This window comes from Miscanthus floridulus, chromosome 1, assembly GCF_019320115.1.
Source record: "Miscanthus floridulus cultivar M001 chromosome 1, ASM1932011v1, whole genome shotgun sequence".
NCBI lineage: Eukaryota > Viridiplantae > Streptophyta > Magnoliopsida > Poales > Poaceae > Miscanthus > Miscanthus floridulus.
In genome coordinates, this window is record NC_089580.1 from 12,985,526 (window position 1) to 13,056,511 (window position 70,986).

Below are 70,986 nucleotides of genomic sequence, written 5' to 3' on the forward strand. Positions count from 1 at the left end.
TGGACGGATCGGATCGACTCATGATATACTGATATGGGTATGTACCGGCCATCATTATTCATCTGTGTCAAAGGCCTTTCATTTCATCACTAGCTAGCAGCCTAGCACACAAAGTTGGGTCGGCGTTAGCTTAACCGAGGAGGTCATCCATAGCAGTGTACAACAAGTTGCAGCGCCATGGCAAATATTGCCCATATATTGGTCGGGGAGATAAATAACAATATCACGTGGTTTGGACTTTTCCATGAAATTTAGTTGGTTTATTTTGGTTGGACGACGCTCTAGATTTCATTTGAGGCAGTGGGATCGGACGAACTCTTCTGGAGTAATAATTATATATAAGCCGCTTTCTTGTCGCGTCAGAGATATGATCTTGCAATATATTAGTGCCGTCTGCTTCAATTTTCTCCCAGCATAAAGATGGGGTCGACATGCATGCTTAGTTTGAGTTGATGTGAGCAATAATAGAGGTAGTAGCAGTCATGGAGTTTTCACACACACATAACGACAACAACATATATATATAAAAAAAAGATGAATGAGAATGGTATATCTAGCTATCACATTCACCTGCATTCCCATCTATCCACCTATCAATGAATCTGTCTCCGCGTGCGTGCTTTCCTTCTCGGACGGGCATAATTTTACCCGGCCTCGTTTTATAGGCTTTTTAATTTAAATTTCAACCGCTTTTCCCCTCCTTTCCATTCGCCCTCTCCTTTTCATTATCACAGCCCAATTCAATTCCTTGACGTATGCCAGAGGCTGAAAGCAGAAGCGATTCCTATCCATTGCCACGAGTGGACGCAATATTATCTCATTTGCATCTCTTTCTCGTGTGTGGTCCCACATATACATGGATGCATGTCCATGTTGTCGATCGCCATGGCCCGGCCGCCGGACGGTCGATCGTTGCCTCTGGCTCCTGCCAATGTGAAAGTAGCTAGCTAGCCAGTGCCTTAAAGCACAAGGCTTTAAACTTCTTTTTCTAGGTTACTTCAGAGTCATTGAGCATTTGATAAAGCCATAATATATGCAATATGCATGTGGCTACCTAGTGTGGGCAGCAATGCTGTTCATAGCCACCATGCGTCAAGGTGGATCTATCGATGACTTGGCTGATGGTTTTTTTTACGGCTGATAAGCCGACTGATGTTGTACTATATCATGGCTGATAACCGGGCTGATAAGTTTAAGTGAATAGGGCAGTAGGATAAGTCGTGTGGTGTTCTCCATCATCTTCATCGATCTCACCATAGCCACACTCTCCTTTAATTCATCTGGGAACATTATTGTAAACATAAAATTGTGGAATAATCCGTTGCTTCGTTTTTAGTAGATAGGCCAGACCCCATGCGTGTGCTTGTGGTAGGCTCAAAAGGCTAATAGCACCATATGTACGTAGCAATGTCGACATGGGATCAAATTTGTGCCATCTTTTGTTGGGTGGGTGTTTCGTTTTGCCTTCCAAGGAGGAATAATTAAGTTCCATGTGTAGTGGTGTGTGTATATTATAGACCCTATTTTTGTCTAGACTAAAAGGGTCAAGTGGTAGTGGTATGAGCTCTACTATGTGACAATTTGTAGGTACTATTGGCTACGAACAAAAGATACTTGTTTTCTTCTTCCTTTTGTCGATGGAAATTCCACCCGTCGACCTTTAGTTTTGGTCAAACAATGTTCCATCTCTTTCATTCCCCCCTTATTGAACTCTAGCTGAATAAAATGGTTCCTTCCAAGTCAGTGGCGGAGCCAGGATTTCACAGCTGGGTATTCCACGTACAAAAAAAAAATCGATGCAAATGTGCAATAGTAATAATCAAAGTACAAGATCTGAACATAGTAGCATAGTGCCATTGTCTATAATAATTAAGAAAAATTACAAAACATCAAAAGCTCAAAACTACTAAAATTGAACTCTACGATCCTCTTTTTGGAATTCATTAATGATATCATCATCTTTCACTTGACTGAAGAATTCTCTCTCAATAAATGTGACCAAGCAATTGTTCAAAATATTCATCACCCATTTTATTCATTTGCTTGTTCTTTACATAATTCATGGTGGAAAAACACTCTCCCAACACTAGCAGTGCCTATAGGAAGAATTAGCAACCAACTTAAGAAGCTTGTAGACAACATAATACTGCTCATGTCTTTTTGTGCTAACAAGCATGACTGAAAGCTCGCGTAGGTTCTTCAAATTTTTAAACCTTTCGTCTCTACGCACCTAAGAATGTACACATGAGCTGATATGCAGTTGGGAAACTGGGAGCGGCGGCCAGGAAAACGATGCGACCCTTTTTTTGTTTGGTGGGTTGCTCGCTGCTTTCTGTCTGTTGGGCTCTGGGGCTTTGGTCCAGTCGGCCAGATTTGCAAATGTAGCAAATATACAAGCGTATACATGTATATATATTTGTGTTTGTTTGCAGAATCTTGGGTATTCCATGGTATAAGGGGAATACCCCCGGCGCCGCCCATGTTCCAAGTGCATTAGGTTTCCGATGTGACGCATCATTATTTAAAGAATCACGATTACTGATATTAGGTGATATAGTACTTGTAACTTCAACGACAACGTGTGAGCAAACATTGAATATATAAAAAAAAACAACTTAGAATGCCTTTTTTTTTGCGAAAATCATACCAATAGACTTATAGTTAAAAGTTACTCCCTCACTCTGTTTAGAAAAAAATGCAATTCTAATACGGTAACAAGTCAAAACATCTCAGGTTTGATCAACTTTATGCGAAAAAATATTACCAATACAATCTGTACATTTTTATTACAGTACACATCATGGAAAAACTAATACTTGAAGGTCCTCATTGGATACATGTGTCAATGCCAAAGCACACTATACTAGGGTGCGCTATCGCTACCACTATATAAATAAAATTAAACAGCGGTAAGAATAAACTTTGGTAGCTTTATGTCTGCACTTTGGGGGCTACTGCCCTTTCTGAGGTGAACAGGGCATCAAATATTCTAGATATGGACGAGCCATCGGCAAGCAAAAGTTGCCCGGCCTTAGCTTGCACTGATATGAGAATCTGCAACTTTGCGCGGGCGGGCGGCCACTCTATCATGCATGCGTCATTCATCCATTTCTCTCCCAAACCACACGTGAACCAGCAGTGAAACTTTAATTTGATGAAGGTACAAAGCCTTTAGTTAGGGCGGCATTTCGCTCTTTTTTTGTGTGCCTCTCTCTCTCTCTCCTCTCTCTCTCTCTCCTTTTGTTAGATAAATGGAGGAATCACGCTTTACTCCTTTAGTTGACTGATACCAAGTGAAGAAGGTGACACGGCCGGCGACTGACAGTTAACCATATCTCACTAATCTTTTATGCTTGTGAGATTAGAAAAAAGGTGGGTGAGTTCACAAGAATCCATGCTAAACATGACAAATGTAATTGGAGACAGTACGTCTATATCTCTCCTGTGAAAGCGATTGAGCCTAGAAGAGCCTTAAAAGTAACCAAGAAAAGGACATGATAGACGTTGATGTGGTGTGGCATGTCCATTCTTCTTCGGCCTATTACCTTTTTTTTTTTGAAGGAACAGGAGGGGCAAGGAGCCCCTACGGAAAATATATTAAACGAAAAAAAAAAACCGAATATGGTTCAGCAGGATTACAGCGAGCAGAGAGCAGAGTACAAAGTACATAGCAAAGCAAAAAAAAACACCTAAAAGATTAGGGGACTAAGAAAGGGAAAAAGAAAAGTAGAATGGAGAAAACTATAACCCTCTTCTTTAGTCTAAATGGCTGCCTATTACCTTTTGATTCGTATGCTATACTGTACATTGACTGAAACCTGGTCGGGTAAAATAAACATTTCCATTTCTTCTGATCGAGGAAACTACATATTTAGAACAAAATTCCACACCTATTAATGATGATTAGTAAAAAAATAAACGCCAACCAACATCACACAAAGACGTATTTACCTCTGTTACTTGCTAAATTTAAAGGAAAACTAACATGGAAGGATTTTTAAGTTAATCCAGAATATTTTCTAAGAATCCATTCGAGCTAAACGAGATTGTACGTATTTGTGTGTGTTAATATCCATTACGTGTGATCCGAAGCAATCGTGCCTAAATTAGTACTAGTCGCCAAATCTTTCTCGCCAGCAGGTGTGTGGTGTAATCAGACTTAAACTCAATAGGCAGCTAAACAAAGCTGGCAAATTGGCCATGATATATACACGATCTGTTTCGATCATTTTTCTAATAGTAACTAACTTATGGAGGAAGGTTTATACGGCAAAATCAACTCGTTCTGCTGGCACATATATCAACCGTAATCAACTCGGGATAATATTAGGAAGCTTGTCGAACGATATCCATCACATCATACTATATCAATCTACTGCATTTAATCCACAAAATAGCCGGATAACATTTTATTCTCTTAAATTGAGTGGCTAAAAAAAGTAGTACTACTATATATTTATATAATATAATAATAATAATAAAACAAAAGAGGCATGCAGGCACGTACAACACCTGCGGCCAAAACCTAAAACCCGGGTGCAGGGGTGCTCCACGAATTGGAAAAGCTCAACATCGTTAAACCTTAGAAAAAAATCAGAAATATACAAGTACTCGTATCAAATCAAGAACTTGAAATGGAATGAAACCGAATCCGAAATTAGTTAATTAGAAATTGGCAAGGCAACCGAGTTTTTGTTTTTTTTTTAAAAAAGAGAAGAAGAAGACAGGCGAGGCGCGTACAGGTGCGGCCATGATGGTCACTGTGAGACTAGGATGTTTCACCAATTCACTAGACCGCATCACAGGATCGGAACGCATTGACGACGCACGGTTCCGCGTGTGTCTGGCCGAGTACTGGACAAGCATGCATGTGTACTAGCGTAGCTAGCTCGAAGATTTCACGTTCATATCGCTTCCGATGAACAATAATACGAGTACCACCACTCGGTCATCACGTGCAACTTGTGATACCAACTCCTAGACCCTAGACGGCTACTAGCTAGATCGATCATCGATGGTCGGGGTGTTTGATTCTGTAGTTCTTTTAAAATTTAGGTCACATCGAATACACGCGAGGCCTCCTGCAGCAAGTCTCTGTATCTAGCCTTCCGAATTTCGTTGCGATCCCCTTTTTTTTCCCTCTCTATCTCTCGTCTTGTCTTGTTCGATTCGATGTGTAAATACACCGTATATAACCGCGACAAAAAAAAAGTTAGTTTGCCCTTGTATTGTACTATAGGATCTGCTTCTTTTTTCTTCGTCTATCTATCCAATGGCTACTCCTCATCAAATACAGTACGTTCTCATTTCCCATGTGGTACGTATATCTAGATAGGATTCCGGGTACAACACAGCTAGGACTAGGCGCTTTCGGAGCAGGAAGGAATCGTCATCCTCCAACCTTTTCTCGTTTCCGATGGCCGGAAGATCCACGAGCGGTACGTGACACGACGACAGCAAGCCAAGATGCGCACGGCCGCATGCACGCCCCTTTTTATCTCTCCGCCCGCGAAAAACAGATGAAAAAGAAAACACAAGCTAATCCGGCGGCCCCACCCCACCCCCCTGCTCGCTTGCACGTGGGGCTGCGCGAGCGCCGCGCGACACGTACTCCACACGCCCACACGGCCACGGGACACGGCTCCATCGGCCTGATGGCTGATGTGGGCCGTGGCTGCCCCGCTCTCTTTGCTCCGCTCCGTTCCCGTTTCCCGAAGCAAGCATGGTGGGTTGGCACGACGAATTGGCCGCTAGCTTACTGTGCTCCGTCGAGGGGGACGGTGGCGCGCATCGTCGTCAGCTCCAAATTTCTGGTCGCATGTATACCGTACAAAAATTAATACTGTAGAAAAACGGGAAATAATTATGTCCGCATTATACTCCTATTTTTATTTCCAACAAAGAAGGCAGCAGGGTGGTTTTGCTATTCGTTTCATTCCGAGTTCCAAATTAAACACGGTGAGAGATGCATGGCAGGCCGTCTAATTTGGCGCCGGCTTCTCTCAGGCTACGTCCTGTTGTAAAACATATGGACTCATCCTAGAAGCCAGGGAGAAGAAGAAATGTTAATCCTAGTCAATTTGTATGTGAACTCTTACCAAACTTTTAGATTTTGACAGGACTATATATATGTGGGAGCTCTATATTGTAATCACCAATATTCAGAGAAATAAAGAATAGTTTCCCTATCTCTTGTGACGATGTGTTCTACTTTCATCTACTATGTTTATCTTGAGAGACGGAGATACAAAGGTCTTAACCGCTGGCAACATGTTTTATAATACGTTATCAGCACGACAAGCTCTACGTCGACATCGCCGTTGAAGCCGCCGCTGATCATTGACGCCGACATGTTCCTGGCGCGACTACTTCGACGACGTCGACATCCCCGACGTTGTTAGCGAAACGGATCTGCTACCTCTACATACAATTAATCTGCACTACATCGACTGCACCTTCGCCGTAAAATAGACAGATCTACGATAATGCCAAACGCCCTGCGCGGTATGTATCTACTAACCACTGTCCTATGCGGCACGTGAAATAGATCAACTAGCATCCGATCAAAAGAAGGTATGAGAAAACACGTCTCGCAGACTGTGTGTTTGTCCTGGCCATTGAGCTAGATTTTGTTGGTCTTTTACGTAACATCCGTACATGCAGTATAGACGAGTACATGAGGTACGAACATACATGCATACATGAACAGTACATATGCTCGTACGATGGGTCTAGTAGCTATCACGGTGCCATGCAAATTAGAATTAGAGGCTGATCCAGGAAGATCCAACCTCATCGTCATTAAAGTCGCTTGCAGGAATATTATTTGGACTCCAAGATCCAAAATAACAGCCATGAATTGGTATGGAAGCCATCAAACATATGTCGGTAAGAAGCCGTCAACAATTGTCATTGACGTCCTACTCAAATTCAGATTGCATCCGAGTCACGCGTGGCTTCAAATCCAAACCGTCTTGCTGTACAGCCTACACGTCATTGTGTAAAAAGCAGCCCGCATGCTGCCGCTAACTCACCGGACATCCCGCAGTGGTCCGCACGGCTCATGATCCCCGGCTCGAAGCCATTGGCATTGCTACCACTCCTACTGCACGCGGCCTGCACGCCGCAAGACCGCCGTGACTAACGTCCTGTTCATCCATTGCGGCTTGCACGCCGCTGCTATCTCCTCGAGCAACACGGACTACAAGTCGGCAAGTCGCTAAACAATCTCAGAAAGCATCGCGGCCTGCATGCCGCCTCCGTCGCATGCCACAAGCCCCCAGTCGCGGGCTTGCGATACGAACGATGTTGATGTATTCTCCGCGGGCTGTACGTCGCCGAGTCATCCACGGCTCACATGCCATCAAACAATGCGGCCTGCACGCCATCTACTCATCGTCCACCTACACGTGGCTTGCTAATCCCCTCGCATTGGTCAGCAATAATATGCATAACGAAGCCCTAAAGAGCGTTGCATTACATACGACATGAAGTTGTGTATTAGTACTATCTAGTACAATCATATAGTAGATTGATCCTGTTGATTATACATCTATTAGATAAGCAATTAGTAGATTGATTTAGAAACCCGTAGTTCCTACATGCTAATCTAATATATGATCTTGTTTTTGTCTGGCCTTGAAAATTTTGAACGGCATGATGGATTATTAATTTGATGCTAGCATGCAGCTCATCACCTTGGTTAAGCATGAAGCTTGCAGCTACATGAACCACAAGTTACTTAAATTTCTGGAAGAAATTGTGTGTAGGCTTTGAACAGTAAAATCCTTCTGTTTGTATGCATTTATAATATTTAATTTATGTTTATATATACGTACCATGTGTTTATATTTTATTATGCTCTTTTAAATGCATTTATCTATCACACATTATAAATTATATATCATGTAATTATAAGAATAAAATCTTGAATGATTACACTAGAAACATGGTATAAGGTATATGAACCAGTGTTTTCCTAAACGCTAAACGGTAAACAGTCGGTCACCTACCGTTTAGCTATTATTCGGGCTAAACGGTCCACTAAACGGGGTAAACGGTCAATTAAACGGGGTAAACGGACGATTAAACGGAAACGGACGGAAACGGTGCACCACCGTGTAGCGTGTACACGGCGTGTACACGGGCTACACGACCGTGTAGGCGAACAGTGATATGAACTCTCTATAAATCCTACAGACGTTAGACTTATCACATTTGAGATGCTCAGATTTGTTTTTCCTAGCATAATGAATTTTTGGGATGAATGAATGGTTGATATTAATTCTAAAAATTTGCATATACCATAATCCTGAAAAATGCTAGGATACTTCTAGAAGGATCATTGTGAATCAGGATATATGACTTGCATATGTTGTACTTCTAGAAGGATCATGATTACATATCACAACTATGAAGTAGAGCATGCATGCAACTGCTAAATGTAAGCATAGAAGCTAAGACATGCAAGAATGGATAAGAATTAGAATATTTAAAGGTTCTGTTGAAGAAGAGCTTAGCTATGTGCTTATAGACTTGTATGTCTTTAAACTTACTATCCTGAAGTATTAGTAGTAGTGGTGATGGTGCTTTAAGTTTTAGTTCCCGTTGAATTAAGTGGATTATGTAAACTCATAGAAGAGTTAATGGTTACGTTATTAGCTCAAAGACTAATATGAAGCGTTTATATATTCTTAGTTGTAATTCTTACTTACAGTAACATGTGTCAATCTTGCATGGAATAAATAAGTTTTATATGTTTCACATATAAATTATTATCTATTTTTGCCTATCTAAATAAGTTTGCAATGATTTATCCACAAAGAAGCCTCAATTAACCATGAATGTTGTAGTTCTTTGTGCACTACTACCATGTAGATAGAAGGGAAATTGAATTTCCTAGAAGCATATGAATAATTGTACTATACTGACATATAAACTAATCTTAGAAGGATCTATTTAGCCAAGAAATAGTATAATCCATAAACTAAGTATTTAATACTTCAACCCAGAAACTAGAAGTTTATGTCCTACCCTGAATCTATTGTTGTACACTAAATAGTATACTGGATATGTGAATTTTATGCCAGAACTATTAAATACTAGAAGTATGATTGAATTATATGGAACATTTGAAATGATTATTCATAGATGCATAAAGCTTATTACTATTTGAAGTAATTATGGCATAAAAGGGGAAGGAATTTTGGGTAAAGGCATAAGAAAATATGGGTAATATATATTTAATAGGCATAGCCTTTATAAATCTATCTTCAAGTGCATGTATTAGGACTTAAAGTCCTAGCCACATCCCTTTCAGCTGAGTTAACTTTATCTACATTGCACTAATTGCAAGTAAGCTCGTAGCTTTGCATTTTGTTGTTATCTATTACGTTGGATTGAATATCAACATTCCACATTACACATGAATGTGTATCACTATGTTGTGCTCTCGTGGAGCTTCAACTATCTTCACTCCTGCATGAATATTAGCATAGAACCTACATTCGTAGCTTGTAGCTACTACCTTTTTCCCTCATAATTTTAAATTGGCTAGCAGCACGCTAGTTCTCGTTGAACTAAGAAATATTTTGCTTTCAATGCGTTGCATGCATAAGCAATACATTGGTCTATGGCCAAGTAGCCTAAGATCAAGGGGAGTCGGTTAATCTGAAATTAACTAAATAGAGAAGTGACCCAATTGATGGGATGAATAATTGTGGAATTAAGATGGTGGATAACACACTTAGATGATTTGGGATTTTAGAAGAAAAAGCATTTCGGGAATTATGTATTAATGGCAGTAGAAATTTCTAGAAGAAATTTTATGTGATTTTGAATGTTGCGTATTTTATACATTTGAAGTATATGGTCCATTTTTTATGTATAAGTAATTGGATCGATTTTTTGGCTAAACAATAAAGAAGCTAGACAATGAAATCGTTTTCTAAACCATGATATGTATTTTAGCTCACTGCATTTAGTGAATAATAACCCCTATGTTAAAATATGTGTGTGAATATTTCCCATAAAACTACATCATAGCATACATGAATGGGCCTCCACTTGTTGGAGATACATGAATTTGAATTATTTTAAGCCCATGATAGGGTATATCATTTGAAGTATGCTATTAAAGATCTAATATTGGCATTAGGGGGAGATAAAGCCTTTGTTAAATGCCAAATATTATTTTCATAGAAGGAAAATGGTCTTAAGAGGAAAATATTCCTTGAAGCTTGAAGTAGGAATAGTATCACGCACTAAATCAAACAATAGTTTGACTAATGCTCTTGTGAAGCATGAAGCGGAGCATATGCCAGATATTTTTAAAAATGAGAGGAGTAACTTGAAGTTATAAACCTGAAGTTGTGTTTACTAGTAGTAAACTAAATGTTGTATACTATCAAGCTAAAATCTACGGGGACGCCTATGGATTCTAGTTTAGTGTATACTTGTTGAATAGAAATAAAATAAAAATCCTCCATTCTCATGAAGAGAACACTTCATGAATAAGGTTAAGCACCTCATGAAGAGGATCATCATGAAGATGAAATCCAACACACTAAGCGCGCACATCATAGTGTTAGGTATGCAGAATAATAAATTATTTCTTGTTTGGGAAATGACAAAGATATGGAATAATCTCACATTGTGAGAGTGTTTGGAGAAAATAATAGTTGTCGACAACGCTACCTCTATAGTTGCAAATGTTTCTCTTATGGGAACTCAGATCTGAAAAACAAAGTCTATGGCAAAGTCGCCTGTAGCGATTATATCGGGTCAATGAATAAAGCAATTGAGGTTGAATCTCCTTCTAAGAAGAAATAAATGTTCTTCTGTATCTCTAACAAATGAAATGAATGAATATGAAATATGCAGTTAATAAGTGGATTACGATGATCCATATAGTTCCTGAAGAATATAAATCACAACATATGGAAATTAAATCTCATACCAAGTATTATGAAGTCTAAGGTATAATATATTCCTTAATGAATATTAAAGTCTCAAGAAGAGAATGTCCTAGAAGGAATAGTCATAGAGTGACTTTGTAAGCATAGAAGAGAAATGTTATTCACTAAGAATGAGAACATCTTTGAAGGATTTAATCCATGAAGGATTTACTAGTCAATTCTTGAAAAAAACATTAATCCCTGAAGTGGATGTAGACCCGAGAGAAAGAAAATAAGAAATGGTAAATACCATGAAGGTGTCATACAAACACTCAGAAAGTGTATATTGTAAAGCTAGCAATAAATTATTGATATCCTCTAAAATACCATAGAAGGTATAAGAATAATGGTGACTTTGGCAATTGAATTATCCCCTAAATGCTAAATGCAAGACTGGATTTATTATTTAGTGGTACAATCAAAATCCTGAAGATTTGTAGAAATATAATTGAAAAAAACCACTAAGAAAGAATTATAAGTATTCAAACTCTAGTATAAGTTGGATACACTATCTAGAAGATATTGAATGTAACGTATTTACCCTCATAATCCTCTGAAAGGATTTATTACCCTAAAGGATAAATTTTATTTGTTTTGCACAACTAATAAGTGGTTATCTATGCATGAAGCATATTGCTCTTGTTTACTCATATTATAATTCATTGAAGAATGATAAGCCAACATTTTAAAAGATATAGTATTATGGTACCGCATACCATTATTAAGCACATATTTATGAAAGGTGTGGTCTGTACAACGAAGTTTAAAGGATGACTTTATGAGAGGGAGCAATTTGAGTGAATCTACCTTGATGGTAATTAAAACCACTAGAATTACAAAGATCAAGTAGATCATATTTGCTAAAATATTGAAGTTTATGTATAGATCATGAAGATAAATATCTATTCATGAAGAATAGAATATCCTGAAGAATACACGACAAGAAGGTTAAATGTTGTACTCGTTTTTCCTATGTGAGTTTTTACTTAAAGATTTCTCACACAAGGTTTTTAATAAGACAACATGTGCAATGCAATTAACGAATGATATGTACTCTTTTCTCCAAGAACCGTTTTTTCCACTGGATTTTTGGATAAAGTTTTTAATGAGGCATGAGCATATCGTGGTAATCACCCAAGGGAGAGTGTTGTATAACATATGGACTATATCCTACAAGAAAAGAAGAAGGAGGAATCCTAATCCTAGTCTGTTTGTATGTGGGCTCTTACCAAACTCTTAGGTCTTTGCAGGACTATATATATGTGAGAGTTGTATGTTGTAATCACCAATAATCAGAGAAATAAAGAATAGTCTCCATATCTCTTGTGTCTATGTGTTCTACTTTCATCTACTATATTGATCATGGGAGACGGAGAGGGAAAAGCCTTAACCGCTGACAACATGTTTTATAACACATACCATTTCATTTCATCGTCAGAACAGTATCCACCCACGGTACGTTTCCGCACCCAGGTTGTTTGCACTGTACCAAACACGCGTATACGGAATATATATACACCTTTGGAAAAAAAATAAAGATGACATGGTAAGCCAAGTATATATCATGTATAGCCATGTGACCCTATGAATTCCATATATATGATTAGAGACGTCGAGGAGTAGCTACTACTACACATCTCGACCGTTCATCGGTCAATTTAGCCATGTGCGAAAGAAGTTGAGGTGACGAGTTACCCCTTACACGACGAGTCGTATGGCTCCGTCCTAAAAATTGTGCATATTTGTAGAGTTAGTGATCACTTCGGGATACCGCACTCTCGATTATTAGCAAGTTCTTGACCTATAACCTCTGAGCAGGCTTACGAAGAAAAGACTCGTGGAAGATCGAGTTTCACCATGACACTCTTGTTCATGCTACTGCTTACACACCGTGCTATGACTAGCTTGTAACTTGATAGACGAACATTTTTTACATTACGCACAAATGTTTTGATGCGTGTTGACCTAACTATAGTCTCAAAATTAAATGCATATTGCATATTACTTTGAGTAGCGGATAGCACCGATGCGATTACAGGAACAACAGGATTAGTTGTTTTAAATCGAGTGTGGTCAATAGATGATAGATTGATTTAGTATGATTAATAGGATGATAGATTGATTTAGTATATGATTAATACGAGAGTCCTTGCAATTGTTGTAATGGAGCGATTTCACACACTAATTTGTTGCAGATCCACAAAATTGGCATTCCAAAATAGTCATCGGTTACCTACAAAGTATAAGTTACTTTGGTTTTTCTATGTACGCAATTCTTATTATATACATCTAGATATACTGGATACTATACGCTATGTATAGATACCACTGGATGAGAGGAAAGAGAAGTTCCTGAGATTGTGGCCACTTGAATCGAAGGACGAGCAAGTCACCTATGGTAGTTTCTTGTAGATAGACAACCAAAGCAATGTGACAATCCGAGGAGGATAGCACCTCCCGTACAGTTGATCTCCTAGTTGTCAATCCATCGGAAAGGTGGCCTGAACGCTTTCCTATCTGAACGGCCCCAAGAGATTCGTACGTGACGTGTCCACCACCATCACACCTTACCTGCCTGCCGTAACAAAAGCCGGCTGGCCACACATACGTTACCATATCTCCGCTCTATCACTTCCTGTCGCATGCAACGTATATACAAAATACTCTATCTCTACAACTAAAATATTCATAACTATTCCATTCACAGGTGCAACACCAAAGCCGCTTGCTCCCATGCATCCCCGGGTGCTATCCCGCGGCTTCCTCGCTCCTCCCCTCCCCCACACCCGGCGCGCGCCGTCAATTACGCACCCATGCGATCCTTGTCCATCCTTGCGCGACTCCGTCTCTCCCCCGCACGCGCGACTCCTCTCTTGCGACGTGCGCAAGGATGTGAGGCTGCCAGGACTCCGGAAGCCAGCCATCCGCAGCAGCAGGAGGCGCATCCGGCACCGCAGTCATCCAAGGCCTCGGTCTCTGAGGAGATCGCATCCAGCCGGGCCTCGATCTCGCAGCGGCCGCGTGCACAAGACGATGTCGAGGGCGCGCTGATGCGTGCGCGGGAGGGGAGCCTCCTGGCAGCGGCGGCGCAGCATCACTGATGCCAGAGTAGGTACTAATCGCGAATTTATGCCTCAGATCGGGATTTAGGGTTCCAAATTTGGGAAAAAAAGTTTTGATGAGCAAGTTAGGGTTTCGAGAGTCCTGCTCGCCGCCCCAGCCTAGGCCTTGCGGCGGGGACCCTCGTCAAGTCACGCGGAACCGTGCTCGCTGGCCCGTCCCATGCCGCACATTGGCGCCCTCGCCGGATCTCTGTACTCCTCGTCACCAACTGCAGGTTCTTCCTTCTCCTTTCCCTAAGCCAGTCGATGATAATCTATACCCTGCGACCTTCTGGGAAGTGTTGAATCTTGTATTCCTGCAGGTGCTTAAAGCTATGGTTAAAATGGGCGTCCTTTTTCCTACCGGAGAAGTTTGAAAAGAAGAAGCAGAAACTTGCTGCAATCGGTAATGTTGTGTGACATACCAATTTGAAAAGAAGAAATTCATGGTTTATTCTATCAATTTTATTATGTTGACTCAAATTAAATTTTGCAGGAGAGGATCTTTTGGCAATTGCGGCTGACCAACCATTTGTGGTCAGAGCATTCTCAAGTTTCATTGTCTAATAGTTTACATGTTTATTATAAGGAAATTGTTATTATGCTGTCAGTTTACTCACGCTTTCTCCCTTTTATGCAGTTCGAGATTGTATTGTTCAAGGCCTTGATCCTAGGTTTGAAATTTCTATAGAGATTGCTAAGCCGTGAGTACTTCCTGCATTACGAGCATCTCAATCTCTATAACTAAAACATTCATAACTATTCTGTTCACAGGTACGACACCAAAGCCGCTCGCTCCCATGCATCCCGAGTGCTATCCTACGGCTTCCTCGCTCCTCCCCTCCCCCGCACCCGACACGCTCCATCAATTACGCACCCGTGTGATCCGTGTCCACCCTCACGTGACTTTGTCTCTCCCGTGCACGCGCGATTCCTCTCCCGCGACGTGCGCCGGGATGTGAGGCCGCTAGGGCTCCGGCCGCCGGCCATCCGTAGAAGCAGGAGGCGCATCCGGTGCCGCAGTCGTCCAAGGCCTCGGTCTCCAAGGAGATCGCATCCGGCCAGGCCTCGGTCTCGCAGCGGGCGCGTGCACATGACGATGTCGAGGGCGTGCTGACACGTGCATGGGAGGGGAGCCTCCTAGCAGCGGCGGCGCAACATCATTGATGCAAGAGCAGGTACTAATCATGAATTTATGCCTCAGTTCGGGAATTAGGGTTCCAAATTTGGGGAAAAAAGTTTTGATGAGCAAATTAGGGTTTCGGGAGCCCTGCTCGCCGCCCTGGCCTAGGCCTTGCGGTGGGGACGCTCGTTAGGTCATGCGGAGCCGTGCTCGCTGGCCCATCCCATGCTGCACATTGGCGCCCTCGTCGGATCTCTGTACTCCTCATCGCCACCTGTAGGTTCTTCCTTCTCCTTTCCCTGAGCCAGCCGATGATAATCTGTTCCCTGTGACCTTTTGGGAAGTGTTGAATCTTGTATTCCTGCAGGTGCTTAAAGCTATGGTTAAAATGGGCATCGTTTTTCCTATTAGAGAAGTTTGAAAAGAAGCAGAAACTTGCTGCAATCGGTAATGTTGTGTGACCTACCAATTTGAAAAGAAGTTCATGGTTTATTCTATCAATTTTATTATGTTGACTCAAATTAAATTTTGCAGGAGAGGATCTTTTGGCGATTGCAGCTGACCAACCATTTGTGGTCAGAGCATTCTCAAGTTCCATTGTCTAATAGTTTACATGTTTATTATAAGGAAATTGTTATTATGCCGTCAGTTTACTCATGCTTTCTCCCTTTTAAGCAGTTCGAGATTGTATTGTTCAAGGTCTTGATCCTAGATTTGAAATTTCTACAAAGATTGCTAAGCCATGAGTACTTTATGCCTTACTAGCATCTCAATACTTATTAGCCCTCTAATTATTTTGACACTGATTTGGAAAAAGGGTTGGTTTTTTACCCGTCATTTAATTGTTGGAGGTGTTTCTGCTGCCTCTCTGCTTGCAAATATATGCTTTTATGCTCAAATGTTATTTTTGAATGTTCTATTGCTAAGTTGATTTTTTACTATTAGGACGGGAACATTAACTGGACCTGATTAATACAATTATGTTGTTAGCAAGCACAGTTGGCATCACTTCCAACAAGCATTCTATAGGACAAAGGAAGTTGTTAGTTTCATGTGATACAACTGATGCTAAAAATTTGGCACCTCAGGTGGCCCCCTAGCATCCCCTGATCTGCAGGTAGAGTTCTTAGCTAAATTTGGACTGAATAAGTAATGTGAGCACTCCTTTCCCCCTCTATCCTATGACATTGTGCTGCAATTTGTGCTGGTGCTAACAGAAATCGAAGAATTTGCGTCTTTAGGTTACTGCAGTTGAGGCGGCTAGAGTGGCGGCGCGATGGGCATCTCGACGAAGTGGCTCAGGTCATTAGTTGGATTGAGGAAGGAGGAGCGGCAGCAGTGGCATCGTAAGGAGGATGCAGATGTTGGAGTTGGACCTGAATGAATGGTACGCGTAGGGTTTCTTCCCATCATTATGAAGTTCTTGCATATCTTATTCTTAAATTCGTGGTTGGTGCATTCATTTTGCTTATTGCCAAGACCTATGTGGATTATGCAAGAATCATTTTTCTTATGTGTGGCAGAATCTCCTAAATTATAGGACCCACATGCACTTGTCATTGTCCAACGACCTTTGACAACTATGCATATGTTCCTAGGAACTTAAGAAGTCTGTCGGGTGTCCTCGGGGAACCCCAAATCATCCACGATTTCCGAGCAAGATCACATTACAGAGTCATTGCAGTATTACAACATTTATTCGAATATATACATCAGAGTAAAATAGCGGAAGACTTACAATAACTTAATTTACAAACCAGTTGTTTCAAACCTTACAAACTAAGTTCGATAATTATTACAAACCATAGTAGTAGTGGAGTGGCATAATTAACATAAACATAACACACAAAATAAGCATCCTGCCCAAGGATCACACAGTCACTTATCGTCATCAACAGGAACAATAGTCATGCAGCAAGGTCCAAAACAGACCTGCTCATGAGGCTCACCTGCAACTAGGGTCAACGAACCCTAAGTATAAAAGTACTCAACAAGACTTAACCAAAATAAAAACTGAGAAGACTCAGGAATGTAGGCTTAGGGATTCAAGGTATGGCTTTAGCAATAATCAAAGTTCTTTTGCGTAAAAGCTCTTTACAAAATTTTAGTATTTCAACATTTAAACTTCATAAGAACAATATATGAATCTGCCATGATCCGTAATGAGATCATGAACTTCATATCAAACTCTTTCTCAAATCTAGCTCAAGTTCCAGTTATTAACTACGATGATGAACAGTGAGTTGAGTCTCCATAACCGAGGAGCAACGACGATTCAAACCGATTGTAAACCCAGCTAGGGATTCCAGACCACACGACATATGTAGGTCCCCGACCTACATATACCAACCTACTCTTAGGTCCCCTAAAACAAGAAAGGGTCTGCGTCACCCGAGAACACAATACTCCACCAATCCAGCCCATTGCCACATGGGTACACGCTATTCTCGCCATCTCTCCACTCCCAGTGCATGAGTAGCCAGTCTCGTAATAGGATCGCCAAGTTAAGGCTTACCGAAGTATGTGGTTAGTACTACAAAGTCTCACCTCATGCAATTCAACAACGGATAGACCATAATCGACACAGGCGGAAAGAAGCCGCTCACAAGACCTCCATGTCTTGTGGCTCTCACACACCGAGTCTGCCCGGTCTAGATTTATTACTTCCCATGCTCATATCTCATGATAACATAAGTAACCAGAGATCCATTTAAAACTCTCAGGTGCTAGGTAATCACCCGACTAAGCATGACTAAGCATAACTAGACATTTACGAATAAAACAGGTAATCAAGGTAGATATGGAAAAACAAGGTTGGTGATGCACCAATTAGGTTTCCACTTGACTCCTAATCACTTAATGCAGTATAGAAAAGCAAAAACGATAAAATTTGTAAAACACAAGGTAGGGTTAAATGCATCCGGGGCTTGCCTTCATTGACGGAAAAGTTAGGTTCCTGCGATGTTCCACAATTATCCGATCCGACCTCAATAGACGGATTAACCTCCTCCGCAACTTTATTAACTACCATGTGTTCACCTTCGTTCACTACACGTAGTAACAATGCTATGTTTAACATGATGCGGCATACGAAACATGATGCTTGATGATGGATACAAAATTAACAATTCGAATACAACTTTCCTTCGCGATACAGTTGCAAGTCAAACGAACTAAATCTTTTTTGTAACACATACATCAATTGCCAAGGATCATTACCAACTAATTACCCAAGGTCACCACTCAATCCAAAATTTCAAACAAAACCTAAATCATTAAAGGTTACCATTTGCTTTTATGAATTAATTATTAAATTTCAAAATTATGAAATAAATCAACTTGTTCCAATTGAGCTCAAAATTTTTGTAAAGGTACAACACATGATAAGTAAGTGGCAAAACAAATTTCATAATTTTTGGATAATTAATTAAGCCTAGAAAAATCATGAATACCCATTTATTAATTAATTGAGTAATTTTCATCACATTCAAAAAGTACTAAAAATAACCTTTCATATTTTTCTTAAATAATATACATCACAGAGAGGTCACACAAAAATTTTCATAATTTTTGGAACTCTAAATAATTCTACACAAAAATAACAAAAACTATCACTATTCATTCAAATCTGAAAAACAGAAAATTCATTTTGAACGCTGAGTCACTGACAAGGTGACCCCACATGTCATCTTCAACCTCTCGCGCTGACCACGGCGACGACGACGCTGACCGGCGATTTCTCGCCGACGACGAGGTCACCAGAGATGACCAAGGCACTAGCATGATCACTACATCACGGCGCATCGATTTGTGGCACTAGCGAGATCAATTACGAACTGGACCAAGCAATACGCCGGCCATGGCGGCCATGACTGCACGATAGCGCTATGTCGGTGACAGGAGCTCGGTAACGATTAAATAAACGGCACAGGAAGGTCCAGTAGCTCACCCTGAATGCGTTGGAGCAAAGAGCAAGGTCGGAGGAGCAACAGCAAGGTGGTTCGACAATCTGAGCAAACACGGCAGAGCAAAACGTCATCGGTGGCGGTGTTTCGATGACTGTGATGCACAAAACGGTCACACAACAAGGGATTAAGCACCATGGCATCGAGACAAAGCTGAAACAAGGCTCCACAAGGTCAGAGACTCACCACAGAGCTCTGGCCACGGTGAAGCAGGATCACCGGTGACGCTGTCGGCCGCGAGGAAGAAATGTGCGCACAGCAGGTTCTCGGCGGAATCAGGCAACCAAAGCTGGCTAGATGGATGTGCAAGAAGGAGACGGAGCTGGAACTGGCTTGGCTGCAATGGTGGAGGCACTACAGCGATGGTGGAAGCTCGCCGGAGTTGAACAATGGCGACGGGAAAAGCAGAGCAAGGGAAAACGGAAACGAACGGCGACGACGGTGGCTGGCTTTATAGAGCAGCCAAGGGAGCAAGGAGACGACACGCAGTGGCCCTACTTGTGCCAGCGCAAATCCAAGGGCGGCCACAGGTGTGACTGGAAGCCAGGAGAAGGACGCCGGCGATGGGGCGATGGTCGTGGCACTGTTCCACATAATTATAGAATTGCCATCTGTTTTAAAATCCAAATTACTCCTAAATTTGTATAACAACTCAAAAATCTCCAAATATAAAAGTTGTTCAAAATTCAAAGTTCTACAACTTTGCTTTTATAACCAACCCTTAATTCGGTCTACATTTTGAATGAAATTTTGAATTCAAATAGGAGACATTTAACGAATTTCGCCTTTTCAAATTACTTCAAATTTTTCATAACAACTTTGAAAACTCCAAAAACAAACTTTGTATAACTTGACAAGCTCTACACTTTTGCTTTTAGGCTCAACCCCAAAATATGCTTAGATTTTAAAATGAGTTTTTAGGGTAGGATTTAAATACTGAGAATCAGGGTTTTCTTGAAAATTCAAATCCAAACCAAATTTTAAACTTGATTCAAACAATACAATTCAACACATACCACATAAAGGTAAACTTGTTTTAGTGTATGCATATCAAAATTTTCACTAAATGCCAAATGCTTTGCAATGCATATGATGACATGACAGGTTTTAGTATTTAAACACCCGAGGTGTTACAATCCTTCCCCCTAAAAGAAATCTCATCCTGAGATTCAAAGCCATAGGGTAAGTAATGGAAAAGGAAATGTGTCGCGAGAACACATACAAAATCTATCCATAAAACAGCTAAGGTCTCATTACAAAACACAACTTGCAGCCACTGAGCTCAACTAACATGACTCTATATTGACGCAAGAAACTCTAGAAATTTTTCTAATAAGTAATCTTCGGATTCCCAAGTAGCTTCTTCTTTGGAATGTTGATTCCATTGTATCTTGTAGAACTTGATTGTCCTCCTTTGAGTAACACGATCTTTTTGATCCAGAACTTGGATAGGATATTCGAAATAGGTCAAATCAGGTTTAAGTTCCACTCCTTCAACCTCAACATTCTGCTCAGGCACTCGGAGACACTTCTTTAATTGAGAAACATGGAATACATCATGCACAGCTGAAAGATGTTCGGGTAGCTTCAAGCGATATGCCACTTTTCCATACCTCTCTAAAATTTGAAATGGTCCAATATATCGAGGTGCCAACTTGCCTTTAACACCAAAACAGGTAACTCCCTTCATTGGTGATACCTTCAGATATACAAAATCTCCCTTGTTAAATACCAATGGCCTACGTCGATTATCTGCATAACTCTTTTATCAGGACTGAGCTATCTTCAAATTACTTTATATTTGCCTAACCTTGTCTTCTGTTTCTTTCACAAGGTCAACTCCAAAGAATCTTCTTTCCCCGGGCTCAGACCAACTCAGTAATGTTCAGCATCTACAACCATAGAGTGCTTCAAATGGAGCCATTCTAATGCTCTCCTGATAACTATTATTGTATGAAAACTCAGCCAAAGGCAAACATTCATCCCACTTCTTAGAATAGTTAAGAACACAACATCTTAACATATCTTCAAGTACTTGATTGACCGTTTCAGTCTGACCATCAGTCTGGGGATGATAAGTTGTACTATACAGGAGGTTGGTACCTAACGAAGTATGCAAGTGTTTCCAAAAGCTGAAGACAAACTGTGTACCCTGATCTGACACTATGGTCTTTGGTACTCCATGTAGACTCATGATTCTTGCTAGATACATCTTGGCATACTGGATAGTAGGATATATACTCTTGACTGGAAGAAAATGTGCTAACTTAGTTAGTCGATCTACAATGACCCATATTGAGTCAAAACCTTTTGATGTCTTGGGTAGACCAATAATAAAGTCCACACTAATATCCTCCCACTTCTAAGCTGGAATAGGTAATGGCTGTAACTCTCCAGCAGACCTCAAATGTATAGCTTTTACCTTTTGACAAGTATCACACTTGGCTATATACCGGGCAATTTCTATCTTCATTTTGGTCCACCAAAATCTTTGTTTCAAGTCATGGTACATCTTATTACTTCCTGGATGAATAGATAGCCTAGTAGCATGTGCCTCTTCAAGAATTGACTGTCGCAACTCAGGAACCTTGGGTACCACTAAGCGATTCTTGAACCATAACACACCTTCATCATCTACTTTGAAGCATTCTGCTTTCCCATTCTTAATTCTTTCTTTGATATGGGCTATACCCTTGTTTTCTTTCTAAGCAGCGATAATCTGATCTCGAATAGTGGCTTCAACAGTTATATTGGTTAAACTTCCTTGTTGAATTACCTCTATACTCAACTTTTCCATCTCTTGGCATAAAGTCAAACCCATTGTTCTTACTGTTAGACAATTGCAATGACTCTTTCGACTGAGGGCATCTACAACTACATTTGCTTTACCACGATGGTAATGTACTTCCAAGTCATAATCTTTAATCAATTCTAATCATCTTCTTTGTCGCATGTTCAAATCCAATTGAGTAAAGATATAATTTAAACTCTTGTGGTCTATATAAATATGGCACGTATTACCAAGCAAGTAATGTCGCTAAATCTTCAGAGCATGAACAACTGCTGCTAACTCTAAATCATGAGTGGGATAGTGCTCTTCATGTTGCTTAAGTTGTCTGGAAGCATAGGCAATGACTCGGCCTCCTTGCATCAATACACATCCAATACCAATACCAGAAGCATCACAATAAACATCAAATAACTTCTCGATATCAGGTTGGGCTAATACTGGTGCAGTGGTTAACAGTCTCTTTAAAGTCTAGAAAGCTTCTTCACATTTAGAGGACCAGACAAACTTGGCTTGGTTCTTCAATAACCCAGTGATGGACTTGGATACTCTAGAGAAATCTGGAATAAAACAATGGTAATACCCCACCATTCCTAGAAAACTCCAAACCTGATGAACACTGGTTGGCGGTTTCCAATCAAGCACATCCTTAACTTTGCTTGGATCAATAGCAACTCCTTCAGCTGATAAGACATGTCCAAGAAACTATACTTCCTTAAGCCAGAAGTCACACTTACTGAATTTGGCATATAATTGATGTTCTCTTAAGTGGGTCAGGACAATTCTGAGATGTTCCGCGTGTTCCTTCTTGTTCTTAGAATAAACTAGGATATCGTTAATAAACACCACCACAAACTTGTCTAGCTCAGGCATGAATACTGAATTCATCAGATACATGAAATGAGTTGGGGCATTTGTTAAACCAAAAGACATTACCAAGTATTTATATAATCCATATCTCATGGTAAATGCCATTTTGGGAATATCTTCAGGCTTAATCTTGATTTGGTGATAGCCTTACCTTAAATCAATCTTGGAGAAAACTTTGGCTCCGGCCAGTTGGTCAAAAAGTAAGTCTATCCGAGGTAAGGGATACTTATTCTTAATGGTCACTTCATTCAATGGACGATAGTCAACACATAACCTCAGGGTCTCATCTTTCTTTTTTACAAAAATTGCAGGGCATCCCCAAGGTGATAAACTAGGTTGAATAAATCCTTTCTCAGTCAACTCTTGCAACTAAGTCTTCAACTTGGCTAATTCCTTGGGAGGCATCCTATAAGCTCTCCGAGAGATCAGAGCAGCTCCAGGCTTTAACTCTATGTTAAATTGAACATCCCTATCTAGTGGTAGACCGGGTAAATCCTCAGGAAAAACATCACAGAATTCACAAACTACCGGGATATCCCTAATCTGCTTGACAAAAGTTGCACAAACTCTTTCCACTGATCTCCTTAAGGTTGGAAGTTGAATAAGAAGCTACGAATTACTATCAGGCAAACTCACCCTTAATGTCCTATGCAAAGCATCTATAATAGCCTTATGCTAATACATCTAATTCATTCCCAAGATCACATCTATATCTTGATCCTTGAGAATAATCATGGTAGTGGGAAAAATATGCCCACCCTGGTTTATGGGTACCTGGTATACCATTTCCTTAGTACACAGACGTCCCCTAGGCGACTGTATAAAGAAATTTTCCTTTGTTTCCCCAATTGGAATTGCATGCTTTATGACAAAGGTTCTATTGATGAATGAATGAGATGCACCAGAATCAAAAAGCATAACAGCAGGGTGATCGACAATAGGAAACATACCCATCATCACTGGCTCCCCTTCCGGAATTTCTCCAGCTTGAATATAGAACACCCATCCTGTCTTCCTCTCAACTTTGTCCTTCTGAGCATTCTAATTGTGGTTCTTGTTCTGTGCTTGACCCTGTTGTTGATTGATAGGGGCCTTCTAATAATTTTGATTAGCCTGCTTGGGATACAGACATTCCCTGGAGAAATGACCGGTCCTTCCACAATTGTAACATGGATAATTGTGACCCTGGGACGTTGGAGCATTGCCACCAGGAGCATTTGTCTGTTGAGAATTCAGGTAAGTTATAGCAGGATGAACATTTGACTGTTGTCCGGCTTGGAACTACAGTGGACGATAAGGATGATGATAATGGTTGATTGGATGATAGATTATCTTTTGCCTCTTTTAATTTCCACCAAAAGATCTAGACGGCACACTCTTCTTTTTCTTAATCTCCTTATGCTGCCGATACTTTTCCTCAGAAGCAATTGCGATATTCACTGCCTCATGATAAGTAACATTGGCACATGCAGTCATCATTGTCTGTAATTTGGTATTCAATCCTCTCATGAACCATTTCTTTTTCTTGGCATCTGTATTGACATGTTCAGATGCATACTGTGATAGGTGATTGAATCTACCCACATACTGCATAACCGTTAGATCCCCTTGCTTCAAAGCAAGGAACTCATCCAACTTCATGGCCATCACTCCTTCTAGAATATAATGAGCTCTGAAGGCAATACGGAACTCAGCCCAAGTTATTGGAATGCCAGCTGGTTGCATAGCCACTAGATTTGCCCACCAGGCACCTGCTGCACCTCTAAGTTGCTGAGCAGCAAACACAGGTTTCTGCATCTCTGTGCATGGAATAAGATCAAATTTCTACTCCATGGTCTGAAGCTAATCATCAGCCTCTAGTGGTTCATCTGCCTTAGTGAACACTGGTGGTCTTGTATCTATAAAATCAACATACGTAGCCTCCTGCCTATTATGATTGAGGCCACGGTTTCCTTGCACCATATTCTGATTACTCTGAGCTATCTCTCAAAGCAATCGAGCATTTTCTACAGTCACATGGACTAGTGCTGCTATAGCATCAGCTAAAGTTGGTGGAACTAGTGGTGGATCAGGAACACCACCCTCTTCATGCGAAGAACCAGGAATATCCGAAGCACGAGTACGAGGCATCTATTCATAACAAACCAAACTTTACTCACAAGCTTTTATTGAGATATTAAAAGAGCTTACTACAAACACATTACATTGGGTTTACTTATTTAAGCACAAGCCCGCACCTAAACAAGATTACTTAACTTAACTAGATCTCCTATTTTACAACTCTACTCTTCTCCTCGACCACATCAAACCTCATGATCGGAATCCATTCCGGAAACATTTCCGCCTTCATTATCACTTTCATCAACCATCACTAATTCATCTGGATCTTCTTCTTCCTCCTCTTCAAGTTCATCATCATCAGCAATGATGACACCAGGGTCCATTGCATCGGCTTGAGGTTCATGATTTGGATCCAGGAGGTTGCTCAGCCTATGGACTTCTTCATGCAAAGTAGTATTATGTTCTTCTAAATCTTCTACATAAAATTTTAGCTCATGTGCTCTAGCTCTAGCTACATCTTCCCTATGCCAAGCCTCATTTCTCCCATCCACCATACGAACTAACATACGCTCGCAGTTCTTATGAGCGGTGGTGCGACACTTCAATTGATCCTTTAACTTGCCCACCCGGATGGCATCCAAGGCCCTATCTCTAGTAGCCTGAGCTAACTCTATTGAAAGCCTCTATATCTCTGCCTGGGGATCAGGCCTAGAGTTGCTACTGCAAGCACCGTCATTTCTAGGGGCAAGCTAGTGACGAGGAACTCATTTAGGTCCAACGGACTTACAGGGCGTTACCTTGGTGTGAGCCATATTATAGGAAGCAAGATTAATCCAATTAAGACAATCTAATCGAAATCTAAAGAGTAACCAGGATGGATTACATAATTCAACCCAGACTCACTACCCAACCCAGACTCAGGGTGAAGGAAGTAACAAGTGAATTAATCATGATGCATAAATCGTTCTTACGAACAAAAACATCAAAGCTTATAAGGTACATAACCACAATTATTTTTATATAGGGCATAATAAGATTACTACTCCACCACACAAAGCCTTTTTAATCAATTAAGGAATGGTGAGAATGAAATAAGATAAGCCAGAAGCAATTTGGACCAAATTAACAAGTTATATTTATTTGTCCTAAATCATTTTGAAGGACCCACATGTACTTGTTACTGTCCAATGACCTTTGACAACTATGCATATGTTCCTAGTAACTTAAGAAGTCTGTCGGGTGTCCTCGGGGAACCCCGAATCATCCACGATTTCCGAGCATGATCACATTACAGAGTCATTGCAGTATTACAACATTTATTCGAATATATACATCAGAGTAAAATAGCGGAAGACTTACGATAACTTAATTTACAAACTAGTTGTTTCAAACCTTACAAAATAAGTTCGATAATTATTACAAACTATAGTAGTAGTGGAGTGGCATAATTAACATAAACATAACACACAAAATAAGCATCCTGCCCAAGGATCACACATTCACTTATTGTCATCGACAGGAACAACAGTCATCCAGCAAGGTCCAAAATAGACCTGCTCATGAGGCTCACCTGCAACTAGGGTCAACGAACCCTAAGTATAAAAGTAATCAACAAGACTTAACCGAATAAAAACTGAGAAGACTCAGGAATGCAGGCTCAGGGATTCAAGGTATGGCTTTAGCAATAATCAAAGTTCTTTTGGGTAAAAGCTATTTATAAAATTTTAGTATTTCAACATTTAAACTTCATAAGAACAATATATGAATCTGCCATGATCCGTAATGAGATCATGAACTTCATATCAAACTCTTTCTCAAATCCAGCTCAAGTTCCAGTTATTAACTACGATGATGAATAGTGAGTTGAGTCTCCATAACCGAGGAGCAACGACGATTCGAATCGATTATAAACCCAGCTGGGGATTCCAGACCACACGACATATGCAGGTCCCCGACCTACATATACCAACCTACCCTTAGGTCCCCTAAAACAAGAAAGGGTCCGCGCCACTCGAGAACACAGTACTCCACCAATCCAGCCCATTGCCACGTGGGTACACGCTATTCTCGCCATCTCTCCACTCCTAGTGTGTGAGTAGCCATTCTCATAATAGGATCGCCAAGTTAAGGCTTACCGGAGTATGTGGTTAGTACTACAAAGTCTCACCTCATGCAATTCAACAACGGACGGACCTTAATCGACATAGGCGGAAAGAAGCCGCTTATAAGACCTCCATGTCTTGTGGCTCTCACACACTGAGTCTGCCCGGTCTAGATTTATTACTTCCCATGCTCATATCTCATGATAACATAAGTAACTAAAAATCCATTTAAAACTCTCAGGTGACAGGTAATCACCCGACTAAGCATGACTAAGCATAACTAGACATTTACAAATAAAACAGGTAATCAAGGTAGATATGGAAAAACAAGGTTGGTGATGCACCAATTAGGTTTCCACTTGACTCCTAATCACTTAATGCAATATAGAAAAGCAAAAGCGGTAAAATTTGTAAAACACAAGGTAGGGTTAAATGCATCCGGGGCTTGCCTTCGTTGATGGAAAAGTTAGGTTCCTGCGACGTTCCACAATTATCCGATCCGACCTCAACAGATGGATTAACCTCCTCTGCAACTTGATTAACTATCACGTGTTCACCTTCGTTCACTACACGTAGTAATAATGCTATGTTTAACATGATGCGGGATACGAAACATGATGCTTGATGATGGATATAAAATTAACAATTCGAATGCAACTTTCCTTCGCGATATAGTTGCAAGTCAAATGAACTAAATCTTTTTCGTAACACATACATCAATTGCCAAGGATCATTACCAACTAATGACCCAAGGTCACCACTCAATCCAAAATTTCAAACAAAACCTAAATCATTAAAGGTTACTGTTTGCTTTTATGAATTAATTATTTAATTTCAAAATTATGAAATAAATCAACTTGTTCCAATTGAGCTCAAAATTTTTGTAAAGGTACATCACATGATAAGTAAGTGGCAAAACAAATTTCATAATTTTTGGATAATTAATTAAGCCTAGAAAAATCATGAAAACCCATTTATTAATTAATTGAGCAATTTTCATCACATTCAAAAAGTACTGAAAAAACAACATTTCATATTTTTCTTAAATAATATACATCACAGAGAGGTCACACAAAAATTTTTATAATTTTTGGAACTCTAAATAATTCTACACAAAAATAACAAAAACTATCACTATTCATTTAGATCTGAAAAACAGAAAATTCATTTTGAACGCTGAGTCGCTGACAAGGTGACCCCATAAGTCATCTTCAACCTCCCGCACAGACCACGGCGACGATGACGCTGATCGGCGATTTCTCACTGCCAACGAGGTCACCAGAGATGACCAAGGCACTAGCATGATCACTACATCACGGCGCATCGATTTGTGGCACTAGCGAGATCAATTACGAACTGGACCAAGCAATACGCCGGGCATGGCGGCCATGACTGCGCGTCAGCGCTACGCCGGTGATAGGAGCTCGGTAACGATTAAATAAACGGCACAAGAAGGTCCAGTAGCTCACCCCGAACGCGTTGGAGCAAAGAGCGAGGTCGGAGGAGCAACAACAAGGTGGTTCGACGATCTGAGCAAACACGGCGGAGCAAAACGTCGTCGGTGGCGGTGTTCCGGCGACTGTGATGCACAAAACGGTCATGCAACAAGGGATTAAGCACCACGGCATCGAGACGAAGCTGAAACAAGGCTCCACAAGGTCAGAGACTCACCACAGAGCTCTGGCCACGGTGAAGCGGTATCACCGGTGATGCTATCGGACGCGAGGAAGAAACGTGCGCACAGCGGGTTCCCGGTGGAATCAAGCGACCAAAGCTGGCTGGATGGATGCGCAAGGAGACAGAGCTGGAACTAGCTTGGCTACAACGGTGGAGGCACTACAGCGACGGTGGAAGCTCGTCGGAGTTGAACAATGGCGACGGGAAAAGCAGAGTAAGGGAAAACGGAAACGAACGGCGACGATGGTGGCTGGCTTTATAGAGCAGCCAAGGGAGCAAGGAGACGACACACAGTGGCCCTGTTTGTGCCAGCGCAAAGCCAAGGGCAGCCACAGGCACGACTGGAAGCCAGGAGAAGGACGCCGGCGGTGGGGCGGTGGTCGTGGCACTGTTCCACATAATTACAGAATTGCCATCTATTTTAAAATCCAAATTACTCCCAAATTTGTATAACAACTCAAAAATCTCCAAATATAAAAGTTGTTCAAAATTCAAAGTTCTACAACTTTGCTTTTATAACCAACCCTTAATTCGGTCTACATTTTGAAATGAAATTTTGAATTCAAATAGGGGACATTTAACGAATTTCGCATTTTCAAATTACTTCAAATTTTTCATAACAACTTTGAAAACTCCAAAAACAAACTTTGTATAACTTGACAAGCTCTACACTTTTGCTTTTAGGCTCAACCCCAAAATATGCTTAGATTTTGAAATGAGTTTTCAAGGTAGGATTTAAATACTAAAAATTAGGGTTTTCTTGAAAATTCAAATCCAAACCAAATTTTAAACTTGATTCAAACAATACAATTCAACACATACCACATAAAGATAAACTTGTTTTAGTGTATGCATATCAAAATTTTCACTAAATGCCAAATGCTTTGCAATGCATATGATGGCATGGCAGGTTTTAGTATTTAAACACCCGAGGTGTTACATTATGATCGTTCTGTCGGGAATTAGTAGGGTTTCTCTTTAGGGACTTAAGCTTTCCCTTATCAGGTTGATGAGCATAGTATTGTTCTTTTGTTGCTGGTTCAACATTTGGTAAGATGCCTGCAACATAATGGTCAGGGCTTTTTCTTTTTCTCCGTGCTGCGAGTGTTTGTTTTGGATATCACTATTGATCTATGCAAAAGGAACAAAAAAGGTTAGCATGTACTTTCTGGCCGAGTTCTAGACCATCTATGTAAATACTGAGTTGCTGAAAAAAGATTGAAAACTTAAATACTGAGTTTCTGAACAATATACAATAGTTCTAGACCATCTATGTAAATGGTTGGTGATAACTAACAACCATGCTTTACCTTTCTATGCAACAAATTTCTTGAAAAAATGATAGATAGAACTATATAAATCACGATGTAATAAGTTGTCTCATCTGCACTGTGCATTATATCATAATTTTTTTCACTTCTTTTGGTATTCAGGAAGCACATCCAGAATCTAACAAAAGAGTTCTTGCGATAGTTGATGCTCTTGAGAAATTGGAGCTTAGTCCCAAGGTATACCGGCAATACTACTTCGAATATTCACAACTATTTTTTGGAACTTGATCTAAAAAACACCTTTATTTTTTTATTTTACCTTTATTTGAAACCATGCTAAAATTGAATCATATAAAAAGAAATAGGATGTGCAATCAACTTGAGGACATTGTCTTATCTCACTATGTTTCAATAGTTCCTTCTGCCTTTAGTCAAACCTTCTGGGGCTTTGGCATGTTTCTTTCTTATACCGTGTACAATTGCATTTCACTAGAAAAGGACGAGTACTCATAAGTTAAATGTCATCTCATCTGTTTAGTTTTCAGCATCGTGGTTCATAGGTTTTTGAAATTTAAAATTTCAACCCTACTTCTCTAGATGATGTTGCACGTGTTCATTCAAGATCTTACATCACTGGACTCAAAAAGGTACCTATCACCACGTTGTCCTTATTTATTCTTACTTTTTTTATAAGAAGATGCTTTTATCTACTAGTGAAAACCTATTAGATAGGTTTGAAATAATGCTGCAATTTCCTTAATATGTGGCAGCATGTGGCTACAAGCTATGGGTAGAGCTTCATATGAATGTCTGATATTTATTGAAGGGACTGGACCTACGTACGCTACAGAGACTGTAATGCTTTATGTATGTGCCCTTTTCGTTTTTACATGCTTCTGATGTTAATTGTTCATGCCCTCTCTTATGTCGTGCCATTATTAATTTGGTTGGAACTTGGAAATAGATAGAGTATTACTCGACATGCTTACAACTAATAGCATTATATATGAGCTATTTCTTATTTGGCGGTTATCATGAGAAGTATGAACTGGTGATTCATTCAGGCGCCTTATGATTTTGATGTTACTGATAACTGCAAAAATTATGATCTATAAATTTAACATTGAAGAACACTTTAATGAAGTCTGAACTGGCACTAAGGCACCACCCAAATTCTTTTAAGAAAGCTATTAAAGTATATAAGACATTGTTGATTTCATCACTCAAATTTTCTGCGATATAATTTTAAGTTGCTATATACTCATTGATTGTTCCATAGTCTACTTCACCTATTGATGTGCATACTACTAGAATATGCAAAATTTTAGACATCATCATTTTAAGTCGTTCTATTATTTTCTGTATAGACTTTCCAAGAATCACTTCTATCAGCCGGTGCCGGAATCAAATTGGTTGATTCAGTGGTAACTAATCTTCTCTCTGTTGACTATAATGGTGGTTTCAGCATGTTTTCTTAATTGTCCTTAGGTCTGTTCATTTTGAATCATTTCCCCATATTCTAATTAAACTATAAAATTTTAAATTAGGATACGAGGTAAGACATGTACAACTAAAAAGAACAAAGTGTAGATATTTTTTGGTGCTATATTTGTTTTGGTTCGTCCGTCTGCCCACGTCTGCGATCCCACGACATCACGTTTGTTTTGGTTCGTCCGTCTATCCACGCTTGCGATCCCACGACATCTCCCGCATGCTGCGTCCTTTGGTGTAATTCTCCTTGATTGAATATTGCCTGTCATGTGATAGAGGAATCATGATAAAATAGGAAGTAAAAAATTATTGTGCTATCCATATACACATTATATGTTTGCATGCACCAGCATACATGACAACGAGCAAAAGGAAAGAGAATTAACACAGAAGAAAACAGAATTAAGACAAAAGGAACCTCTTTGCATTTCTGAGAACCTTGCCAATTCTGTCTACATTTAATTACTTTCTCTCTTTGTATTTGTAAAAGGGACAGCTTTTTTCTCATTTCATTTGGTTTCACGCTCACATGGTCCATCGCCCTCGCTTGCTGTTTCTTGTTGAAATTGCCCTGGGGTCTGTTTATTTTGAATCTTTTCCCCATATTCTAATTAAACTACAAAATTTTGAATTAGGATATGAGGTAAGACATGCAAATAGATATTTTAAAACTACTTGTAGAGTCCAAAGAACTTAATAAATAAATCATTCTGAAGGCGATGCAAATTCTCTCTAATCTTTCATTTGGTATAGTTAGTGTTATCATAGTACCCGTATGTATTCATGGAAAATAAATCGTAGATAAAATATGGACACTTTTTGGTGTGACATTCCAACATGGGTCCATCGTCCTGCAATATCCTTGAGGCAGATCACATAAATGATGAGAGTCCCTCTATGAGATTGCTCACAAGAGACTCAAATTTATATCTGATCATGGTAATGTTGAATTGCTTTGCATCAAAAGCATCGGCAATGATAAACGGGGACATAGGTTTTAGTATGCATAGTGGAGGAAAACTCAACCTTGGCCTTCTCAGCAGCTTTTCTGAGGCTTTGCAGTGCTAACTTGTCCTTACTCAGATAGTCAAGAGGTGCACCATAAAATTTTGCACCACTAAGAAAAGTGTCACCGTTGGTTGCCTTGACCTAAAAAATGTGTCGAAATTAAGAATTACAACACCTAATTCAACATCTTGGAACAGACACTCAAGTGGATACCTTATTCTACAATATATGTCTGTGTGGAATAGTCCCAAAGCCACACATATTTATACGGTAAGTATAACATACTTTGTTTTAAAATTTTATGAGAGATTTTTTAAGACATGCATTATTATCCATGTGACAGGCACTAATATTTACATATATACTCGAACCTGTGTGTACATGATTATATGGAGATGCAGCGGAACTTATTCATGGATTTATTGGCGCATGAAAGAAATGGATATCGGAGAATTCTTTAACCGATATAAAATATTATCTTAGCCATATCACGAAAAAATCTATACAGTAGAGTTTGCGAGCCTGCGACGCCGCGCTCTCCGTGACTGTGTTAATTTCACGAACTTTGCCTTTTGAATTAAATGTCACTTTAACGTCGGTATTTAATTTAACAGTATTATTATCTTATCGTGCGATCTATGTGTTTTTAGTACATAAGATTTAGTTGTCCCATAGCAACGCACGGACACGCTACCTATTATTAATAGATAAATAATAAATCCTAACGGAAATAAGCAGCAGCCCACAGAAATCGTGCAACGATTCTTGGTTTCTACTCCAAACAAGCCGCCAGGTTTATTTTCACGAGTAATAAGTAAAGTAATTAATTGCCTGCTAAGTAAAAAAAAATCTTTTGAAAGGCCTCGGATTATTTGCCTTTTTCGTTTTTATTTTCGTCTCGACTTGTATTCTCACTGACCACGGCCAACCCAGCAGCGCTAGCAGCTAGCGCCATAAATACGCGCTCTCGGCTCCTTTGTTGCCGCCTAGCCTCTCCCTCCTCGCAAGGCAGGCTGCTCTGTGACGTCCGCACCGCCAGCGCCACCCGCGTCGCCATCTCCACCAGGCACATCCACCAGACCACCACCGCCTTGGGCGCCGGGCCCCCCTCCATGCTCTGCTTGTGCTCGTCTTCTCTTATATAAGACGCGGACGCATGTTCTCGGAGGAGGCTGAGGACAAGATATAGAGGCGTCGCCGGCCCGTGCCACGATCGGCAGATATACATGGCCGTGGAAGCGCACCGCTTCCTCTTAGCGCAACAAGGGCAGAAGCAATTCACCAACGCGGCGGCGGCGGGATGGCCTTGGACGACGGGCGACGAAGCTAGATGCGCGACGGCGAGGCCGAGCCATCATCAACAGGCGTCGTTCCAGTTCCCGCAGGCCCAGGCCTCGTGCGTGGGCGTGGGCCTGCCGGCGGCTCCGGTCTCGTCGGCCGCGCCGGTAGCGCAGTACGCTGCTGGTGGGCAGATGTTCGTGGGCGACGCGGCGGAGAGCGGCGTCACGTTCGGAGGAGGCGCGGCGCAGCAGCCGCAGGAGGTGGTGGCGATGGCGATGGCGCCCAGGAAGCGGAAGCGCGTCGTCCAGCAGGGGCAGACGCCGCCGGTTCTTGAGATCGGCGCGGCCGACGTGGCGGCGCACTTTCATCAGCAACTCGTCGACGTCGACCGCCTCGTCCTCCAACACGTAAGTTTACTTTTATAAGCCGCATGCCGGCGTTTAAGCCGTCATCAACCAGTACGGTGGGTGATTGGTGGAGCTGATAGAGCTGACGTGTTTTGCGGCTTTTGAATAACTGCAGACCGCGAAGATGTGGGCGGAGCTCGCGGAGCAGAGGCGGCGGCACGCGCGGCAGGTCGTGGCCACCGTGGAGGCCGCGGCGGCGAAGCGGATGCGCGCCAAGGAGGAGGAGATCCAGCGGATGGGGCGCCTCAACTGGGCGCTCGAGGAGCGCGTGAAGAGCCTCTACGTGGAGTCGCAGGTGTGGCGCGACCTGGCGCAGTCCAACGAGGCCGCCGCCAACGCGCTCCGCGGCGAGCTGCAGCAGGTGCTCGACGCCCAGCAGGCGCGCTTGTGCGGCGGCGCCACTGGCGCTGGCACAGGCACCGGCGGCGCCGACGACGCCGAGTCGTGCTGCTGCGGGGAGAACGACGTCGTCGCCGGAGCCGGAGCAAGTGGGGCGGGCCCGGAGGACGACGAGGAGGCCGGGACGTCGTCGCCACCGGGCCACAGGAGGACGTGCGCGGTGTGCGGCGAGGGCGCGGCCGAGGTGCTGCTCCTGCCGTGCCGCCACCTGTGCGCGTGCGCGCCGTGCGCGGGCGCGGCCAGGGCGTGCCCGGCGTGCGGGTGCGCCAAGAATGGCAGCGTCTGCGTCAACTTTTCGTGATGGTCCTGAAACCGATAGGATTACTGGATTAGAGTAGTTTTTTTTGGGGCCATCTTGTTGATGGAGGCGCGACGGTTCAGTGAAGATGCGGATAGGAGACGGATGCATCTTTGTACTTGCCTTTTTTTTTCTCTCAAAAAACTGTCAACAAGAAAAAATAGTCGAAAAAATCGGAAACTCTCATTATCGTTGTTGTGCTGCTTCAGTTTGTTTTCTAGTTTGGCGTATTTGTTCCCGGCTTTAGATTCTCTGTCCCTTTTTTGTATTTTTTATTACAATAGATAAATACCCGTGCGTTACACAGAAACATAACAATAATATGGTAATTTAAGTATGAGCATGTGTTGTATTTATTTTTAATAAATAGTATGAACGTGTTAAAAAAGCAATTTTCTGTAGTAATTAGGAGATTAAGAGGAGGGGCGCCGGATGTTGTGATGATCCCGTACACCCGTACGTGCCTTTTGAATAATTAAACTGTTGATCTCAGCCCGTACGTGTCTTTGCAATTATAAATAATGTGAGGTTGCTGACCATCCTAACAAGGCTGCTAAGTGCTGACCGTTTCCGATGCGAGGTCGTGAACTGTGCAGAATTGGCTCACACGTGGACTCTTAGAACTGGGCGCGATTTTGAATTTCAGACTCGACGCGAACGGATAATGTACGTATTTGGCCAGGCAGTATACATATTTGGTACGACTTTGGATTTGTGGTGCGAAGGAACGGTGGTCAGATAGTATACGTATTTAGTTGGATAGTATAGTATTTGGTATAATTTTTTTAGTAGTCTTTATGACCGGATAGTATACGTTTTTTTTTATCACTAGGTAGATGATTACTTTAGAGCTTTTTAAGGCGTAGAGAAGTATATATCTGAGTAGAACTTACGAATTTGAACTAGTATATACTGGTATATCTATATGTTTGCCGTCGTCCGTTGGTTTCAAAAATCACTTTTTTTTTGGCGACCAGAGTCACAACTGGAAGCTGATACGATATCTATATAGCCTTTTTAATTCAAAAAAAAACAATGTTTTAGCTTTGACCACAACCATGCACAGTATCACAGTGCGTATAGCGGAACTCCTTTTACGACTGTAAAAAGTTTACAACCCGAACCACTGTTGTACTCCGTACCTTGTACGCCGTGTACAAGTACAACACAGAAAGGCGCTTTCTCAATCAACTCTCAAGCTGTTGGATCCATTAAGAAAACCACAGTAGGCAATCTATCAAAACAAGGAAACACGGTTGGAGGTGGCAAGGCCGGTTCGTTCACCTGCAACTGCACACTGCAGGTTGGTGGTGAACGACCAGCATCGCGGTCCGCACCGCACGCAACGGACGCTGCTCGCATTGCACGCAACGAACCTTTTGACAACTCCCCGAATCCCAAGCTCTTTCTCTCTTCTTCTCCATCTCCTTCGGCATGCGGGCTTAGAAGGTGCTCGGGAGAGGTAGACTGGTCCGGCGGTGAGGACGGGAGAGACGATGGCGAGGCGGAGGCGGTTGAACGGGGACGGGGTTAGGGCGGGGGCAACTGTGGCCATGACGGCGGCGAGGGGAGGGGGAAGAAGGAAGGCCGCAGGCGTGGTAGGGCGGTGGGTGGCGGTGGCGCCGGGATCGCACTCTCGCCCTTTGTGTGACCTGTCGCGCGTTAACTGTGTCCTATATCAGATCTGCGGGCGTCTCGAGCTTTCGATGCCGCGGGGTGGAGGCCATGGTCACGATACCACACCACGCGGTGGTCACGCTGCGGTCCCAAACACATCGTAAGGTGCGTGGCACCGTACGGACTAGTGTACCACAATAGTAGTCACTCATGTCACTCATGTCATATTGTCATGCTCTAGCCGCCCAAGTCAATTTGTATCACGGTTGGTCACACCACTCATGGCATAGCTCTCTTTTCGCTTGAGCCTGTTTATGAAGAGCAATATAACGTCCTATCTTGAATGTAAACGGCGGAGCGAGACAATCTGGCTAGATAGATACTACTAGAACCTAATAATAATTTTTTTTTAAAAACGTAAGACGAATGAACCGCACGAAACGCCTAGACCGCACAAATGCACAGTGAAATTAAAAAGAGATCGAGATGAGCTAGCAATGCCCAAATGCATGCACTTGAATTATTTCACGCACGCTTGCACCGTCGCATTGCACGTACATGGACGACAGCCAGGCCCGGGGCATATCCATCTACACCAACGCCGCACCGTTAGTTTCGCTGAAATTTAACTTTTGCTGATGCTTATACTGATTTGTTATGAGAGGAAAACAATGTTCGTTCGTTGAAAAATACTGATAAAGTAGTGCTGTAGGGCAAACCAACAATTAAAGCTGTATCCATCGGTCTATCCCTGCAGGCCGACTGCTCTGCACGGTGCGCGCGGGTGCTACGACCACAGTTCTCACCGAGTTTTCACTCTTTTTCGCTAGCACGGTAGCACCTGCAAACAAATCCGAAGCTCATCGATCCGGCCGCGCGCCAACGACTGATCCATCCCCAGGTTCGTCTTGCCCGTGCATTTGATTCATCAGTTTGCTGCGCTGCAGCTGCAGAGCATGCAGCTCGTTCGGCGCCTGGCTGTTGGCGCATGCAGCACGCATGTATGTGGTCGGCGTCGCGCGCGGCTCTCTCCTCCTATCTGAACCTGATGGATGGAGCGCGAGGCATGGCTCCATGCATCCAACGCTCTCGATCGCGAGCCGAGAGACGGCTGCGATGGCAAAGCAGAGTTGATGACTTGATGAGGGAGCAGCGGCCGCGCACGCGATAATGCCCGCCGGCGCCTGCCGACGCGCGCGCCGCCCCGGCCGCAATCACGCAGACGCGGAGTGATGCATGATCTGGTATTCCGGTTGGCAATTTGGCAAGTAGCAGGGCGCGGTGGTTTATTTGCATCGCACGTCTTGTACGAGTCCACCGCCCGCCCGGCATGGGAGCTAAGCTAGCGACCTAGACCAGCTATTGTATGATTTGTATCCGACGTCAGATGGGAGCTTGAAGTAGTATCTAGCAAGTGCATGCCATATCGTCGATGGATCGCGACAACAGATCGATGCATCCTGATTTGTACTGTCCTTCCTGAGCTACTAGTAGAAAGCGCGCGTATGCAAGTGTGTCGTTGTTAAGTTCCCAATAGTTTAATTTAAGAGACAGCCTAGCTGCATAGCAAAAAAAAAAAAAACTACATATTTCACAAGCACAACATGAACTATGAGTAGATTACATGTCGTATAGATGTGGCAGCTAACGCAATATACATTATAGGTGAAGACTATATAAGTATGGAGTGTATAATGTGTAGATCTTGCTCTTGAGTGGCTGTCACCTGTATATGCTTGTGCAACCTCTGTCTCAAAAGAAAATAACCTGGTTGTTAGTAATGGAAAGAAGAGGTCGCTAAAGCAAAAGTTTGAAAAAAACAGCAAGAGACATCATCCTAACCCAGTAGTGCATTAATCCATTTGAGATTGAGAAGCATCACATACCGAATACTCAGTTCATAGTAGATGCACTTCTGTTGTAGGAGGGGATATTGTCACCCTCCTCTGTTTTTTTTTGCTTTGATGGATGTGTGTCAAATAATGTAGTACTGATCTTCATTGATAAAATTTGTGCCCGGACATGACCTTGATGATGTAGGAATAGGACCTGTGACGACGATAATGGTAGGCTTTCTATGAATCAGCATCTGAGTAAGAATACGAAGTATTAACATAAGAGCCAAATGTCTGTGCCTGATAAATAGGTTGTTAGCCCATTGTGTTCTGAATCATAGCGACAATGGCTTGTAATAAACAGAAGTGACAGTAATATAAGTGCATAGCTAGTGAACAAAACAGTAGAAAGTGGCATAGTCCATGTTCCTGTCTATGTGATTATCAATTTATATTATAAGGAGACAAATAGACAAAGATTAGCTGTGATTTTGCAAAAAAATGATTAGTGCTTTGGTAAGCGAGTGTGATGGCAACGATATCACAAAAAGCTACAGGCCGATTGCTGGAGGCTGAGTATTCCTTAGAGATCGAAGAACTAAACCCAGCCTCGGCATGATACTGTACACTACAATTTGTCTCTAGTTTTAGAACAAATGTGAGAACTTATCGCACAATTTTGTTCTGGCATGGCACACTGAATTACAAAACTATTAGAACCTGCCACACCACGTTTGAGCATTAGGGGCACAATTGAATCACACAATGGAAGTGCCACAGTTCAGTACGGTCTCACCATTTATCCTTTTGGGCATAGCTGGTTGTCGTCCCACAACAATTCCTTGATGACCGCAATAAATCTACGTGCCTATAAAGCAAAAGGAAAAAGATATTTAAATGTGAGGAATGATCATGGTTGTAAAACTTTTGTGCTAGAAGATATCACTTGATGGACCGTAAGACAATGTTCTAGAATTTAGTATTACAAAAACCAACAAAGTCGCAACACATGTCTTAACACACCTAGCGCACTGTGAAAGATAGATAGGAACTGTTACTAATGTGATAGATTAGATTTTGTAGCTAGATTATTTCGTCGACAAACAATACCTATGCCCAAACGGGAAAACCCCATACCTTGCTGTCGACCTGTATCGGAGCGTTGCTCCCAAACCTTGTTGTCGGCCTGCATTTGGGTCGCTGGTCCTTGATTGCTTGTATCCCCTACGTGCACGCGTGTCTGTCTCCATTGTTTCACGGAGGGGGAGGGGATAGCCGCCAGCGGCAGCAGCGGCAACCGTTGTGACCTGCCCAGGCAACCGCGCCGGGGTGCGCCCGTGCAGTTGCCGCCGTGTCAGAGCTACCGCAGCCGGGCGGCGCAGGTGCCGGGGCTGCCGGCAATCAAGTCACAGACCAAGCCTAGATGCCCTCGGGAAGCTCAAACACCAAAATTGTCATCAGTGTGCTTTCGCTAGGAAGTAGCCATAGATCCGAAGCATTATACTATGCAACAACTGTGCTAAAGCAACATGGCTGGGGAATTAATTTCATAGGTCAAGAAACATTGAATTACAGCATATGTACATTTAAGATATTTTTCACCATTAGGTCTTACTACTTATATCAAAGTGCAACATATTCTTAGTAATGATGAGGACTGTGAAACGGATTATATGAGAGAACTATGAAACAACAAATCTTGCAAAAAAAAGAGGAACTATCAAAATAATCAGAACTCATATTTTCGGGTCTATGCTGATTAGACTAATCAGGAAGCCAATAACTAACAATGGCCATCTTATTCAAAATAGTGGCATAACTATTCAAAATTAGTGTTAAGACCAAATATGATCAGATAGAAATAGAAGGAACAGCATGGCCAACTCCATTCAGAAATAGAAAGAGAGCCCGGTTCATTGAAAAATCAGAGTAGTCATACCTAGAAACATCGTAGAGTCATAATGACTGGACAAAATGTTGGTCAACACCGATCATTTCAGAGTAGTCAGACCCAAAAACATCATAGTCATAATGACTGGACGAAATGTTGGTCAACACCGATCATTTCAGAGTAGTCAGACCCAGAAACATCATAGTCGTAATGACCGGATGGAATGTTGGTGAACACTGATCATAAACTTAGATCGGATAGTGTAAGTATTTTTTCACGCAAGTGTCGACCTTTTGGCCGAACCCCAAGGCTTGTAGCTCTTTCACCAACGTACTGCTTAATGTGATATATCAGATTTCTTAGCAAAAAAAACAAATAAGCCAAATAGCCAATGTAAAAAACTATTTTAGGTTTGGACAGTACATGAGCAATGCTGTAAAGTTTCTTTTTTCTTCTTCATTCCAACCGGACCGTCAACCCTGAGTATTAATGTTTTTTCTCTAAAGTCGTATACGAATTAGAAACTGAAAGAAGTAAGGAAATGACATTTACCTTATTTGCGTATTCGTGTCTTTCTAGCCTGCACCCATATGAAAGGACTATATTTTTTACTGTCACTGAAAGAGTTGTGAAGGTAGTAGCTCACCATGGCAGGGTACTCCTAGTTTTCTTCAGAAGCATATAACTGCAAGCACTAACACACTAAGAAGCAGTTGTGGTATTGATATATATATTTAAAAATTAGGCAAAGACAAAGCAACAAGAGATGCAAGAAAGGAATGGTGCCAATACCTTCAGTTCAACTGTAATTTGTAAATTTATCTTTATAGCTTGTCGATCCATACCTTCAGTTCAATAGAGGAAGAAAATCCATCTAGTTATTAGCTCTCACCTTGCAAAATTAAAACAAAGAACGATAGGCAAATATATATAGATTAAACATAATATAGGTTTCGTCCTCAGAGAACGTATGTTTAATTTATAGGTTGAAAAATAATTAAGAACAGCACACGATCTGAAATGGTTCAAAAAGTAACAGTACAAGATGTAAGATTCATACAACCATTATCTATGTTTGATTTTTTTTAAATACTATCAGGAATTGCGGGTTCCTCTTACGCCACAGATTATCTCAACAATTCTGCAGCTTATCTTTCATGTATACTTATTTGTTAGGTGAAGTGACCGGACAAAGAAAGTATTAGGGAAATAGATTAAAAGACCTATAGCTGTAGGATTGGGATTAAGAATTCTGCTAATCAGGTTTTTGGCTCCAGCTAAAAACCAAGAGGGGTAGCTAAACCGAGCTGCTGAAATATGTGATTGCAAAGGGAGCGTTAAGAGATGATAAACAACCGCAAAATAATGTTTATTTTCTCTCTAGGCTTCTGGAGAAATCATTTGAACTACTATGGATGTAAAAAATATCGGTGTTTGCAGCTATGGCAACAGCTGGCAATCAAAAAAACAATGTTTCAGAGACATACAAGTTGAAAGTTGGTTGGAAATTTTAGACTCAGTACCATAAGCGCTCAATTGAAGGCACAATAAGTAGAGAGTGAAGTAGTAACACCAGGTTTGTGGAGTAAGAAATTAAGAATGCTACGAACACTTACTGTTTTACTTTTCATAGTAAGGAAGCAAGCAACAGCACGTGACGTGTAATTTATAACTCGTTTGAGCATGCCGATTAACATATTGCAATTCCATGTAAATGTGATTTCGTGTAGAGCCTGATCTCTGGATCCATTAACACCTCAACTATCGTCCTACATCAACCATCTCAATATCACAAATCAATGAAGCAAACGCACAGTCAGTGCCAATTGGTACATGGTTAGTATTTACTAACAGAAATTCAGTGTTGCCTATAACTTAGAATAGGGTCTAAATTGCAGATGATCAGAATAGCATGCAATTGATGGATTCGGACAATAACTCAGTGAAACTATCAGCCAAAATCATTGCAGGGAGAGGGAGAGGGAGGGAGGGAGGGAGGGAGAGGGAGAGAGAGAGGGAGAGAGAGAAGAAGAGACAGACACCTAGGGTTTCATGGAGCACAGAAGAAGACACGGCGCCTGGCGAGACGATGCCGCATCAGGGGGGAGCCGTGCTGGGGAGCCCAGGGCCCGCCCGGCGGCGGCGTGCCTGGGGACCGCCGCCGTGGGGCTCGTCGCGGCCGGGGACGGCGAGCCGCTACACCGGCATAGCACCCGAGGAGGCCGCCGTTGCCCCGCCCTTGCGGCGCGAGGAGGAAGGGGCGTGGAGGAGAATGAGGGTGGCCGCCATGCCGCGGGGGGGGGGGGGGGGGGGGGGGGGGGGGCCGCGGCCGCCTGCGTCGCGGGAGAGAGGGAGAGGGAGAGAGAAGAGGATAAGGATCCAGAAGCAGAAGCGTGGGGATGAGAAGCAGAAGTCAGCATATATATTTCTCTCTCTAGATTCGGATGAGAAGCTGGAGATGCAGCGGAGTAGCTGGAGAATCACACGAGAAGTTTGAGAAGCCGCTCCCGACAGAACCGGCTTCACGAGATCTTGGCCGTCGATTGGAAGATCAGACGGAGGATGGAAATGGGAGTAACGTGGACGGTGGTTCTCTACAGGAGCCCTACAGGCTATCTACAAAGCTCTGAAGATCCATATCCGATCCATCCGCTGCACTGTACACACACTAGTGCTCTCCTCCGATCAGCACATGCAGATACTCCTATGTGGATGGATGCAGCCCAGCAGCCGTGCACCAATAATCGATGCACGGCCGGTGCACCTGTGCTGTACTACCTGCTTTTGCTCACGCGATAGATGTGACTTGTGAGTTCGTCGTCGGATCAGATCAGAGCGGCCCGCACATCTTTGCCTGATCTAGATCCATGCACTGTGGTCTACCGTCAGTCGGTGACCACTACCATCATGAATCAACAAGACAGCAGAAAGCGAAAGCTGCCTTTTTACGCTTTATACTCTCCGCACGCCCAGATTTGAGGAGCTTGTCCGCCACACGGGTCACGGCCTCACGGGCAATAGTATTTCATATACTGGCCGGTGCTCTACAAACTCATTTTTATCTTGGCTCGACTAGTCAGGCGGTGAGGCCTGCCGACCGGAGTTCGAGCCGCGGTGGGGGCAGAATTTCCGGTATGCACAAAAAAAAATCCTCTTGCTGTGCACGTGAGCCTGGTGACTGCGTCGGCAACGATGTGTCTCTGACAACGCCGGCCTGATGATCTGTCCCGATTCACTCGGCCCTTCGGAGTATGTGCCAGGGTTCAGGGGTTTTCTCAATCGGGGTCATACAGTCCCTTTCTATGACATTGTCGTGAGGGCAGTTCTTTCCTCACCGGTCGAGTTTTTTTTTCTTCTTTAGTAACAAAATAGATGGACAGCATCCTCTCTCTCTATATATATGAACTTAGGGCCTGTTTGATTTCATGTACGTGGACAGCCTAGCCGGTTGGCCTGGCTACGGCCAGCCAGAGCCCGGTCCCAATGATACAAATGTCCGTGTTTGATTGTATGTTCCTGTAGGGCCCAGCTCATCTCAGAACGTGTTTGTTTGCCTGGATAAGAGTACGGTGACCTTCGGACTTAGAACATGGTAATGTTACCCCCTGACATTGTCATTGCCATTTCATCGAACATATGGAGGGCGTCTGCATCCAGCAGCTGCACATCGCCGGTGCAACTGCGAGTGAGCAGCAGCTAGCTAACGCTGGCAGTCCAGATTCCTTCGGTCCAGCACGAGAGCTCCGCTCCCCACACGCACCACACAACCATGGGCACCTCCCTGCTGCTCGCGCTCCTCCTCGCGGCCGTGCTCCTCTGCGCGTCGGCGGCGGCGGCTGCGGGCGACGCGCACCCGGGCTACTCCGACGAGGGCACCTGCACGGTGGACGCCGGCGCGTGCGCGGGCGCGGAGCTGCGGCGGCTGGAGGAGCGCGGCGGGCGCGGACGCATCATCGACATAACGCACGCGTACGTGCCGGACCTGCCGGCGTTCGCGACGGGGGCGGTGACGGGGCCCGTGGTGCCATGCCGGTGCGGCGGCATTCGAGGTGAAGCAGGACGCTTGTCGCAGGTGCCCCCCCGTGCATCGTCGCCGGCGGTGTCCCTGGCTGCGGGTGCCGTGCCTCGTCGCCGCCGGTGTCCCTGGCCGCGGGTGCCCCGTACGACTCCGTGAAGGCGGTAGAGGGAGGTGAGAGCGCAGGAGGTAACCGAAACACGCCCCAGCTCGCTCCATCAGCCAGGCTCTGAGAAAACGAACCCTCAGGTCGTTTCCTGGGAGCCACCCATTTGGGTGCTTTGAGGAGCGTGCGGGCCGGGCTGATGAATAGTAAAAGCAAATCAAACACCTGAACTTGCAGCCCACGGGCTCAGCCAGGCCTCCGGAGCCCAAATCAAACGCGCCCTTAAAAACTGGCGTTCATATTCTCCAGATGATTGGCATCGTGACATCTTGGACACCATTTGCGATCTCTCACCTCAAGACAAGAGCATGTCACTTGTCAGTTGTCGTGACAACTTGGCCCTTGGACACCATTCGCCACCTCTCATCTCCAGTTTTCTTTTTTTTTTAAGAAGCCGAAGGTGCCCAGACTGCTGCTGTTCTACTCGATTAGCTAATGAGTTCCATGGGCCTCAAATCATCAAGTGTGTCATCACATCAGTCTTTCTCTTCTTAGGACCATGGGCCTTCCTCTAGAAAAGAAGATCATGGGCCTAAGCCCAAATCCAAGTCTAGGGGAGCATTCACGGCCCATCCACCGAATCCGCAATTCCCCATCCATCTCCGTACGCACAGACACACTCGGACTGACAGGGGTTTTGCTAGGGTTCTCCTCCTGCCACCACCGATCCACCCCGCCCCTGCCGCCGCCGCAGCGATGGCCGCCGTCGGCGAGGACGACGCGGCGTGGGAGCGCGCCATCTCCGCCGCCACCAAGGCCACCTCGGCCCCCAAGACCCTCGCCCTCGACGGCATCGTCAAGTCCTCCACGGGCCGCCTCCCCTCCGCGGCCCTCCTCGAGCGCGTCGCCGCCTCCCTCGAGGAGCTCTCCGTCGCGGGGGCCCGCCTCTCCTCGCTGGAGGGCCTGCTCCGCCTCCCGGCGCTCCGGCGCCTCTCCCTCCCCGACAACCGCCTCTCGGGGGCCGCCGCGCTCGCCGCCGTCGCGGAGGCCTGCGGTGCCACGCTGCGCCACCTCGATCTGGGTAACAACCGGTTCGCGGACGTCCAGGAGCTCGCCCCGCTCGCCGGCGTCGGGGTGGAGTCGCTCGACCTGTACCAGTGCCCCGTCACCAAGGTCAAGGGGTACAGGGAGGAGGTCTTCACGCTGATTCCCAGCTTGAAGCACCTTGATGGCGCCGACGCTGAGGGAAACGAGCGCTTGGAGACGGATGACGACGAGGACGATGAGGAGGACGACGAGGAAGGGGAAGAGGGAGAAGAAGGGGAAGGGGTGGAGGGAGAAGAGGAGGACGAAGAGGATGATGGAGAGGAAGGTGAAGAAGAAGATGGTGAGGACGGTGAAGGGGACGACGAAGAAGAAGGTGATGAGGAGGTGAGGGTTTTGCTCTAAATCTCTCTTATTATCAGTCAATATTTGTATTGATTAGTGTCTTTTGAACTTTTGATATGATGCGCTTCAACTCTTATACCTGAAGTACCTGAAAAGTGGCAATGCAATTCAACTCTTTAGCTGACAACTCCCAACTTGAAAAATGGGCTGTAAAATCATGTGCTAATGAAATTGCGAGATCTGATTGATGAAGATGAAAAATGGGCTGTAAAATCATGTGCTAATGAATTTGTGAGTTCAGATTGATGAAGATGGTTACACAGATATGATTTCACTTAATTGATCTTTTGTTACTTATAGTCTTAACATTGACATTGCTAGATGGAGGATGTATGATGCTAGCTTTGAGGTATTACATTTAAATGTTTGTGGTACTGCATATGATCAATTTACTTGTGGACAACTTTCCTTTGGTAGGTTCCTATATGTATCAATATTAATTCATTTGTTTTATTTTATGTCTACCTGTTTGCTTCTGTGCCATTTTACACATTGAAGTGCCATGCCATCAATCTTTGTACACTCTCATTTTTGGCGTTCATTGCTGTTGAATTCTGCATGGGATGAGTAATTGTTGGTGTCTTATTCCAATATGAAAACCCTGGTATCATATTGAAGTTTATAAAAGTTATGACATCTCGGCATCTGGTGAAGGTGCATTGTTCTATATGAAATATTATTCTATCTGTTAGTAATTACGTTATTTCTAGAATGTGTAACTTGAGGTGTTCTGGGTAGGATGTGTTTATGTTGACCTCTTTCCTGCTTGATCTTCTACATAGACGATTTACCATGGGCTCTGGGCGTGCTATTTTCATGCCAATATTTTCACTTAATATTTATCATAATTTCTGTGTATCATCAAGGTTTGACACTTGTCTTTTTATGTATTATCACCTAGTTATTTGTTCCTGTAAATGCTGTGATGCTCCATAATTTGAGTTTAGTCACTGAGCCCTCACGGTTCTTGGGCTGACTGTGAGTATGTCTATCACCTTGATTTTGTTTTAACAACTCGGTAGCTGCCAGTAACATCATGCTTTGTTTGTTGTTCCTCTAGAGATGGTAGTGTTAAACTCTTGATGATGCCATGTTTGCACTTTGCAGTGTGAGCTTGGGCCTGTTTTACCTTTAAAATTGTAACTGCCATGGCCTCACAAACCATTCTATCTAGCTCATTCTTGGACTTCCCTGCAATCGTCTTGAGTGACCTAAACAAGTTTGATTGAGCAGTCTAGTTTACCGATTGAAACTTGATTTTGTGGCAAAGAATTTGGTGAACCTTATTCTGCAATAATAATACATTTGACCATTTTCAGGCTGAAGACGAAGACGGTGAAGCTGAGGATGACGAACTTGATGCAGACGCAGAAGACAAGGAGAACATCGAAAGCAAAGCAGGATCTTCCCTGCCAAATAAGAGGAAAAGGGATAGCGAGGATGATGCCAATGGAGACAAGTAAAACGGCGAGGAAATAGTATTTCCTGAACTTCGGAAGCGTTTGTGTGCACTGATTATTATTTGCATGCTTTCTGGGTCTTTTTTTCCCGCACTTGTAATAGACTAGAGCATAGTGTTTTTAGGCGGTTCCATTTCTGAAGTTATCTTCTTGATTCTGGAGGTTGTCTGACTCTGAAACAATGAGTAATCTTGGATGTCCCCAGCATGTATACACCCTTTGTTTGGTGTGACTTCCTGATGCTACTAATCGATATCCCAGTTCATATTATTCTACTTGTGCTTCTGGAGGATGATGACCTTCCTTTGTTTGGTGTGACTTCCTGATGCTACTAATCGAGATCCCAGTTCATATTATACTACTAGTGCTTCTGGAGGATGATGACCTTTTCATGCTTGTATGTAATTATGTGTCCATTTCATTGACTTGCTGGTGCGATTACTGTTAACATCTTTAGGCTAGGGCCACGTTTAGTTGGCCGAATTTGGAGCCGACGAATTCACTGTAGCACACTGTAGCGTACTATAGTATTTCGTTTGTGTTTGGTAATAATTGTCCAATCATTGACTAATTAGGCTTAAAACGTTCGTCTCGCAAAGTAGAATCAAACTGTGAAATTAGTTTTTGATTTCGTCTACATTTAGTACTTCATGCATGTACCGCAAGTTTGATGTGACGAGGAATCTTCTTTTTGCATAGTGACAAATTCAGAAGTTTAGGGAACTAGGCCAAGGAAAATTTTAATGAAGGTAGACACACTATGTACAGGTGAAAACAACATGGATGTGGACCTTCCTTAAAGCAAGGTTAATAATACAGCTGGCTTGCTGGCTGTAAAGTTTCTTGTAGCCTTCTCTCAGCCCACTCGTACAGTAGTTGACTCTTTACAGTTAATACATGGCCCACTTGTCTCTCTCACAGACTTTCTTGGTTTTTGTGTCCAAGCCGGCTGTAAGCTTACAACCCGCTTCTTCCCTCTCTCCTCCTCTCTCTCTTCCACCTCAGCATTTAGTCGATTTACAGCCTGCTATTATACTATACTTGCTCTTAGATTTCTTCTGCTGACATGACATGCTCTGACATGCCCTGGATGGCTGGATTCTTAAATTGTGAGCAGTACGTGTCCATGCGTTCATTTCTTCCAGTCCTAGTAGACCCGCATTACTACTTGCCACCGGCACTCTGTGGTTTCACAGTGTCGTCGTACTCAATAGCTACATGCAGGCTGCAGCACTCTTTCTTAACACAGCGAAGACCAACAAGTCATCTCGCTGAGGAGTGGCCAGTGGCCGAGTGGGCTCGCTTCGCTGCCTTTGGCTACGACGTCAACTCTTCTCTGGTCGGCACTCGGCAGGTCGCCCTCTCGAGTCAGCGTCGGGAGCTCCGCGCCACAACCAGCCAACGATCCGGCGCAACCTGCCCATGCCGTATTCGGCGCGGCGCAGCCTCGGCACGTCTGCCGTGCTGGGCGTGACAAGTGCTCAAACTCTTGCTCTACGAATGCCACACGGACAGAGTCAAAACAGAAGCTGAAAGCTGCGTTCGCTTCGGCTATGCTTAGGCACGAAGCACGCCGGTTACACGACGGAACTGAAAACGCTAGCGGTATTTCATCGATTGTGCAACTAAGCACTATATATGGATCGACTGCGTTGCTGGGTAATAGAATGCATTTCACAAATTTTAAGTTGACATAAAAGAATACTCAAATGATACATTTATCCATGGATTAAACATAATTAAAAAAAATCTTCTCAAATTACGGTTTCTTGTTGACAAACTTTGCTAAATCTGAGTATGGGTACCTACAGAATATGTTATATTTCAGTATAAATTTTAAAAGTCATAATGCATTGTATTTCAGAAGGGAGAGAGCAATATCTATTTTAATAACTATCAATATACATAAAAATATATTACCTCAAATGGAGACAGTTATATATTATGAAAGGATTTCTAATTGTATTGGTAATCTTGTGTTGTTAACTTCTGTCGTTCTCATGTAAGGAAATTGTGAAATTGAAAAGCTTCTTTCCCCGTTTGAGGATTACAATTTCAAGTTTGATAATGTAAATTTTTCCTAATTTAAAATAGGCCATAACAAAAAATAGTATTTTAAGTTTTGGTTTATTTAAATGAAAGCCAATTAAGTTGTTTTGAAGGTTTTAATTCGTTGGAGTTGACTTTCAAGTCGTTTGTTCAGTTTTTGTTCCAAACTTATTACTACTGCAGACACCTTACTCGGTCCAGTGAGCTATGCCAATCAAGATCTCCAAATTTTGCCATGGCGTAACCCCTCGTCGGTCCTCGAGTCAAGTTTTTGCATGGGAGTCATGTTTTAAATCATTGCTCACATTTAACGTTGTTTACTGGTCAAAAACATTTCCTAGAACGTGTGAGTAGTGAGAAACCCATCGCTATCTCGACTTTAACTGCAACTAAGCGACCGCCGTGATTCCACCACTAGCTCTCCTAACCCTTTAGGCATCAATCGACATCAATGGTTATCAACTTGTACCTTGTTATTTGGTTCTCTTACAAAGGGGGTACTTCGAAGAGCATGAATACAGCTGGCTGTGCTCTTGTAGTCGTACCCTCGGTAAGAAGATCCTACCCAAGGATAGCGAGACTCCAACATAAGAGAAGTAAGATAGTGGAATTCAGTCTATGAACGCAAGCCTAAAAGTAGAAGCACAGAATCCTGTCTAATAACCACGGATGTAGAAAGATCTGGTGGAAGGCCACTAGATGGAAGGTTATGCGTAATATCAACTAAAGTCAAAGTTTACCAAGAGGTAAGCCTGAATTGAATGCTTTAGGTTCGCTACGATAGTTGTTACTCACTGGGTGGGTCAACTAGTCATGGTATAGTTGTTTACATGGTAACTGGTTGGTTCGACAGACCAGAGAAAGAGATTCTGGGTCATCCCCATGAGCTGATACAACTCTTGTTTGGATCGCCTTCTGGGCAGCTAACTAAGGATTATCGGGATGAATTCCAATTGTGGGTTGAGAATGATGGCAAGCTGGTTACTTAAATTGGAGATACCCTGTTCTAGGAATGAAAGGGTTCATCACACCGGAACGAGGTAAAGGGCAACCCCTTGACCGAGTAAAGGCGAGCCTGGATCCAGAGATTGATGGATGATGGAATGGATCCCTGTAGAACCGCGTGGTACCCATTCTAACCATGAAGGGTAAAGGAGCCAAGCAAGCTATCAGGCTGTGAGCAGGAATCAATCCTGAAAGAGAGAAGGGCTAGTGCTCTCTGCAAATACAGGATATGATTAGCCAAAAATAGGCTTTATCAGACCAATCCATGCTCTGAAGCCATCTTGATAAACTCAGTTGTCTAGGCAAGCTTTCCTTGAGAGGGATCTCATTCTTCTTCCTGCTAAAAAGGTCTCTCTCGCCTGTCCTATGATTTCTCGATTTCCTTTCTATGCCTTAATAGATTGGGTTTCTATACCTTAAAAGCAGGGCAAGCTTGTTACATGTTTTCATCTATGCCTAAAAAGCAGGCCAAGCTTCTTACATCAGTACAACTTTGATAGCTGTTAAAGACTAGAATGCCTGATTGAAGTAAACCCGAATTCAATGCACCTGAAAGATATGTACGCACCTTTGAAGAAGTCCCACTTTACCCCCACTTCTTCTCCCCTCAAACCCATCAAGTAGTAGGTTGTGGGGCCTCGGTATATCTATTAGTATAGAGATACCTACAAAACCACTAAATATAGTACAATTTAACCATCCATAACAGGATACCGCTCGTTTACCCATAGGTTTAAAAGTGAATACAGTAGTCTGGTAGCTTTTCGTACTCTAGAGCCTTTTTGATCTCCTCATAATTCTCAGAACTAGAAAAACATTCTAGATATTTATTGTAACATGCTATTGTTTCTCTTATTTTATTTTTCCATTCATTTATCTCTTTACCCTTTAGTACTTATTCCTACCGGTCTGATTGCTGAGTTCACGCTGTCTATCTGTCTTTGGTGAGTCAGTTTCCTCTCTCGAAGCAAGACGAGATGAGATCACCACTGATCTAAGTAATGGACTGATTCCACTCTCTTTCATATTAGTTTTGAGACTAGACTACGAAGTCCGAGAGAAAAGAAGCGAATTTTGACTCTATGTCCGCCAGGTTATATCCACATGCTTAACACAGGCAAGTAAGTAGAAAACATTTTTTCACATGACAGCCAATTTCTGTCTGAGTGCGATTCGGTCGGATTCGGTGTACATCTTCAAACCCTACATGCATGACCGGGTGCGACTTTGTTTTTCGGTAACTGCATTAGCCTTTCTTTTGAAAAAAGGACCAGACTTGGATTCTCCATAAGCAAAATGACTCTCTTTTAGGTAGGGAGACATTACGTCTTTCTTGCAGACCAAGGAACTTATCACCAGTGTTAGCAAAATAGGCCTTCAAGCCCGCGCGCGGGAAGTGTATTACACAAACCAGTTCGAGATGTAACGCCAGTTGTCAAAAGGCTTATCTTTGCCAGTAAGGTCGCCCTCTCGAGTCAGCGTCGGGAGCTCCGCGCCACAACCAGCCAACGATCCGGCGCAACTTGCCCATGCCGTATTCGGCACGGCGCGGCCTCGGCACGTCTGCCGTGCTGGCCGTGACAAGTGCTCAATAGCACTTGTCACGGCCAGCACGGCAGACGTGCCGAGGCCGCGCCGCGCCGAATACGGCATGGGCAAGTTGCGCCGGATCGTTGGCTGGTTGTGGCGCGGAGCTCCCGACGCTGACTCGAGAGGGCGACCTGCCGAGTGCCGACCAGAGAAGAGTTGACGTCGTAGCGAAAGGCAGCGAAGCGAGCCCACTCGGGCACTGGCCACTCAGCGAGATGACTTGTTGGTCTTCGCTGTGTTAAGATGGTGCTGCAGCCTGCATGTAGCTATTGAGTACGACGACACTGTGAAACCACAGAGTGCCGGTGGCAAGTAGTAATGCGGGTCTACTAGGACTGTGAAAGAAATGAACGCTTTAACGTGGACACGTGCTACTCACAATTTAAGAGTCCAGCCATCCAGGGCATGTCAGAGCATGTGGTCGAGCTCAGCGTGAAGATATGTGGCGCTGAGCTCGGCGCCATGTATTCTGGCGCCGAGGTATCGGCAATGTCGACGTCACCTACGATGCCCTGCTATGCACGGCTAGACACTTCGGAGCCAAGATCTGTGGCGCCGAAACGTATTACCTCGGCGCCATGAGTCCTGGCGCCGACCCCCAGGGTCCAAAGATGAGTTTAAATCTCTCAAAGTATGCGCCACAAGACGTAAATTTTCTTAAAAAAAGAACCAAATTGTAAAAAATTGGTCCGATATGCGTAGTCTGTAGGGTCAGCATAGTCTGGTGGTAAATCAACGTAGTCTGGTGGTACTCTATATTATACTGTACAGTATATGTTTCTGCAAAGTCCAACAGGACACTGCGGCAAGCAGAATATGCGCTAGGAATTAAATTGTATGGATCCTGGGTCCATTCACTCTACAATGCAGGCTACCGCAGGACGTGCAAGTTCCGCTGGCGCACCTGCTTGCATTGCATCCATCTATCTTGGCTGGAACTCCGACACGGACATCCCGTTCAAAGAGAACGCAGCAGCAGACACGTTACGCCGCTCATCAGAGCTCATCGTCTCCCCGTACGCAAAGGCGAAGGCCGGCTTCGACGGTGCCGCAAAGCCGCCTGACGATTGGCCGTGCAGCATCACGAGGACGTCGAGCATGGTCGGGCGGTCCGCCGGGTTCTCCTGCACGCAGAGCAGCCCCAGATGGATGCATTTCATCACCTCGCTCTCCGTCTCCGGGGACTGGCAATCCAAGAACGGGTCCACGGCCTCCAGCGCGGTGCCTCTGACCCAGTGATCCCACACCTAGTAACACAAGACAATATCATTTACGAGTGTGCGTGGTCGGCATCTGCGTTTGTACTGTATAATTCTAAAAAAAAGTACAAGTATACGGTGTTTCTGACCCAGTGACCCAGCGGTGTGTGAAAATTAAAAGAACAATAGGTAGGACTAGGACTACAACTCACGTAGCTCAGCAGAATGATGGATTCTCCTGATGCTGATTCGAACATGTCGGTGTTCTTCCGTCCAGTGACGATCTCCAGGATGAGGACGCCGAGGCTGTAAACGTCAAGCTTCACCGACAGTTGCCCAAGAACTGCATACTCTGGCGCCATGTATCCTCTGCCAAGCATGAAAACAGCTGAGTTTTCAGATCGCGGAACTACTGCTCGACGAAGAAGCTAGGAAGAACACGGCACATAGCAATGTGGGCATGTGGACCGATCGTTCAATTACATACAGCGTTCCGACAACTTGGCTCGTGATGGTGGTAGTCTTGTCGGCGCTGAAGAGCCTTGCCAGCCCGAAATCGGAGATCTTCGGGTTCATGTCGGCGTCCAGCAGGATGTTGCTCGCCTTCAGGTCGCGGTGGACGATTCTGATCTGTGAATCCTCGTGGAGGTATAGCAGGCCTCGTGCTGTTCCATAGAGTATGCGGTACCTTGTCTCCCAGTCCAACAATGGACGCTTCTCAGGGACTGCAAGAAGGCCAGACATTAGTGATATACTCGCATCTTGAGGACTCAAAGATTCTTAGCTGGCATGTCTGAGGTCGAGCACAGGAAGGACAGTGGCAGTGTTCTGTACCAAAAAGGAAGGTGTCTAGGCTTCGATTAAGCATGTACTCGTAGACAAGCAGCTTCTCCTGTCCCTTCAAGCAAACGCCGAGAAGCTTTGCAAGATTGTTGTGCCGAAGCTTGGCGACCAGCAGCAACTCGTTCCTCATCTCTTTCAGGCCTTGCTCTGAAGCCTTGTCCAGCCTCTTCACGGCGATTTGTCGTCCATCAGGCAAGAAACCCTGAAATTTTAGGCACCGTGTTTATGATGTACTGCATATTTCTGAATGTCCCCAGAGAGATGTGTCTCTACACTACTCTCTAGCAATGGTACCTTGTATACCGCGCCAAAGCCTCCATGTCCAAGCTTATTCTCTTCGGCAAAATTTGCAGTTGCCCTTCTCAGTGTTTCCAGGTCAAAGAGGAGCGACCCGGAATCGTCAGCTTCCTCCGCATCTGCATACACGTGCTTATTCTCATCATTCACCATTAAAGTTATGAATTTTCGCCATGTTCCTTTTGCTTTGAGACTCATTTCTACCATCCTTTTCTTTTTATTCTTAGTATTTATGTTTTCTGAAATATCAAAGATATATGCAGAACTTGATCAGGAACAGGGCGCACAACTCACATCGTTTTACTTGTGCTTTTCTCCAGAGGTAGATCATGAACGTGGACAGGAGGAGGACAACTAGGACCCCGAGAACAATGGCCACTACTGTTGCTGCATATCCTGTTCCCCTTGTCCTCTTGCTGCACATACAATACATACAATGCAGATAATTAGAGCGATTAAGGAGATGTTTGGCAGAGTGACTTAGGCGGGGAGCAGGTAAGAATCACTTTTCCGTTTACACTAGGAGGTGGAAGCTTAAAAAATACTACTCTCTACTGAATCACTCTAGAATCAATTCTACCTGCTCCCTACCTTAGCTCCTCCACCGTAATCAAGTAGAATCACTCTATTAGAGAATCAAGGAGCAGAGCAAGAGAATCCCAGGAGTGGAGCTATCTCCCAAAGAAGGCCTAAAGCTCGAGGACTACAGTAGTTGCAACTGTTAACGATAATTTCATAATTTATATTTGTGGACGATTCATAGATACTTGCTACAATTACTACGATGATTTGGGTTTCTGTTTTTCTATCTGAAATTATGCAAAGAGCCTACCATCGTCGTGGGCTGCTGCACCCGGCGGAGCCGGCGTCAACGTAGGTGCAACAAGCTTCACTACCGGGCTGCTGTCATAGAAGAGGTACACCTCGAATCTCAGGTTGCACCACACCGCGTTGAACTGGAGGCCGGTTGAGCCGTTGAACACGGCCGGCATCTCGTCCTTGAGCCTGCCGAGGCATGCCAGGCACGCCTCGGGAGCCAGGTTGGGCGTGCACTGCACCAGCCCGTAGATGTTGTGCACCAAGTTGCTGTCCGTGGTCGTGAACCCTTTGGCGGAGGTCACCACCCCGGCGGCGTATCTCTTCGTCGAGTTCCGCGCCGCCCAGGCGGACAGCGCGGCCACGAGGTCGGCCGCGAGCCCAACGAACCGACCGGGATCGGCGGTGACGTTCACCTGCAGGTTGGTGCCGTACCGCACCAGCTCCGCGGCGTCGCCCGGGCTGGCCAGGAAGTCCGTGTCCGAGTACCGGAGGAGGCAGCGGTCGTAGTAGATGGACACGTCCCTGACGCCCCTGCAGTTGCCGAAGGCGATGTCCGGCGCGAGCGCGAGGCAGGACGCGCACCCGCTGCCGTTGACGTCGCCGCGGCAGAGCGCGAGGCCCCACGTCTGGTCTGGGGCGTGGGCCGAGCGTGGCGGTAGCGAAGCCTACGGTGGAGCTGGACGCGTTGGCGGACAGGGACCCGAGGAGCGCGACGACGTTGGAGCGGTAGGTGGAGTTAAGGGCGTAGGAGCTGCCGTTGTTGCAGAGGTAGTTGAAAGCGTGGCTGCGGCCCGGCCAGTGAACGGAGAAGAGAAGCAGCAGTAGGAGGACGGCGGCCATGTTGAGCGTGCAGGGTGCGGCGGCCATGAGGTTTACAGAGAGCGAAATTCCGACCCAACGTCTATATAGAGAAATAACAAAAAGTAGAGTAGTGAGGACAGACCGGTACACAGGCCAACACCGTGGAAAGAAAATGAAAAGTAGGGTCTTCAATCAGAATGATAATTATTCTCTATTTCCATGACCTGCACTATACGCAACGAAATAAACTTCCAGACTTCCTGCCTGCTACCTATTTCTCACTCACAAGAGCTTCGAAGTTGCTTATACTTGAATTTCTCGCCTTCATTCCATAAGAGAAAAGCTTTCCTACCCTAGATCCTAAGCATAGACATTTCCTCTTTATTTACTATTAGATAGAGTAGAACGACCGTCCCTATGTTGACTAATGCCATGCAAAGAAATCTACTCCTATGAATTCACATCTCTTTTTCATAAACTCCTATGAGAGGACCACTGACGACAAGACAACAGAAAAGTAGCTTACCCAAAGCTAACCCTCAGTTTCAACCAGTACAAAAGCAAAGCTTGTCCCAGCCTCATTAGACTGAAAAGAATTACCCCTGCCTCTGTTGGGTCCGGAACGGCGGCCCCTGCTGGAGTGAAACCTTCCACCATTTTCGCTCATTATCATATCCAACGAATATACATTGGACAGCTTTCTTGTCGAATTTACTTCGGCTCGCTCTTTTGATAGCCAAGAGTCCTGATCTTTCACTCCATCATGCCTTCGTTAAGGGCTGGCTCACAAGATACAGCCAAAGGTGTGTCCTTGCTTGTATTATCAGAAATCACCGATCCACCAACCCTTGCATTTCGTTCTAGTGACAAGGACCTACCTTCAAGCTGAGCGATTGAGAAAAATCTCTGTTATAGCTGCCATTTCTTATTCATATTAGACCACTGACCAAGAGGAAACCATAATAATAATGTGATCACATGTGGAGATGTCTGGGTTTCAGGCATCCGACGTCGCAACTCGCTCGAAACCTTCTCAATTTTTTACCACAGCCTACACATGCGATAACATGACATCTCGCCAAGTTTCGTGATTTTCGGACTTCGTATGGATTTTATATAATTTTAAAACACTTTTCCGGCAAGTCGGTCATCATGTTACGCGAACAAGATGCGCGAAATTTGATGCGAGTTCATGGATAGGGACTCAACATGCACCAATTAACATGAATAACATTTTTCGAAACACTACATTGCAATATTCCTTGCACCTGCAGTTCAAATTTGACATATTCGAAAAAAATCAAAGAATCGAAATAAATTAAGGAAATATACAAAACAAAATCAAAATTGGCCTAAATTTTAAAATTGAGTTCAAAACAATGTATTGTAGCCACCACAAAAAAACTGGGCTAAAAAAACCAAATTTTTTTTTTGCCGAGGCTCTATTGTCGATGGGCCTGGCCCGTGGCCCTCGGCAAAAAGAATTTAAAAAAAAGAAAAATCTTTGCCGAGGGCCCTCGATCTGGGCCCTCGGCAAAGGACCGAAACCGTACTAATCGGGCCGCAGCCCCTAAATTCCCGATCGGAATCTTTGAGAAAAAAATCCCGCTCGACCATCTCCCTCCCCACGCCCGCTCTCGCCGGCCCGCGCGTCCCCACCGCCGCAGCGCACCCCGCTCCTCTCGCCGCCTCCTCCGCGCTCGCCTCTTCGTGCTCGCGCGCCCCGGCCGCCCCGCGCCTCCACCACCGCCGCCGCTAGCACCGCCGCCTCGCGCCGCCGCCGCGCGCCCCGAGGCCGCCCCAGCCGCAGCCCCGCGGCCCCACCGCCCGCGCGTGCACCCCGGTCGCCTCGCGCCTCCACCACCGCCGCCGCGCGCCTGGCCACCCCGCGCTCAGCCGCCCAGCGCGCCCGTAGCGCCCCACCAGCGCGCCCCCACCGCCCCACCACGCCCAGTGGCGGCCGAGGTCGGCGCCCCTGCCTCCGTTCCCCGTCTCCGTCGAGCAAGGGGAGGTCGACCACCCCGGCCGGCCCCTCCGGCGGCTCCCCCCTCGCCGGCCTTCCCGCCCTGACCCCAGCCCCAGGCCGCCCCCGTCGCCGGCTGCTGTTGGAGGGGAGGAGCAGAGGGTGAAGTTGGAGGAGGAAGAGAAGGAGAAGAGGAGAAGGAGGAAGGGGAAGAAAAGGAGAAGAAGAGGAGAAGGAGGAAGGGGAAGAAGAAGAAGAAGAGGAAAAGGAGAGAAGAAAGGAAGAGGGGGAGAGGAGTACTCCAACGCCGCTCGACCTGTCGGAGAGAACGAAGTGACCCCGCACCGCGACGCCCGACTCCACGCAACCCTAGGTAAAACTCTCGTTGTCGGCCTTCGTGCCGTTGTGGTTGTCGGCCTTCGTGCCGTTGTGAATGTCGGCCATCGTGTCGTTTTTTTGCAGGTTTTGGAAACCTCCCCGTGCAGGGGAGGTGCTGCCGAAATTTTGAACAAAAAATAACCTATTGTCTTTTTATGCAGGAGAAGAGTACGTCGGAGGGGACCCGGAGGACCCCGATCGTCTTCGTCGACGTCGCGGTTCTACCTGCACTGCGTCGCCTCGCCACTACGTCGATTCGCCACTGCCCCGCTAGCCTTACTTCACCGACACCCTAGGTATAAATAACCTCTTTTTGCGCATGTCTGTCGTAGCCCACGCGTAACCCAGTTAGGCGTCTCCCGTCCGAAAGAGATACGGTCGTAGGTATGCGGATCTTTGCGGATCTGCGACCATATCTGTTTCGAATTGTCCACGTTTTTTGGACAACCCGTGGATGCGTAGATGGGTTAGTTTCCATGGTCCGCTCCGGTCCGAGAAGGAGTTTCGGCAACACCTCCCTGTTGTTCTCCGGATACACACTCTTCCTTACAGGACGTGTATCGGGAGAACAGCGGGGAGGTGCTGCCGAAATTCTGTCTCGAAGAGGAGCGGAGCATGGAAACTGACCTCATCTACGCATTCGCGGGTGGGATTAGGACCTATCCTCACCTATTAGACAGTAGGAACACCGCGTAGATGCAATTGATGGTCACAATACTCTATGCTATAAATGTTAAAGGATGGAGGACCGTCAGTGGATGTACACGGGCTGGAGAAGCGGGAGTGACAATAACATTCATAATGATTCGTTTTGATATTAAGTAGGTTCAATTTCATCTTCTGATATGTCAAATACTCGATGACTTATAGGTGATTCCCAGGTGGTGCCTATCATATCCCGAGTGCTGGGCTGTGATCGTGGACAAGTGGTTATCACAGGACTTTGTTGACACGCACGAGAGGCAGCGGGAACAGCGTCTGATGAGGCAAGGTCCAACTCACCATCAAGGCAGCCGTAGCCTCCCCGAATACAAACAAGCATACGTAAGTGATTTCTTTCATTTATTTTGACGCTCAATTCTGCTTGATTTCTCACCATCTTCCCATCTTTCTCGCAGGAGGCTGTGCACCCGGGCGAGGAGGTCTCGGAGTTCTCTGCGTGGGCTATGTCCCACATGGGCAGGGCGTCGTCCTCTGTCTCCTTCGACCCGGCTGCCCCGCCCCAGGCGTACTCCGACCCGAACGTGTACACTAAAGTCCAAGAGTACACGTCAACGGTAAGGGAGATCTATGGGGAAGATTACAATATGCGCACTGAGCCCATTGATGCAGAGGCGATCATGAGGCTCGGAGGAGGCAAGAAGCACGGGCGGCTGTGGATTGCAGACGGCGCCATCGACTCCACCACTGTTCCCTCCCTCGACGCTATCCGAGCACGGAGCACGAGCTCCAGCCAGCCCATACGTCCACGGCCTTGTCCAGCACTGCAGCAGGTCCAAGCACTCCAGGTAATTCCTGCTTTATTCGTCGTACGTAGATATTTACACACCTAAATTAGATTTGCATTACTGATACATTGGAGTGAAATATTGTAGGCCGAGCTGCAAGAAACAAGAAGGCAAAGTCAAGAGCAGAACACGGAGCTGACCGCACAGCTGCAGGCCCAGAAGGTCGCGTTCGAGGCCGCGCAGAAGCAGATGGCGGAGATGATGGTGATCATGCAAAGTCTTGGGCAAGCATCGGGTGTACCTGTGCAGTTTTCAGCTCCTCCACCTCCTACTCCTGCAGCTACTCCTGTAAGTATGAAAGTTCACTTTTCGCTTGTGCTTTCGTGCCGTTGTGGATGTCGGCGTTCGTGCCGTTGTGGATGTCGGCGTTCGTGCCGTCGTTTCTTGCAGGTTTTGGAAACCCCCGTGCAGGGGAGGTGCTGCCGAAATTTTCAATTGAGTCTAATCTTTTTGTATTCCTAGATTACTAGATGCAATCTCTAAGTTTTAAAACTGTTTTCCCGGATTACTCACACATGCAAGCTCTGCTCCTTTGTGCAGCTTCCGTCCGCGGGTTCCAATCAACCCGCTAGTGCGTCACCGGGTGATCCTGCTTTTCCTTCACTATCGTCTCATAGGCTAGCTTGATGAGGACTCGTGCTAGGTGATGTGGTTGGACTTTAGCGTGATTTGTGATTTATGGTTGTGACTTGTGCTTGGATTTCATTAACTTGTCGTAATAAACATGTGAATGATGATGAACATGTGACTTGTCGTTGTAATATATTGTGATTTGTGGTTCACAATTATGGTTGTGATATATTGTGAGAAAATGAGTTCTGTGTGATATATATATGTATATATATGAAATGCTTGTGTCGATGGAATGCAAAAAAACAAAAAAAAATTTAAATTTCTGTCTCTTTGCCGAGGGCAATGACCAAGGCCCTCGGCAAAGAAGGGTCCTTTGCCGAGGGCCCTAGCAATAGCCCTCGGCAAAGGTTTTTTTTGGGAAAAATCCTGAAAATTTCTTTGCCGAAGGCCAGGGAGGAGGCCCTCGGTAAAAAAAATTCAAAAAAAAACCATTTCTTTGCCGAAGGTCGGCCCTCGGCAAAGAAGCCGCTAACGGCGTCGGCACGTGACGGCTTCTTTTCTTTGCCGAGGGCCGTCCTGGCCCTCGGCAAAGACTTTGCCGAGTGCCAATAAAGGGCCCTCGGCAAAAACCCCTTCGCCGTCTAAAAATTCCCCGAGAAGTCTTTGCCAAGGGCAGCCCTCGGCAAAGCCTTTGCCAAGGGTTTCTGGTCCTTCAGAGTCCAGTAGTGCGCAGAGTATGCGCTAGGAATTAAATTGTATGGATCCTGGGTCCATTCACTCTACCAATGCAGGCTACCGCAGGACGTGCAAGTTCCGCTGGCACACCTGCTTGCATCCCTATATTCCTATCGTGTCTTCCGTGATTCTATCCATCTATCTTGGCTGGAACTCCGACACGGACATCCCGTTCAAAGACACGTTACGCCGCTCATCAGAGCTCATCGTCTCCCCGTACGCAAAGGCGAAGGCCGGCTTCGACGGTGCCGCAAAGCCGCCTGACGATTGGCCGTGCAGCATGACGAGGACGTCGAGCATGGTCGGGCGGTCCACCGGGTTCTCCTGCACGCAGAGCAGCCCCAGATGGATGCATTTCATCACCTCGCTCTCCGTCTCCGGGGACTGGCAATCCAAGAACGGGTCCACGGCCTCCAGCGCGGTGCCTCTGACCCAGTGATCCCACACCTAGTAACACAAGACAATATCATTTACGAGTGTGCGTGGTCGGCATCTGCGTTTGTACTGTATAATTCTAAAAAAAAGTACAAGTATACGGTGTTTCTGACCCAGTGACCCAGCGGTGTGTGAAAATTAAAAGAACAATAGGTAGGACTAGGACTACAACTCACGTAGCTCAGCAGAATGATGGATTCTCCTGATGCTGATTCGAACATGTCGGTGTTCTTCCGTCCAGTGACGATCTCCAGGATGAGGACGCCGAGGCTGTAAACGTCAAGCTTCACCGACAGTTGCCCAAGAACTGCATACTCTGGCGCCATGTATCCTCTGCCAAGCATGAAAACAGCTGAGTTTTCAGATCGCGGAACTACTGCTCGACGAAGAAGCTAGGAAGAACACGGCACATAGCAATGTGGGCATGTGGACCGATCGTTCAATTACATACAGCGTTCCGACAACTTGGCTCGTGATGGTGGTAGTCTTGTCGGCGCTGAAGAGCCTTGCCAGCCCGAAATCGGAGATCTTCGGGTTCATGTCGGCGTCCAGCAGGATGTTGCTCGCCTTCAGGTCGCGGTGGACGATTCTGATCTGTGAATCCTCGTGGAGGTATAGCAGGCCTCGTGCTGTTCCATAGAGTATGCGGTACCTTGTCTCCCAGTCCAACAATGGACGCTTCTCAGGGACTGCAAGAAGGCCAGACATTAGTGATATACTCGCATCTTGAGGACTCAAAGATTCTTAGCTGGCATGTCTGAGGTCGAGCACAGGAAGGACAGTGGCAGTGTTCTGTACCAAAAAGGAAGGTGTCTAGGCTTCGATTAAGCATGTACTCGTAGACAAGCAGCTTCTCCTGTCCCTTCAAGCAAACGCCGAGAAGCTTTGCAAGATTGTTGTGCCGAAGCTTGGCGACCAGCAGCAACTCGTTCCTCATCTCTTTCAGGCCTTGCTCTGAAGCCTTGTCCAGCCTCTTCACGGCGATTTGTCGTCCATCAGGCAAGAAACCCTGAAATTTTAGGCACCGTGTTTATGATGTACTGCATATTTCTGAATGTCCCCAGAGAGATGTGTCTCTACACTACTCTCTAGCAATGGTACCTTGTATACCGCGCCAAAGCCTCCATGTCCAAGCTTATTCTCTTCGGCAAAATTTGCAGTTGCCCTTCTCAGTGTTTCCAGGTCAAAGAGGAGCGACCCGGAATCGTCAGCTTCCTCCGCATCTGCATACACGTGCTTATTCTCATCATTCACCATTAAAGTTATGAATTTTCGCCATGTTCCTTTTGCTTTGAGACTCATTTCTACCATCCTTTTCTTTTTATTCTTAGTATTTATGTTTTCTGAAATATCAAAGATATATGCAGAACTTGATCAGGAACAGGGCGCACAACTCACATCGTTTTACTTGTGCTTTTCTCCAGAGGTAGATCATGAACGTGGACAGGAGGAGGACAACTAGGACCCCGAGAACAATGGCCACTACTGTTGCTGCATATCCTGTTCCCCTTGTCCTCTTTGCTGCACATACAATACATACAATGCAGATAATTAGAGCGATTAAGGAGATGTTTGGCAGAGTGACTTAGGCGGGGAGCAGGTAAGAATCACTTTTCCGTTTACACTAGGAGGTGGAAGCTTAAAAAATACTACTCTCTACTGAATCACTCTAGAATCAATTCTACCTGCTCCCTACCTTAGCTCCTCCACCGTAATCAAGTAGAATCACTCTATTAGAGAATCAAGGAGCAGAGCAAGAGAATCCCAGGAGTGGAGCTATCTCCCAAAGAAGGCCTAAAGCTCGAGGACTACAGTAGTTGCAACTGTTAACGATAATTTCATAATTTATATTTGTGGACGATTCATAGATACTTGCTACAATTACTACGATGATTTGGGTTTCTGTTTTTCTATCTGAAATTATGCAAAGAGCCTACCATCGTCGTGGGCTGCTGCACCCGGCGGAGCCGGCGTCAACGTAGGTGCAACAAGCTTCACTACCGGGCTGCTGTCATAGAAGAGGTACACCTCGAATCTCAGGTTGCACCACACCGCGTTGAACTGGAGGCCGGTTGAGCCGTTGAACACGGCCGGCATCTCGTCCTTGAGCCTGCCGAGGCATGCCAGGCACGCCTCGGGAGCCAGGTTGGGCGTGCACTGCACCAGCCCGTAGATGTTGTGCACCAAGTTGCTGTCCGTGGTCGTGAACCCTTTGGCGGAGGTCACCACCCCGGCGGCGTATCTCTTCGTCGAGTTCCGCGCCGCCCAGGCGGACAGCGCGGCCACGAGGTCGGCCGCGAGCCCAACGAACCGACCGGGATCGGCGGTGACGTTCACCTGCAGGTTGGTGCCGTACCGCACCAGCTCCGCGGCGTCGCCCGGGCTGGCCAGGAAGTCCGTGTCCGAGTACCGGAGGAGGCAGCGGTCGTAGTAGATGGACACGTCCCTGACGCCCCTGCAGTTGCCGAAGGCGATGTCCGGCGCGAGCGCGAGGCAGGACGCGCACCCGCTGCCGTTGACGTCGCCGCGGCAGAGCGCGAGGCCCCACGTCTGGTCTGGGGCGTGGCCGAGCGTGGCGGTAGCGAAGCCTACGGTGGAGCTGGACGCGTTGGCGGACAGGGACCCGAGGAGCGCGACGACGTTGGAGCGGTAGGTGGAGTTAAGGGCGTAGGAGCTGCCGTTGTTGCAGAGGTAGTTGAAAGCGTGGCTGCGGCCCGGCCAGTGAACGGAGAAGAGAAGCAGCAGTAGGAGGACGGCGGCCATGTTGAGCGTGCAGGGTGCGGCGGCCATGAGGTTTACAGAGAGCGAAATTCCGACCCAACGTCTATATAGAGAAATAACAAAAAGTAGAGTAGTGAGGACAGACCGGTACACAGGCCAACACCGTGGAAAGAAAATGAAAAGTAGGGTCTTCAATCAGAATGATAATTATTCTCTATTTCCATGACCTGCACTATACGCAACGAAATAAACTTCCAGACTTCCTGCCTGCTACCTATTTCTCACTCACAAGAGCTTCGAAGTTGCTTATACTTGAATTTCTCGCCTTCATTCCATAAGAGAAAAGCTTTCCTACCCTAGATCCTAAGCATAGACATTTCCTCTTTATTTACTATTAGATAGAGTAGAACGACCGTCCCTATGTTGACTAATGCCATGCAAAGAAATCTACTCCTATGAATTCACATCTCTTTTTCATAAACTCCTATGAGAGGACCACTGACGACAAGACAACAGAAAAGTAGCTTACCCAAAGCTAACCCTCAGTTTCAACCAGTACAAAAGCAAAGCTTGTCCCAGCCTCATTAGACTGAAAAGAATTACCCCTGCCTCTGTTGGGTCCGGAACGGCGGCCCCTGCTGGAGTGAAACCTTCCACCATTTTCGCTCATTATCATATCCAACGAATATACATTGGACAGCTTTCTTGTCGAATTTACTTCGGCTCGCTCTTTTGATAGCCAAGAGTCCTGATCTTTCACTCCATCATGCCTTCGTTAAGGGCTGGCTCACAAGATACAGCCAAAGGTGTGTCCTTGCTTGTATTATCAGAAATCACCGATCCACCAACCCTTGCATTTCGTTCTAGTGACAAGGACCTACCTTCAAGCTGAGCGATTGAGAAAAATCTCTGTTATAGCTGCCATTTCTTATTCATATTAGACCACTGACCAAGAGGAAACCATAATAATAATGTGATCACATGTGGAGATGTCTGGGTTTCAGGCATCCGACGTCGCAACTCGCTCGAAACCTTCTCAATTTTTTACCACAGCCTACACATGCGATAACATGACATCTCGCCAAGTTTCGTGATTTTCGGACTTCGTATGGATTTTATATAATTTTAAAACACTTTTCCGGCAAGTCGGTCATCATGTTACGCGAACAAGATGCGCGAAATTTGATGCGAGTTCATGGATAGGGACTCAACATGCACCAATTAACATGAATAACATTTTTCGAAACACTACATTGCAATATTCCTTGCACCTGCAGTTCAAATTTGACATATTCGAAAAAAATCAAAGAATCGAAATAAATTAAGGAAATATACAAAACAAAATCAAAATTGGCCTAAATTTTAAAATTGAGTTCAAAACAATGTATTGTAGCACCACAAAAAAACTGGGCTAAAAAAACCAAATTTTTTTTTTGCCGAGGGCTCTTTGTCGAGGGCCTGGCCCGTGGCCCTCGGCAAAGAATTTAAAAAAAATAAAAAATCTTTGCCGAGGGCCCTCGATCTGGGCCCTCGGCAAAGGACCGAAACCTAAATCGGGCCGCAGCCTAAATTCCCGATCGGAATCTTGAGAAAAAAAATCCCGCTCCGAACCATCTCCCTCCCCACGCGCCCGCTCGCGGGCCGGCCCCCGCGAGGTTCCACCCACCGCCGCCGCGGCACCCCGCCGCCGCGCTGCCCGCCGCCGCGCGCACGCCTGCTTGCGCGGCGCCCCGGCCGCCCCGCCGACATCCACCACCGCCGCAGCTAGCCCCGCCGCCGCGCGCCCAGCCGCCGCGCTGCCCGGCAGCCCGAGCCTGGGCAAGCCCCGCGCGCAGCCCCACCGCCGCCGGTGCACCCCGGTCCGCCTCGCGCCCATCCACCAACCGCCGCCGCGCGCCTTGGCCACCCCGCGCTCAGCCGCCCAGCGCGCCCTAGCGCCCCACCAGCGCGCCCCACCGCCCCACCACGCCCAGTGGCGGCCGAGGTCGCGCCCTGCCTCCGTTCCCCGTCTCCGTCGAGCAAGGGGAGGTCGACCACCCCGGCCGGCCCTCCGGCGGCTCCCCCTCGCCGGCCTTCCCGCCCTGACCCCAGCCCCCAGGCCGCCCCCGTCGCCGGCTGCTGTTGGAGGGGAGGAGGCAGAGGGTGAAGTTGGAGGAAGAAGAGAAGGAGAAGAGGAGAAGGAGGAAGGGGAAGAAAAGGAGAAGAAGAGGAGAAGGAGGAAGGGGAAGAGAAGAAGAAGAGGAAAAGGAGAGAAGAAAGGGAAGAGGGGGAGAGGAGTACTCCAACGCCGCTCGACCTCGTCGGAGAAGAAAGTGACCCCCGCACCGCGACGCCCGACTCCACCGCAACCCTAGGTAAAACTCTCGTTGTCGGCCTTCGTGCCGTTGTGGTTGTCGGCCTTCGTGCCGTTGTGAATGTCGGCCATCGTGTCGTTTTTTTGCAGGTTTTGGAAACCTCCCCGTGCAGGGGAGGTGCTGCCGAAATTTTGAACAAAAAATAACCTATTGTCTTTTTATGCAGGAGAAGAGTACGTCGGAGGGGACCCGGAGGACCCCGATCGTCTTCGTCGACGTCGCGGTTCTACCTGCACTGCGTCGCCTCGCCACTACGTCGATTCGCCACTGCCCCGCTAGCCTTACTTCACCGACACCCTAGGTATAAATAACCTCTTTTTGCGCATGTCTGTCGTAGCCCACGCGTAACCCAGTTAGGCGTCTCCCGTCCGAAAGAGATACGGTCGTAGGTATGCGGATCTTTGCGGATCTGCGACCATATCTGTTTCGAATTGTCCACGTTTTTTGGACAACCCGTGGATGCGTAGATGGGTTAGTTTCCATGGTCCGCTCCGGTCCGAGAAGGAGTTTCGGCAACACCTCCCTGTTGTTCTCCGGATACACACTCTTCCTTACAGGACGTGTATCGGGAGAACAGCGGGGAGGTGCTGCCGAAATTCTGTCTCGAAGAGGAGCGGAGCATGGAAACTGACCTCATCTACGCATTCGCGGGTGGGATTAGGACCTATCCTCACCTATTAGACAGTAGGAACACCGCGTAGATGCAATTGATGGTCACAATACTCTATGCTATAAATGTTAAAGGATGGAGGACCGTCAGTGGATGTACACGGGCTGGAGAAGCGGGAGTGACAATAACATTCATAATGATTCGTTTTGATATTAAGTAGGTTCAATTTCATCTTCTGATATGTCAAATACTCGATGACTTATAGGTGATTCCCAGGTGGTGCCTATCATATCCCGAGTGCTGGGCTGTGATCGTGGACAAGTGGTTATCACAGGACTTTGTTGACACGCACGAGAGGCAGCGGGAACAGCGTCTGATGAGGCAAGGTCCAACTCACCATCAAGGCAGCCGTAGCCTCCCCGAATACAAACAAGCATACGTAAGTGATTTCTTTCATTTATTTTGACGCTCAATTCTGCTTGATTTCTCACCATCTTCCCATCTTTCTCGCAGGAGGCTGTGCACCCGGGCGAGGAGGTCTCGGAGTTCTCTGCGTGGGCTATGTCCCACATGGGCAGGGCGTCGTCCTCTGTCTCCTTCGACCCGGCTGCCCCGCCCCAGGCGTACTCCGACCCGAACGTGTACACTAAAGTCCAAGAGTACACGTCAACGGTAAGGGAGATCTATGGGGAAGATTACAATATGCGCACTGAGCCCATTGATGCAGAGGCGATCATGAGGCTCGGAGGAGGCAAGAAGCACGGGCGGCTGTGGATTGCAGACGGCGCCATCGACTCCACCACTGTTCCCTCCCTCGACGCTATCCGAGCACGGAGCACGAGCTCCAGCCAGCCCATACGTCCACGGCCTTGTCCAGCACTGCAGCAGGTCCAAGCACTCCAGGTAATTCCTGCTTTATTCGTCGTACGTAGATATTTACACACCTAAATTAGATTTGCATTACTGATACATTGGAGTGAAATATTGTAGGCCGAGCTGCAAGAAACAAGAAGGCAAAGTCAAGAGCAGAACACGGAGCTGACCGCACAGCTGCAGGCCCAGAAGGTCGCGTTCGAGGCCGCGCAGAAGCAGATGGCGGAGATGATGGTGATCATGCAAAGTCTTGGGCAAGCATCGGGTGTACCTGTGCAGTTTTCAGCTCCTCCACCTCCTACTCCTGCAGCTACTCCTGTAAGTATGAAAGTTCACTTTTCGCTTGTGCTTTCGTGCCGTTGTGGATGTCGGCGTTCGTGCCGTTGTGGATGTCGGCGTTCGTGCCGTCGTTTCTTGCAGGTTTTGGAAACCCCCCGTGCAGGGGAGGTGCTGCCGAAATTTTCAATTGAGTCTAATCTTTTTGTATTCCTAGATTACTAGATGCAATCTCTAAGTTTTAAAACTGTTTTCCCGGATTACTCACACATGCAAGCTCTGCTCCTTTGTGCAGCTTCCGTCCGCGGGTTCCAATCAACCCGCTAGTGCGTCACCGGGTGATCCTGCTTTTCCTTCACTATCGTCTCATAGGCTAGCTTGATGAGGACTCGTGCTAGGTGATGTGGTTGGACTTTAGCGTGATTTGTGATTTATGGTTGTGACTTGTGCTTGGATTTCATTAACTTGTCGTAATAAACATGTGAATGATGATGAACATGTGACTTGTCGTTGTAATATATTGTGATTTGTGGTTCACAATTATGGTTGTGATATATTGTGAGAAAATGAGTTCTGTGTGATATATATATGTATATATATGAAATGCTTGTGTCGATGGAATGCAAAAAACAAAAAAAAAATTTAAATTTCTGTCTCTTTGCCGAGGGCAATGACCAAGGCCCTCGGCAAAGAAGGGTCCTTTGCCGAGGGCCCTAGCAATAGCCCTCGGCAAAGGTTTTTTTTGGGAAAAATCCTGAAAATTTCTTTGCCGAAGGCCAGGGAGGAGGCCCTCGGTAAAAAAAATTCAAAAAAAAAACCATTTCTTTGCCGAAGGTCGGCCCTCGGCAAAGAAGCCGCTAACGGCGTCGGCACGTGACGGCTTCTTTTCTTTGCCGAGGGCCGTCCTGGCCCTCGGCAAAGACTTTGCCGAGTGCCAATAAAGGGCCCTCGGCAAAAACCCCTTCGCCGTCTAAAAATTCCCCGAGAAGTCTTTGCCAAGGGCAGCCCTCGGCAAAGCCTTTGCCAAGGGTTTCTGGTCCTTCAGAGTCCAGTAGTGCGCAGAGTATGCGCTAGGAATTAAATTGTATGGATCCTGGGTCCATTCACTCTACCAATGCAGGCTACCGCAGGACGTGCAAGTTCCGCTGGCACACCTGCTTGCATCCCTATATTCCTATCGTGTCTTCCGTGATTCTATCCATCTATCTTGGCTGGAACTCCGACACGGACATCCCGTTCAAAGACACGTTACGCCGCTCATCAGAGCTCATCGTCTCCCCGTACGCAAAGGCGAAGGCCGGCTTCGACGGTGCCGCAAAGCCGCCTGACGATTGGCCGTGCAGCATGACGAGGACGTCGAGCATGGTCGGGCGGTCCACCGGGTTCTCCTGCACGCAGAGCAGCCCCAGATGGATGCATTTCATCACCTCGCTCTCCGTCTCCGGGGACTGGCAATCCAAGAACGGGTCCACGGCCTCCAGCGCGGTGCCTCTGACCCAGTGATCCCACACCTAGTAACACAAGACAATATCATTTACGAGTGTGCGTGGTCGGCATCTGCGTTTGTACTGTATAATTCTAAAAAAAAGTACAAGTATACGGTGTTTCTGACCCAGTGACCCAGCGGTGTGTGAAAATTAAAAGAACAATAGGTAGGACTAGGACTACAACTCACGTAGCTCAGCAGAATGATGGATTCTCCTGATGCTGATTCGAACATGTCGGTGTTCTTCCGTCCAGTGACGATCTCCAGGATGAGGACGCCGAGGCTGTAAACGTCAAGCTTCACCGACAGTTGCCCAAGAACTGCATACTCTGGCGCCATGTATCCTCTGCCAAGCATGAAAACAGCTGAGTTTTCAGATCGCGGAACTACTGCTCGACGAAGAAGCTAGGAAGAACACGGCACATAGCAATGTGGGCATGTGGACCGATCGTTCAATTACATACAGCGTTCCGACAACTTGGCTCGTGATGGTGGTAGTCTTGTCGGCGCTGAAGAGCCTTGCCAGCCCGAAATCGGAGATCTTCGGGTTCATGTCGGCGTCCAGCAGGATGTTGCTCGCCTTCAGGTCGCGGTGGACGATTCTGATCTGTGAATCCTCGTGGAGGTATAGCAGGCCTCGTGCTGTTCCATAGAGTATGCGGTACCTTGTCTCCCAGTCCAACAATGGACGCTTCTCAGGGACTGCAAGAAGGCCAGACATTAGTGATATACTCGCATCTTGAGGACTCAAAGATTCTTAGCTGGCATGTCTGAGGTCGAGCACAGGAAGGACAGTGGCAGTGTTCTGTACCAAAAAGGAAGGTGTCTAGGCTTCGATTAAGCATGTACTCGTAGACAAGCAGCTTCTCCTGTCCCTTCAAGCAAACGCCGAGAAGCTTTGCAAGATTGTTGTGCCGAAGCTTGGCGACCAGCAGCAACTCGTTCCTCATCTCTTTCAGGCCTTGCTCTGAAGCCTTGTCCAGCCTCTTCACGGCGATTTGTCGTCCATCAGGCAAGAAACCCTGAAATTTTAGGCACCGTGTTTATGATGTACTGCATATTTCTGAATGTCCCCAGAGAGATGTGTCTCTACACTACTCTCTAGCAATGGTACCTTGTATACCGCGCCAAAGCCTCCATGTCCAAGCTTATTCTCTTCGGCAAAATTTGCAGTTGCCCTTCTCAGTGTTTCCAGGTCAAAGAGGAGCGACCCGGAATCGTCAGCTTCCTCCGCATCTGCATACACGTGCTTATTCTCATCATTCACCATTAAAGTTATGAATTTTCGCCATGTTCCTTTT

At 45.3% G+C, this 70,986-nt stretch overlaps 5 protein-coding genes, 1 long non-coding RNA gene and 1 pseudogene across 6 annotated transcripts in view; 4 read left to right on the top strand and 3 right to left on the bottom strand.

The window, feature by feature from the left end:
* The first annotated feature begins 13,797 nt into the window (after positions 1–13,797).
* On the top strand, positions 13,798–15,435 carry LOC136473253 (uncharacterized). Its single transcript, XR_010762551.1, has 6 exons — positions 13,798–14,292; positions 14,380–14,462; positions 14,553–14,593; positions 14,697–14,730; positions 14,831–15,234; positions 15,314–15,435. It is a non-coding gene; the product is annotated as an uncharacterized lncRNA (long non-coding RNA).
* A 694-nt stretch (positions 15,436–16,129) lies between these two features.
* On the top strand, positions 16,130–31,391 carry LOC136452178 (histone deacetylase 10, chloroplastic-like). The gene is made up of 5 exons (XM_066452820.1): positions 16,130–16,566; positions 30,076–30,150; positions 30,511–30,560; positions 30,684–30,780; positions 31,281–31,391. The coding sequence occupies exons 1-5, from the start codon at positions 16,564–16,566 to the stop codon at positions 31,389–31,391; spliced, it is 336 nt and encodes a 111-aa protein (XP_066308917.1). The 5' UTR covers positions 16,130–16,563.
* Positions 31,392–33,401: 2,010 nt separating this feature from the next.
* LOC136473260 (BOI-related E3 ubiquitin-protein ligase 1-like) lies at positions 33,402–34,983 on the top strand. The gene is made up of 2 exons (XM_066470941.1): positions 33,402–34,100; positions 34,216–34,983. The coding sequence occupies exons 1-2, from the start codon at positions 33,639–33,641 to the stop codon at positions 34,798–34,800; spliced, it is 1,047 nt and encodes a 348-aa protein (XP_066327038.1). The 5' UTR covers positions 33,402–33,638; the 3' UTR covers positions 34,801–34,983.
* A 9,766-nt stretch (positions 34,984–44,749) lies between these two features.
* LOC136473270 (acidic leucine-rich nuclear phosphoprotein 32-related protein 2-like) lies at positions 44,750–47,440 on the top strand. The gene is made up of 2 exons (XM_066470948.1): positions 44,750–45,692; positions 47,030–47,440. The coding sequence occupies exons 1-2, from the start codon at positions 45,018–45,020 to the stop codon at positions 47,171–47,173; spliced, it is 819 nt and encodes a 272-aa protein (XP_066327045.1). The 5' UTR covers positions 44,750–45,017; the 3' UTR covers positions 47,174–47,440.
* Positions 47,441–52,519: 5,079 nt separating this feature from the next.
* LOC136473281 (cysteine-rich receptor-like protein kinase 6) lies at positions 52,520–55,869 on the bottom strand (annotated as a pseudogene).
* Positions 55,870–61,035: 5,166 nt separating this feature from the next.
* On the bottom strand, positions 61,036–64,185 carry LOC136473289 (cysteine-rich receptor-like protein kinase 6). The gene is made up of 7 exons (XM_066470963.1): positions 63,303–64,185; positions 62,764–62,886; positions 62,467–62,588; positions 62,164–62,374; positions 61,817–62,054; positions 61,542–61,698; positions 61,036–61,377 (listed from the first exon to the last, which is right to left on the bottom strand). Exons 1-7 carry the CDS (start codon positions 64,153–64,155, stop codon positions 61,069–61,071), a joined length of 2,013 nt encoding a protein of 670 aa, XP_066327060.1. The 5' UTR covers positions 64,156–64,185; the 3' UTR covers positions 61,036–61,068.
* Positions 64,186–69,368: 5,183 nt separating this feature from the next.
* LOC136473300 (cysteine-rich receptor-like protein kinase 6) overlaps positions 69,369–70,986 on the bottom strand; it is a 3,120-nt gene continuing 1,502 nt past the window's right edge. Inside the window, exons 3-7 of the mRNA XM_066470969.1 lie at positions 70,800–70,921; positions 70,497–70,707; positions 70,150–70,387; positions 69,875–70,031; positions 69,369–69,710 (exon numbers count right to left, since the gene is read on the bottom strand). Of these exons, the coding sequence (XP_066327066.1) occupies positions 69,402–69,710; positions 69,875–70,031; positions 70,150–70,387; positions 70,497–70,707; positions 70,800–70,921 (1,037 nt within the window). The 3' untranslated portion in view covers positions 69,369–69,401. The remainder of the gene's footprint in view (positions 69,711–69,874; positions 70,032–70,149; positions 70,388–70,496; positions 70,708–70,799; positions 70,922–70,986) is intronic.

Excerpts from the sequence above, each read along its gene's own strand:
- LOC136452178 (XM_066452820.1), top strand. Across the intron at positions 30,561-30,683 it reads ACATCACTGGACTCAAAAAG|CATGTGGCTACAAGCTATGG; the intron begins GTACCTATCACC and ends AATATGTGGCAG. Across the intron at positions 30,781-31,280 it reads CAGAGACTGTAATGCTTTAT|ACTTTCCAAGAATCACTTCT; the intron begins GTATGTGCCCTT and ends TTTTCTGTATAG.
- LOC136473260 (XM_066470941.1), top strand. The coding sequence starts at position 33,639 with ATGGCCGTGGAAGCGCACCGCTTCCTCTTAGCGCAACAAGGGCAGAAG. Across the intron at positions 34,101-34,215 it reads ACCGCCTCGTCCTCCAACAC|ACCGCGAAGATGTGGGCGGA; the intron begins GTAAGTTTACTT and ends GAATAACTGCAG.
- LOC136473270 (XM_066470948.1), top strand. The coding sequence starts at position 45,018 with ATGGCCGCCGTCGGCGAGGACGACGCGGCGTGGGAGCGCGCCATCTCC. Across the intron at positions 45,693-47,029 it reads AAGAAGAAGGTGATGAGGAG|GCTGAAGACGAAGACGGTGA; the intron begins GTGAGGGTTTTG and ends GACCATTTTCAG.
- LOC136473289 (XM_066470963.1), bottom strand. The coding sequence starts at position 64,155 with ATGGCCGCCGCACCCTGCACGCTCAACATGGCCGCCGTCCTCCTACTG. Across the intron at positions 62,589-62,763 it reads AAAAGCACAAGTAAAACGAT|ATGCGGAGGAAGCTGACGAT; the intron begins GTGAGTTGTGCG and ends ACGTGTATGCAG. Across the intron at positions 61,378-61,541 it reads CCATCATTCTGCTGAGCTAC|GTGTGGGATCACTGGGTCAG; the intron begins GTGAGTTGTAGT and ends TTGTGTTACTAG.